Raw genomic sequence first — 72,089 nt, 5'->3', positions numbered from 1 at the left:
ATTGTTTTGATGAAAGGGTCTTTTATCAACACAGTTTGTCACTTGTCAATAATAACCAAAAGTTTGATTATTTTTTGTTGTCAACATATGTCCCCTTTTAAAAGAATGAATGATTCATTGATAATTCAATTCATTGAAATTTGATAGTCAAGGAATTATCATATGTCCCCTTGCCATAAGCAAGAATCATTTTTCCTGCTGAATTACCTCTTGAATATTTTTTTTTTGAAAATAATACAACTATTGTGTTATGGCTTCATGAATGGTGCCACTTGCAATAGATTTTGTTTACTAAATCTTCTTTACTCAAGATAACTTGTCCTTTTATTAATTTTATTTAGTCATCTTTTAAGAGTAAATTGAATATTACATCCCACTTATTAATGTTGAATAAGTAAACTTGAGTGTCTTTGTTTCTTACGTTGTCATCTTTGGCCCTAGTCATCTTGTTTCTTTCATTTTGGCAAGCTAAGGATCAACAAATGTAAGACTTGTTGAGCATCATTTTTGCCACATTTATTTCAACGTTTTCATTTGGGTCAGATTATGCCCTAACTCATAATTTTTCATTAGAACCACATTTTGTATAAAGCGTTCATGTGTTCATTTATCTCTTTCTTTTAACCCTCAAATCTTTCAAACTTCAACCTACATCAAATCTCGACTTGCCCAATGATCAATGATTTGCGCTTCTCTCGCATCTGCGAGCTCTCCCTCTACCCCATGGTAGTGTATTCCCCCTTCCTCCCAAACCCTAATCCATTGTCCCTGTGTTTTCTCTCGCGATTCCAGCTCTTTCCCCTGTGATCTCTTCCCCTACAACCCGAAAAGAAAAAGAAAAAGAAAAAACGAAACTATGTCTGAAGAATCGAGAGCCTCGCGACCCCATCAGGCAGGAGGAAATGGATTGGCAGCATCCTTTAGGTGAAGTGCCGATTCACTGATCTCAGCACCGATCTAAGTAGAATCTCCACAAATCTGTGAGTCTTTGAGTCTTGTCTTGTCTGGGTGATGAAACCGGAGAGGTAGAAGACAGGATCCAGGCAAACTTGAAGACGGGTGGAATCGAGAATGTTGATAGTCTGAGCATCACAGAAACGATTGCTAGTTAGCGACTATGGAGAGTAAAGAAGAAAATGAGATGCGACTGGCTGCATTATGCAAAAGTCTAGGGTACCTGTGGTCTGAGGAAGACGTAGTTGAAGTATCTGATGAAATACCTCAACATAAAAAGGAGGAATGCAGGCGCACTCTATTCGGCAAATTGTTTTCCAAACCAAATGTGAACTATCCTGCATTCATAACCACAATGACAAAAGCATGGAAGGCAGAAGGAGTCATATGCTCGCAGAAGGAACCAGGGCTATTCACTTTCGTATTTCCAACGGAGGAGGAAAAACAGCGAATATTAAGAAGCTCACCTTGGTCATATTCAACCAATTTGCTAGTGCTGCAGCAGTGTCTTCCCGAAGTCCCAGAGCATTGTTATGAATTCTCTAAGGCAGCTTTCTGGGTACGTATTGGAGGAGTTCCCCCTGGTTGGAGAATAGACAAAGTGTTCAATGACCTGGGGAAAAGGATGGGAAAGGTCATCGAAGTTCAACTTGACTCAACAAATCATGCTCAGAACAGAGGAGGTAGAGTTAGAGTTGAGATCGACTTGACATTATGGATATTGGCAACAAATGCCTCTGGGTGGAGTTTAAATATGAGCGTCTCCCACACTACTGCTTCTCTTGTGGAAGGATCGGACACTATGCCACTGACTGCCTCGAAATTCCATATGCAACATCACCCTGGGCATTGAACAAGAAAGGGTCATATGAACCCTGGTTGAAGGCAGAAACCAGCAACCACAGCCCTTATTGGGATGCTTTCTACGGGAAAATAGAGGAGTTTGTAGTGGAAGAAACTGTACCTGCTCCATCGACTGAATCGAGGGAAGGGAAAGCCATTGAGCAAGAACCATCAACTGATATGCAACTTGTAGTATGTAGCAAAAAGCGACAAGAAAGCAGCTCAGAACAGATAATAAATCCAGCAAAAGCTCCTATTGCAGAAGAAGACAGAGATCGAGGAAAACAGGTAATAAGCCTTGAAACGCAAAATCCACTGGTATTAAAAATTGGCAAAAGCAGCAAGAAGACAATGAAAGTTCAAAAGGCAAAAAACAGAAATGCATGCCGAGATATCATCTCTCATCCTGATGATGTAGACCTTCCGGAGACACCGGTGAATCTCGACACAGATGGACACGATTGGGCTTTGGTGACTAGCCCTAATAAGCCACCACAAAAGCCATGAAAATTGTGAGTTGGAATTGTCGTGGGTCGGGTACCCCCCGACAATTCAGGAATTAAGAGCTTTGATAGCTCTCGAAAGGCCCAAGTTACTTTTTCTAATGGAGACGAAAAATAAAGCTACCTGTGGTGGAAAAGATTTGTAAAAGTTCCGGCCCAAAGAACTCTACTTAGTGGATCCAACAGGAATAGCGGGGGGATTGGCAATTATGTGGCAAGAGGAACTCAGGTTAAAGGTGCAACACAGCTCACAACACTTCATTGATGTACAGGCATAGATCCTGAAAGTAAACAGATAATGCAGATCACCTTTATCCACGCACCTACTGATTTTGGAGAGCGGATGGCTTTATGGCAACAACTGGGAACCCTTAAACCCTCAGCTTCCACTCCCTGGATCTGCATGGGAGATTTCAATGAGATTCTGTACATATGGGAGAAAGTGGGGAAAAAGGAGGCAGACAATCGAAGAATTGCAGCTTTCAGAAACATGATTAATGATTTATCCCCGATGGATGTAGAGAGCCATGGATGCGCATTTACATGGGCAAATAACAGGGAGGGAGCCGAGTTGGTTAAAAAGCGACTCGATAGAGTACTATGTAATCTAGAGTGGCGAGTTACCTTTCATGAAGCAGAAGTCCAAGCCCTTCCAGCTATTGGATCGGACCACAGTCCCCTCATCCTTCGACAGTATCCTAGAGTACAGAAAAGGAAGAAACAGTTTAAACTGGAAACTTTCTGGATCGAACATGCAGAATATCAGGAAGTCATTAAGCAAGCCTGGGTAGGTAATTCAACTCAACAGCTTCTATTTGCAGAAAAATTAGGGAGGACATCGAAAGAACTAACGAAGTGGAGCAAAGAGAAGTTTGCAAATGCTTATATACAGATCAAAGAGCTTAATCAAGCTTTACAAGCAATCATGAATCAAAAAGATCAGCACACAAGTAGACAGCAGGTGCAGCATATCATCAGCCAAATAGCCACATTGCGAAGATAGGAAGAACAATTTTGGGGAATGAGGTCACGCATCAAATGGCTACATTGGGGAGACCAAAATACCAGATTTTTTCATGCCACGACAGTCCAAAGGAGACACCAAAATCGCATTACAATGCTGAAATTAGAGGATAATAGCTGGTGCAGAGAACCATCAACGATACAGCAACATATTCAAGCTTTCTATGACAACCTGTATAGCTCTGAGGGACCACGACACTACCAACCGATCCTAGACCAATGCCCATCACCAATAACAGAGAGGATCAATGAAGATCTGGTGGCAATACCTTTATTGGAAGAAATCAAGGAAGCAGTTTTTCAATTGGGAGCTCTTAAGGCTCCAGGCCCAGACGGCTTTAATGGAGTTTTCTATCAAAAATCATGGGAAACTATAAAGACTGACCTGTTGTAGCTTGTACAGGAGTTTTTCAAGACAAGTGTTCTTGACCACAGGCTTAACCAGACACATATTGTGTTGATCCCGAAAGGTAAAAGCCCTGAAACAATCAGTCAATACAGACCCATCAGTCTGTGTAACTTCAACTACAAAGTTATCTCAAAAATATTAGCAAACAAACTCAAAAAGTGGTTGCCACTTATCATTGAACCAGAGCAGGGAGCTTTCGTCTCGGGGAGGCAAATCCAAGACAATATATTCATAGTCCAGGAAGTTCTGCATCAGTTGCGCATAACCAAAAAGAAGACAAAACATCAGGCCATTGTGAAGCTTGATATGCAGAAAGCATACGATCGAATAGAATGGGATTTTGTGAGAGATCTAATGCTGCACATGGGGTTTGATGCAAAATGGGTCTCCCTAATTATGCAATGCATAACAACAGTTACATTCAGCTTAAAGATCAATGGAGAACCTACCTCTTTCTTCCATCCTTCGAGGGGCCTCAGACAAGGTGATCCACTCTCACCCTATATCTTCATCCTGATATCCAATGTCTTAACCTGGATGATGCAGAAAGCATTAGCAGAAGGTACACTCAAAGGAATACAGGTAAATAGACATTGCCCTAAGCTATCACACTTGATGTTTGCCGATGATGTGATATGTTTTCTAGATGGAACCATTACAGAATGCCAGAACCTTGCCCTCATACTAACCCAATACTGCTATGCAACGGGACAAGCAATCAATTTGAATAAATCAGGGGTTTATTTCAGTGGGCATTGTCCAGAAGTATTGAAACACAATCGGCCACGGCACTGAGAGTCCCTATTCTACGTAAAAAGGCAAATACTTGGGTATACCTACCGAGTGGGGCCAATCCAAAAAGAGATGTTTTCGTGGATCCTGGCCAGAGTAAACTCCAAGTTAGCAGGATGGAAAGAAAAAATGCTTACAAAGGTCGGTAAGGAAGTGCTAATAAAAAGTGTCGTGCAATCCCTACCTACCTATGCCATGTCCATATTCAAGCTGCCCGTATCGATTTGCCGAGCTATAGAACAACGTATTGCGTCGTTTTGGTGGCAGAATGGTGATGCTAAACGAGGCCTGCATTGAAAAAGCTGGGAAATGTTAAAAACTCGAAAAGATGCAGGGGGTATGGGGTTTAAGGATCTGATTACCTTTAATCGAGCCATGTTAGGCAAACAAGCCTGGCGCTTAGCTTCCTCCCCTTCAGCCCTATGGAGCAGAGTGCTGAAAGGGATTTATTTTCCTACTGGAGATCTCTGGAATGCTTCTAAGGGATGTCGACCATCATGGGGCTGGCACAGTCTAATGCTTGGCAGAGACACCATAAAGAACGATATTAAATGGTCAGTAGGGGATGGGACATCTATCCGCATAAGAGAAGACAGGTGGCTATCACAAGGAGTAATAGGTGGGGCAGCAAACCAAACAGAGCCTAACTTTGTGTCTGAACTGATCAATCCAGAATCCAGTGCACGGAAACAACAACTTATCTACCAACTTTATGAAGAAAAGTTTGCAAACGAGATCGTAGCAATTCCCCTAACCCAGCAACCAAAGCAAGACACGCTTATATAGATAGGTAACAGATCAGGACAATATTCTGTCAAGAGCGGATATAACGAAGCAAGAAAATCCGCCAGCAAAACTGATCGAAACCGACCTTCCTGTTCTTTTCAACCACCACGTTCCTTATGGACACAAATATGGAGTCTTGATGTGCCTCCAAAGGTTCGCTCCTTCCTCCGGGAGCTCTGCCAAAACGCCCTCCCGACGAAGGAAAACCTATTTACAAGGAAAATCGTTAGTGATCCACGATGCCCGATCTGTTGTTCGAGTATTGAAACTACAGAGCATTTGCTGTTTCTTTGTAAGTGGACAAAGAAAGTCTGGCAAGACCCGATTTTTGAAACGATTAGGCCAAATAACAGCATCAAACGCACGGATCAGTGGATTATAAATGCTTTCCGAACAGACCAGAACTCACCCGAGCGAGAACTCACTAGTCTGGTTCTGTGGAATATCTGGAAGGCGAGAAACAACCGGATCTTTCGTGCAAAGGACCCACGACCAGCAGATCTGTTGATTATAGCAAAGGAACAACGGCACTCGTTCAGTAAGGGTACATAAAAAAGAAGCGACCGATCTCTCAACCGAAGCCAACCTGGTCACTGGAGGCCTCCGGAAGGGGAAGATCTGAAGCTGAATGTAGACGCATCGTGGCGACCCGGCGATTTTCTCTGCTCTGTCGCCGGTGTGGTACGTGACGCGGCTGGAAGGGTACTTGAAGGTTTTGCGGCCACAGCTAGGGTTTCCTCCGCAAGTGAAGCGGAAACTCAGGCTCTTTTACACGGGATTTCGTATATGCACGAACTCAAGTTGAATCACGTGCGGGACTTTGGAAGCCGAACTGGAAGGTGTTTCATTGAAAGTGATTGTTATCCGGCGGTAGAAATGATCATGGGCCGGGCCGCACCTCCATGGGATCTAAAAGAAATCGTCCGTAGGTGCACTAACAACCATATCACGGTGATTTATAGTCCACGACAAACTAACGCAGCGGCGGATTGGATAGCACGGCAACATCGACTAAACGCCCTTCCACGTAATTGGGTGTTTTCTCCCCCTTTTCCACTATGGAATTTTTTCTGCACAGATCTTTCCCCACTGCTGGTATGTAAGACTCCTATTTAATCGAGTAATAGTCAGTTCTATTTTGACCAAAAAAAAAACCTCAAATCTTTCTAGTAGGTTAATTAAAAGCCAAATTCATGAATTATTTATCTAAGAGTGAAGTGAAGCATCTATTTTTAGCATTTTTTAAATCAAGCAATAAACTAATCAACCGACTTACTATTATATTGATAAAGTCTAGCCAAATTAATGACTAATTCTTCAAGTATTGTCCTTTAAAATTGAGGATGGAATTATCTTTCCATCTCTGCCCAATTAAACATCAAGTTAGGTGATAAGTTGGTGTATCATGAGAAAGCAGCTTTTGACAAAGACAAAGCAAATAAACTAATTCTTGAAAACTCCTTTGTTGTTTCCCCAAATCAGGCTATAGATTGAACAATGTGTTCAATAATCGATTGTTCGTTTTCACTAGTAAAAATGACTCGGGGATTATGAAACCTCTTGAAATATGTTGATTGTTGACCCATTTGGGATATAGCTTCCTATAAATAGGTACTTGTTTAATCCCGATTGTTGTCGAACTTCTTTGGCAAAGTGTGCAAAGTTTGAGTGTGGATATGGTTTGCCATCATATTTCTAGAGGTGAGCATGGTCCGAGTTGGGCTGGTCCAACCCTAACCCTAGGACCAACTCGCACAATGTTTGTCCTTAATTTTTAGGACCAAAAACTAACCCTGAGTTTAGGATCAAGAATCAATGGGTTCGGTCCGATTTTGGTATCAACCCAGGACTAATTGATAATTTTTTTTTTATTTCATTTTTCGTACTCCCTGAAAAGGTGACCGATGACCGGACCAACCCAATGGTTCGATGATAAGTGAGGTTAGCTAAGAGAGGCGAGTGGCAAGTGTCGAGTGTTGAGTGAGGTGAGCGTCGAGTAGGGCGAGCGGTGAGCAATAAGCAAGGCAAGCATTGAGCAGCAAGTGACACAAGTAACCAAAATCGAGCGAGTCGAGTGTCGAGTGGCGAGCGAATAAATTGTTACTTTCGATTTTAGCAAATTGAAGACTAAAAAGACAAATAAGACCGAAGAGAACGAGTACTAGAGAATGATGCCATGAGAAGTTGTTTATGCCCTTTTGGACGACGTGGGGACTTCTCACAATTTTTTTTTTTTTTTGGTAAATTATGGCTTTGACATTGTAAAAATATTAAAAATCTGTTATTAAAGAATAGTGTAAAATTATTTGGACTCTTCACTAATAAGCTGTTTAATGTTGTTGACATCGTTTATTTTTGGGTTTCTCTATATATGAAAAAATTATCAATAATATATTAGATATATAATATATATACAGTCAAGGTTGGTTCGGGTTAGACCGATCCTAAATTTCTGGAGATAAGAACTAACCCACATAGTGTTGATTCTAGGAACCCCAAGACCAAGGACCAACGCTTTACAATGAGACATGACAAAAATCTGAAAGTTAGAATAGAAGTAGGATGACCAAAAAGGGAAAAAAAAAGAAAAGATCATGACTTAAGATTGAATGCTATGACTTTGCATCATGAAGAACTTATCTAGTCTCCACTAAATTCAATGTATCTCAATTTCTCAACTTAAAAGATCGTCACTTGAAATTGATCACTTTTTAAAACAAAGATTTAAGTACTTGCATTGCATCATCATTTTTAAAGAAAAGCACAACTAAAATTGGCCATATCTACTAGTTTCACAAAACTCTTTTAAGTAAGATCATAACACGCTACTTAAAAATTCACTAGTTACGGTTATGAAAAAACAATAATATTTAAAAATTAATTGTCATGGAAACGTGAAACATACAATTACTAAAAGATTGTTTTGTGATCAACTAATTATTTTAAGTTATACGAATGATCATTTTTTGGAAAATATATTTTGTATCATTTATTTTTCACCAAATAAATAGGGTCTAAATTTGATCACTTGAATGGGCCTAAGTGGACTTAGATAGAGCCCAACCAAAGGTGTAACATTTGAAAGTTTGCCAAGGCCTGAGATCCAATCTTTTGTTTTGGAGCCAAGCCCGCCCACAGAATGACCAGCAGGGCCAGAGCCCACTTAAGCTTGCCAAATTATTTGCGGGAATATTTCTTTTTTTCATAATTTAGGGCATAGACAAAGAAGCTTGTTTATCAAGAAGTCAATGAAATACCCTGCTGCAGGGGCTAAAAGCATGATTGTTTTAACTTTTTTTTTCATCTCAATTTGAATAATATTTAATATGAAAGAGAGTTTACGTAGAATTATCACGATATGTTAAACTTAATCAAGAAGGTTGTGAATATGAATGAGAGAGAGAGAGAGAGAGAGTGTGTGTGTATAACGAGTGGGGGGACTGTCCCATTTGGTTCGGCTTTTGGGGAATGCATTTGCAGAAATGCAAATACCTTTGGGTGAAAAGGGTTTTCCAAAATGCAAATGCCGATTTGGTAAAATTTGCATTAAGAAACAACTTTGGCCAAAATACCGTTTAGTAAAATTTGTATTTGTAATTAACTTTTATTAAATTAAAAAAAAGCAAAAATATGTTTTTTTTTTTTGAAGTCCGGCCACCGGACCACCGAATCCGGCGGCCGAACCGCCTGAATAAAAAATATGTTTATATTTTTTATATAAACATATTTTTATATAAAAAATATAAAAATATAAAAATATAAACATAAAACATATTTATTAAACATAAAATATATATATATATAATAGATATGTTTATATAAATATATATTTATATAAAAACAATCGGAGAAAAAAATGGATATGTTTATATCTATATAAAATATATATAAAATAGCCTGAATAAAAAATATGTTTATATTTTTTATATAAACATATTTTTATATAAAAAATAAAAATATAAACATAAAACATATTTATTAAACATAAGATATATAAAAATAGATATTTTTATATAAATATATTTATATAAAACAATCGAAGAACAAAAATAGATATGTTTATATTTATAAATATATATTTATTTATTAAACATAAAATATATTTATATAAAAAAATAGATATGTTTATATCTATATAAAATATATATAATATAAAATATATTTTTATATTTTTATATAAAAATAAACATAAAATATTTTTATATTTTTATATAAAAATATAAACATATTTATTTTATATTTATTTTTATTCAGGCGACCGATCGGCTTCTCCCTTTGGAGAGATGAATAATACCGGAAGTTGCATTCCGAAGATGCAACTTTCCAAAATATCTCAAGAACTGCATTGAGCTAAAGGCCCTTAGAGCCACTTGGAGCGCCAAAGTCGCCCAAAAAAACGAATCAAACACCTTTGCATTTGGCCAAAGGACTTTAGAGCCCAAATGAGAGAGAGAGAGAGAGAGAGAGAGAGAGAGAGAGTATAACGAGTGGGAGGGGACTGTATTTGTTGGCGGAGAATATATGCTTCTTCTTGTTCGGTGCCTAAAATAGGAGAGAGAGTATAACGAGTGGAAGGGAACTCCATCCGCGCTATATAATATTCAAATTGCAGCTAGAAATGAAGCAACAGATTACACTTTATCTTCTTTTTTGGGTACCTAAAATAGGACTATATCTCTGCATCTACCACCAGTTCTCCATGATTGTTCTTTCTCAATTGTATGAATATCCAAGAAAATCTAGCAACAAATTCAGTTGTTGAATGCATCCATTGTACTTTGACAAGTTAGGGTATGCTTCTTAGATTAATATTAGGTTTGGACAAATTTATTCGAACCAAGTTAACTTGAGAGAGGTTGATGAAAATTGATTTTGTGAAGCTTGCGTTGCAAAAAGTACCTTTACCCAGTTTTGAGCGTTCATATCTTGGTTGGGTAAGTGGTGGATGATTATATTCTGCCAAAAAAAAAAAATGACGTTTCTTATTTCACATAAAAAGTGAGTTGGTGTACAAATCACTGGAAGAAAGATTACAAAAGTAGTACATATATCCGCAAACTCCATATCACCTCTTTAGAATTTGTAGCACTATCAAGACAAATTTTGGTGGCATTTCGAGTTGTTTATGGTTGCTTTATTTTTTTATTCATTTATGCCTAAAGATGTTTGCTTTGTTTAATCTTTGTATTATTCACTAGAAAAAAACTCTCCAATAATTTGCAAAGTCAAAGTAGAGACAAGGTCTTTAGTTAGGCCACCATTGATTCCACCAAGAGTCAAACCCTAATCGTGCAGCCTTGTCAGTCGCCTGAACCTGATAAAGAAATTAAGTCCTCCCCAATTCTTCTTTCCCATAAAAATGAAAAGTAAATTGAAAGTGCCGTAATTAATTTAAAGGCATGTGACCACTTAAATGATCAACTTAGTGGTAAATAGCCCACTCATCTTCCACCAGATCACAAATTCGATTTACATGAACAAACTCTAAATGATTCAAGGTTGTATTACTTAATTGCAGTATATCTTATGTAAAGAGATTTTTTGCTTATTAGTATCTTAGCAGGTGTATCGTGATGGACTTATACATCAATGAAACTTGAGGGAAGCGAAACCCCAAAATCATACCTACAAAATATAAAATAGAATTAAAACCTTCCTAAAACATGAAAGAAGAACTTCTGGACCTAGATTAGATCAAAAGAGAAAAGCTTTCTCAAAATAAGAAGACAGCAAGAAAAAAAGAGAGTAAAGAACCAAATCAGCCAAAGAATAAGGAAAAAAGGGAGGGGAGGGAGAGATCAAGCTTTCCCTTCCCTTTATGGAGGTTGAAGAAGAAATCTCTGTGAAAATGAGAGAACCCTAAGAAGGAGAGAGGAAAAGCGTGTTTCCCTAGCTTTGATTTCTTTTCTTTTTTTTGGTCAGATTTCCCAAACTTCTTTTTTTTTTTTTTTTTTTGTCACTCCCACTCTAACTCTCAACTCATTCTCCAACTTTTGTCATTTTTTTTACAAGGCATGGAAGTTGAAACTTATATCTAAAACTAATCATCATCACCCCAACTCCAATAAGAAGATGGGAATTTGAACCCCCCATCTTCCCATTTCCATGTGGGAAGGTGTGGCCATTGAAGCACACCTCAATGGACTTAGATAGAGTAGCAATAAAGTTGAGTGCTTGGACGGGTATAAGTGGACTTACATAGAGCCCATCTAGGTGTATCGGTTATTTACCCTTATTTAGGGCATAGATATAGAAATCGGACTATCTCGAAGCTCACGAAATGCTCTATTGCAGGGGCTACGAGCATGATTGAAGAGCAACAATCGCCAAGATGGAGTTCCGGACTTAGAGAGAGAGAGAGAGAGAGAGAGAGATTATAACGAGTAGGACGGGAGTCTGAGCAAGGCAAGAGGATGGAAGCAGAATTAATGTCAGGGACTTTGAATTTGAGAATAGATTCTGAGAAGTAAAACTCTATTTTTTTCCTTTTCCTTCCTTTTAGGTTCCCGAGATTATAATGTAAACTATTCCATATACATTACATACGCTAGTAAAGCGACATTCGACAGATTAAGCAGAATTATTTTATTTAGTAAGTGTTTGAATTACCAAATAATAGAAAGAAACTGCTCTTATAAGTACACAACTTACAAAGGATGAAAACATATAAATATTTCGAAATTCATATCTTTTTACGAATGTTGTTGTTGGAGAGAAAATATTCGAATTTTATTATTAAAGCATGTGAGATATTGTATAAAGTTATCGACTTATGCAATTGCCCATAGATTCAATATTTGTAAAATAAGGTGCGTTTGGTAACGTTTGTTTAAAAATTGTTTCGGGAACAGAAATAGAAAAAAGTGTTTGTTCCAAGGAACAATTTTTGAACAAAAATGCGTTTGGTAAACTGCTCCAGAAATATAAAAAGAATAGAAACACGTTTGGTAAATTTGTATAATTTTTATTTCTTTTAATTTTTTAATATTTTTATTTTATTTTTCTATTTTCTTTCTTATTTTTCTTATTTATTTTTCCTTTTTTTTTCTTTTTTCTTCTTTGGCCGGTCGCCGGCCTCGGCCATGGCCGGCGAGGGCCGGCGGCCTCGGCCATGGCCGGCGAGGGCGGCGGCCTCGGCCATGGCCGGCGAGGGCGGCGGCCTCGGCCATGGCCCGGCGACCGGCCGGCGAGGGCCGGCGGCCTCGCCGGCCACGGCGAGGCTCGCCGGCCCCCGGCGAGGCCGAGCTGGCCGTGGTCGGGCGAAGCTCGAGCCGCCTGGCCCGGCCGGCGAGGCCGAGCTCGCCCAAATGGGCCGCTAGGCTCGGCCTTGCCCGGCCACCCCAGTCGGCGTCGCTCGGGCGGTGGCTCGGCGAGGCCGAGCCTCGCCGGCCGCTAGGCGAGCTCGGCCTTGCCGGATCTCGGGCGAGGCGAGGCCGAGCTCGGCCGTGGCCGGGCGAGGCTCGGCCTCGCCTTGGCCGGGCGAGCCAAGCTCGCCCAGATCCGGCAAGGCCGAGCTCGCCCGCCGGCAAGGCTCGGGCTCACCAGCCACCGCCAGCGACGCCGACTGGCGCGTGGCCGGGCAAGGCCGAGCCTCGCCGGCCGCCGGGCGAGCTCGGCCTTGCCGGCCGGGCGAGCTCGCCCACCAAGGCGAGGCCGAGCCTCGCCCAGCCACGGCCAGGCTCGACTCGCCGGGGCGGCGAGCCTCGCCGTGGTCGGGCGAGGCCGCCGCCCTCGTCGGCCGGTCGCCGGCCATGGCCAAGGTCGCCAAAGAAAAAAGAAGAAGAAAATAAAAAAATAAAAAGAGAAGTGTTTCTAGATTTTGTTCTTAAAAACAAGAAACAATTTTTTTGTGTTTCTTGTTTTATTTCTTTTGTTCTTAGAACAAAAAGAACAAAAAAACAGAAATTTCTATTCCTGAATGTAAATAGGGTGCAGCCAAACACACCCTAAGTAATCATGGACTTTTTGGGAACAAAAAAATTGAGATTCCCTAAAAGTAAGGGGATCTTCTTTGCTTTAGATAGTAGTATAAAATTCATAATACACTTGTATCCTACTAAGTTATATAGATAGCAATCAATTATTGAAACTTTAGATAATAATAAAATTGCATTACATAAATTACATAAATGCCAATCAATTATTGCAATTATAGATTATTATAAAATTTTATCCTACATATTTTATTGTTCACTGAAAACTTGCAATAATTGATTGGTTTTTTTTATTTATTCAAGTAAAACTCAAAATGGTTCTACTTCAATTATTACAAGGAGATTGAAAACCAATAAAACTCATCAAGCGTTGTGCAAAAACTGGAAGTTGGAATGCTAGGCTCCTGGCCACAAAACCAATGCCATGATATAAGAACAAAGGATAATATCTTTGTTAAAGAAGTACCATGAGATATTTTCTCAAATCGCTGATTATGTCATCAAAGTTTCTTTTTTTGGTCAATCTGACACCTCTGTTTAATGGAGTGGCATGTCGTGCATTTTCGCTGCGGACTAGGAGTGCCAAATTGTTTAATCTTTTTCTTCTCGTCTTGCGTGCTCAGTTGCAGCCCAAACCTCTTGCCATCGCCGTCATTCGACAGCGCTACGAGGCCATCTCCGCCGCACGTCGCACCGAGTGCCACCCTGTCTGTTGCCATTATCGTCCACCCGTCACGTCACCGTCACGTCAAGGCTTGTGACAGTCTCCCTCTTAACCAGCCACAGGGCAAAGCAGCAAGCGATAGGTGGACTTTCGGCGGCGGTGGTCGCCTGGATGATTGGCGGTGGCGGAGATGGAGCCGCGCGTGCAGCTGGCAATGCTAGCGGCCCGTCAGTGATTAGAAGTGGGACGTGATGGAGGGTGGCGGGTGATGGCAGTGCGATGGTTGGCGGAGGCGGTGTGGTGTGGCGGCTATTGGTTCGGTGGTGTGGCTATTCAAGGGAGGGAGGGAAGGAGGGAGGGGGGGAGTGCGTGTGTGTGACGTGGAAAACACATGGACACCCTTTATGGTTTCATTCACCAACTTAGATGTTCCGCTTAAGTGTTCACATCAATACATTTCACAAAATTCCTTATTGGTGTTAGTATCACATCAACAATTTCCATCCATGTACTTAATTAAAGTCTAACATTTAGCACGATTCAAAAAATCGAGATACCCAATTTGAATAAGACAAATCAAATACTTGACATCAAAACAGACAAAAAAATATACGTTTTGTGGTGTTATTATGACTGTATAAACTGTACGTGAGTTCATATATGTAAATTTCTATTATAACGTCGTAACCTAACTTTTTCTTTATTAAAAGCTTTAGTTGCCTATTGGGCGCCACTCTCCAAAAAGCTCATTTGTGCCTACCCTTCATGATTGGGACGACTAGTCTTATCAATTTCAATCCTAACACTATAATATTGCCCGGTAACAACAAGTGGCGGGTATTGCTAGGTGTGCTACAAACAAGAAAAAACATAGGCCACCCCTATTCGTTGGCAGAGAATAAATGCTTCCAATTAAATTCCCATCCGCGCTATATAATATTCAAAGTGCAGCCTAGAAATGAAGCAACAGATTGCCCTTTATCTTCTTTTTTTTTTTAGTGCCTAAAATAGGACCATCTGTGCATCTACGCCACCAATTTTCCAAGAGCGTTTCTTTCTCAATTGCATGTACATTCAAGAAAATCTACCAACGACATTAGGGGTTTGAATGCATACGTGGTGCTTTGACAAGTTAGGGTATGCTTCTTAGAATTAAAATAAGGTTGGACAAGTTCATTCGAGTCGAGCTGACTTGACAGGACTTAATAAATGGATTTCGAGAAACTCGCGTTGCGAGAAAAACCTTGACCTGGTTTCGAGCATTTATAGTTATGATTGACTAAATGGTGGATAATTCTATTCTATAAGAAAATGACATGTGAGATGACGTACCAATCAACAGAAGAAAAATAAGAAAAGTATTACATACATCTACAAACTCTACATCACCTCTTTTTGAATTTTGCAGTACTATCAAGACAAATTTTGGTGGAATTTGGAGGTGTTGATGGTTGCTTTCTTTTATTTTAAGCCAAAAGATGTTTGCTTTGTTGAATCTTTGTATTATTTACACGAAAAAACTCTCTCAATAATTTTCAAAGTCAAAGTAATGAGACAAGGTCTTTTGTTAGGCAACCATCGATTCTACCAAGAGTCAAACCCTTATCATCCAATTAGCAGTCTACTCCTGTCAGCCACCTACCTCATAATCTGATAAAAGAAATTTAAGCCTTCGCCAGTTTTTCTTCACCCAAAAAAGTGGACAAAAATAATAAAACGCCGCAGTTAATTCCTTAATTTATAAGGTCCTTCATCTTTTATAAGATCACGAGCTCAATTTACGTCATAAGCGAACTCTAAATGATTCTTATTCCATTTTCTAGCCGCGTCATAACTCGTGCGAATAGGTCTTTTGGCAATTGATATTTAGACCAAGATTATGGTACAGGGCCGTCATTGTCACACTTTCGAAACCGCGTGTAATGCGGGGTAATTATCGTACACATCGACATGTCATGGCAAACATGAAGCTCTTATGGTAATGTCTGGAGGAGGGCGGTCGGGGACACCGATCTCCTACTGGTGAGAAAGAAAATTCAAAGCCGCTCATCGTTTCCAATTCATTCACGGCAACCCCGGTTTTCACTCATGGGGTAATAATAACAGTGCCAGAGAGAGATAGAAAGAGATGAATGAATGATCGTGGTCTCCAAAGAATCAAACCCAGTAGAGAGAGAGAGAGAGAAGTCAAAGCAGAAGATGTTAGCCAATGGGCGGAGAGAGTATGGAAAGTGGAACAGAAGTAGAGGAGGTGAACAGTTGGAACTGTTCACTTGTACCAGAAAAAGAGAATCCAGCCATCCCTCCATCCCCCCATCAAGCGAATCAAGAAAACACCTCTCTCTCTCTCTCTCTATCTCTATCTCTTTCTCTTTCTCTCTCTCTCTCTTCCTTTCATGAGAGTCATCAATCTCCCCAGCAGCACAGCTTTTTAGCTCATCAGCACAGGAGACAATCATGGGTTGCTGCGAATCTTCCCTCCTCAGGGAGACCCACCCGGAGAAGGACCCCGCAGGTCAGCAGCAGCAGCAGCAGCAGCAGCAGCAGCCCCACTTCGGCCACCACAACCGCCAGCTGCAGCAGGGCGGCGGCGGCGGCGGCGGGGGCCCCCGGCGCCCGGCGGAGCCCCGCCCTTCTCCGGGTTCTCCGTCGCCGACCTGAAAACCGCCACCGGCGGCTTCAGCCGCGACTTCATCGTCTCCGAGGGCGGCGAGAAGGCCCCGAACCTCGTCTTCAAGGGCCGCCTCAAGAGCGGCGCGTGGATCGCCGTCAAGAAGTTCACGAAATTCGCGTGGCCCGACCCGAAGCCGTTCGTGGTACGTGATGTTTCGGAGCTCAAATAGTCGGATCTTGCTTTACTCCTTGGATCTTTAATTGGGTGGTGTTGCCCGGATTTGATTGTTTGTGTTTTAGCTCTTCTTGGGTGGTACTGAAGTGAGTGCAAATTATGGGGTTTGTGGTATTGTTGTAGGAGGAGGCACAGAGTGTTGGGAAGTTGAGGCACAGGAGATTGGCTAACTTGATTGGATATTGCTGTGAAGGCGATGAGAGGCTTCTGGTCGCGGAATATATGCCGAATGATACTCTTGCGAAGCACTTGTTTCATTGTAAGTCAGTAATTTCGCTTCTACTCTCGCTTGACATTCGATATGCCTTCAGCTCTAGCTTGCCAACTGAGGATGTCTAAGTCGCCGAATCCCCCGAAAGCTTAATTAGCCGCTTGCAAGAGCTTTCTTTTTCTGTGCAGCATCTTAGACTGTATACTGCATCTGAGGCCATCTGAGGCATATTTAAAGCTGGTATTTTGCGTTCTTAATAATTCTAGATTCTCTATGCTTCTCTGTGTTTATTGAGGAAAACATGGTCGGATCCATCCTGTGATTTTGACTGATTCTAATGTGGCTTAGGTTAATTTGTGAAGTTGATGAACATAGCATCTGACTAGTTACATTGCTCTTTATATGCCAAATCATTGGCTAAAACATGAAATGTCTGGTTAAATATAGCTCTTGGCACCATTTTCCTTTGCACGGGAATACTCTGTAAGGAATTCAGAACATCAGTCTATTTGCTTGAAGCAAAGTGACACAATGAAAATGCACTCAACACAAGACTTCTATAGTTTGCCAAGACCATAGCCACATATAGGGAGGAAGCTTGATTCTCACAATGGTTGGCTAGAAAATTCACATACTGTATTGTTTGTGTTTGTCATTGACACAGAAGTAGAAACCTCATGTATCTTGCTAGAAACAGAGCTTTAACAACACTCTTGTAGGATAATCTGCATTATCAGTTTACTTACCATGGCCAGTGGCCAGCTAAGATTTACTTGCTCAAGCAGGATACACATCACTGAAGTATGGGAGCCACCTCTTCCACAATTTTTGTATATTCTTCTACATGACCATTTAAGAATCTCTGTGTAACTTAGAGTGCTGCATTTTGAATATTCTTTACAGGGGAAAACCAAACCATTGAATGGGCAATGCGTCTACGAGTTGCTCTCTACATCGCAGAAGCCTTAGATTACTGCAGTAATGAAGGTCATCCCTTGTACCATGACCTCAATGCCTATCGGGTTCTATTTGATGAGGTAATCCTTTCTCTAATTTGTTGTTACATTGTGGCCTAGATCTTAACTACATCACAATCATTACTAAGTTGTTCAATGCAACTATGGATTGAACAGGATGGTGATCCCCGTCTTTCATGCTTTGGCTTGATGAAGAATAGTCGAGATGGGAAAAGCTATAGCACAAATCTCGCCTATACGCCTCCCGAGTATATGAAGAATGGTAGGCTGTCTCCTTCTTATGAAGGAATATAAAAGTTTTTGCTTGATCCTTTGGCGGACTTCTTATTTGACATATGTCCTGCTTCTGCACAAAATTTAGTTCTGCAATGGTTCTTTACATATTGTGATGTTGTGTTTATCTACCATTTTCAGCTTATTCTTCTACTTCATTCCCTTAATTTTTGTGGCACTGGCATCTGTTTTCCTGAACCAGTAACATCTAGGAAGACAGAAATGTGTTTGGCATATCTTGAGAATGCTACTATGGTTTGTGTGGAAAGTGCTTTTCAAGTTGGTCTCATATTCCCTCTCTAGATTAGCATTCTATTCTATCATCTGGACCAATTGATATTTAGGGAAGGGGATCTCCTTCACTATCATAATAGTGGGGCTAGTGTCTGTCAGTATGAGTTGATTGGTGTTTTCCTTCACGATTCAAAGAATTAAAGTACCTTGTCCGAACATAGATATGCATGGTTAAATTCTTTTTGGGTTATATTGACTTTTCAAATGTCATGATAAAATGGGTTTGGCTGAACTGGCAATGAACAAGCTTTTGATTTTGCTTCAGGTGTGGAGATATTTAACCATTTCGCATTTTTCTTACCTTATGGCTTGAAGATGCGGATTGTAATCCTTTTATCAGTGTTGAAGGTTGACTTCAAAGTTCATTTAACATCAAGACTATGAAAAGCTTGGAAGCTAAGATGGAGTAAATAATTCAGGAGTTTCTTAACTGATTAATAGAACATCTTAGATGTCTAATTGGTGAAAATAAGTATTCGCCCATATTTCAACAAGCAAAAAATTTGATTTGAATGTAAAAAGAATGTAATCAGATATGTGCACATACTTTACATTTGATGAACTTACTTTCCGTTCTAAGCTTATAGCACCGTTTAAATTTTTTATATAGAGAGTCTAGGTAAGGCATCTAGGCTGATAAAACTTCTATCAGAGTTGAAGGTTAACTTCAAACTTTATTTAATATCAAGTCTATTTAAAGCTTGGAAGTTAAGTTTAAATCATTCAGGAGTTTCTTAACAGAACAACTTAGGTGTCAAATCAGAGAAAATGTAAATACTCGGTCATATTACCACTAGCAAAAAAATTGGTTTGAATGGAATAAGAATGTAATCAGATATGTGTGCATAATTTACTTTTGATGAACGTCTTTTCTTTTTCAAGCTTATAGCACAGGTTTAAAATTTATACATATGGAATCTACATGAGGTATTTAGGCTGATAAAATGGCAACATTCCCTGTATCTTTAATGAGAATATGAAGATAAATCCTAGATAGGATGCATTGTGGTGAGACGGTATCTGGTGACATATACATGTGGAACTTTATAAGAATTGTTATCTTTGGTATGCTTAGTCTCAATTGGCAGCTTGAGAATGGAAACCCAGAAACTAAGAGACATGTAAGATCTTAAGAAATTAAGATAGTGCTCTGCAATGAAATATCTGTTAAGTACTTGTTCATCTTTCCTTTTGTGTGTCAATCTTATTAGACGTGTCTGCCTTTATCTGTACATGACAGGAAGGGTCACCCCTGAAAGTGTTATTTACAGCTTTGGCACCATCCTTCTTGATTTGCTAAGTGGGAAGCACATCCCTCCTAGTCATGTAAGTGAGATAAGACTCTTTTTCCTTGTCAACTAGTGGGGTAGTTAAGATTCCACAGAGACACAAGTAATTTATGTATTCTATTGTATTTTTAAATCAGACTATTCTCCTTTCTAATGCCCTATGTGATGGATAGACCTTTAGGTTTGATTTCCAGGGAAACAATTAAATTTGAGTGCTAGGTCCACACTTGGATAGTAAATAGCAAGAACCTAGACGAAAGAGCAATATTTATTTTTTACTACGGAAGATCTATCACTTTGTTTAGGAGTCGTTCGAAGTGGCCAACCCAACTAGACAGACTTAGTTAAGCAAATTGTTTGTTTTATATTCTTACCCAATAAATGGTGCATGCGATAACTTTAGTTTGTTGTATGACGACTTACCAATAGAAAAGTTCTCTCCAATATTGATGATTTCAGTTGTTTTGTCACTCTTGTATATCTGCTTCACATAGGCTCTTGATATGATACGAGGGAAAAACAACATCGCGTTGATGGATTCACATTTGGAAGGTAAGTTTCCAATGGAAGAAGCTACAATGGTGGTTAATCTTGCCTCTCGGTGTTTGCAACATGAACCAAGAGAGCGGCCTAATATAAAGGACGTTGTTGCAATGCTTGTTCCTTTACAAACCAAATCAGATGTGAGCATCTCTTCTACGTATCCCTGTTCCTTCTTCTGTTCCCGTTTTCTGTTCCTTATTCTATTTATTTTGCAAAAAAAAAGGCTAAATTAGCTGTTTTAATAGATGCCTCCCATTAGGTTAATGTTTAGTATAGCTTCTCCAAGTCCGTTTCCCATTTAGACCCTTACTTGAATGCTTCCCTTGTGTGTTTAAATGAAAATTGCCATGCAAAAAGTTTCTCCAATATTGTATAGACTTGAAGCAGCATACGCTCTAATGCATGTGGTGAAAGAGAATGCGCTAGGCGACATGAGGTATTGGTTTAATGAAGTGCTTTGTTATTATTAAGTTCATGCTGAAGAATGGTGATTTTGGTTTTGATGTACTGTTTCGGCCTCATGGCATTTATTTATTGAATTCATCCCTGTGAAATGCCGCTGTCATACAAAGGTACCTATTATACTACTGAGAAAATTCGAGTTAACATTCAACAATAAGCCACGTTCCTTGACAACTTGACCATTGAACAATTGAAGCTGATTTAAGCTTTATAGGGATTTTACTTTCACTTGCTGGTGGATTTTCTTCTATTTCAATCCTTTCAGTGACAAATCCTAGAGTTGCAAATCGTTTCATGAATTCTATGGGATGAACTAAAATGCTAAATTTGCAGGTTCCATCACAAGTCATGCTTGGAATTTCCAAGAAGGAGGATATACCACAAGCACTAAAGGCCCGCCTTACACGAATGGGAGAGGCCTGCTCAAGGATGGATCTCACAGCAATCCATGGGATTTTGGTCTCCGCACACTACAAAGATGACGAAGGAAGCAATGAGGTACGAACCATGGAGGTACTTTGCTTCTGCAAAGGGAATTATTTACCTTTCTGAGAGTTATGTGCTAATACTTATTCTGGATTTGGTCAGTTGTCCTTCCAAGAGTGGACACAACAGATGAAAGATATGCTGGAAGCAAGGAAGCGGGGAGACCTATCCTTCCGTGACAAAGATTTCAAGACTGCCATTGACTGTTACTCTCAGGTGAACTCCATCAGACATCTGTACTGAAAAGAAAGTATATTTCTCCTGAAGTAATCACATGGAAATTCAAGATTCTCTGACTGTGATTTTCATCTCAATCAGGCATAATTTCTATTGATGGGGTGTTGACTTATAATGCTTGAATGTTAAATATCGTCTCTTGTTCAGCTAGTCCACTCCATTCTGTGCCATACTTTAATTGGTACAGATTTTGTCCATTGGTTAATTGTTATACACATAATTGGTTTATGTTCCTCGTTAGCTCCCAGCTAAGTACCCTTTCGCTCTTTTCTTACTGGCAATAGATCAACAAAGAGAAAAAAGTGGGTTTTCAGTGAGCACATGTGAAGTATGGCTGTTCATAGGTTGCTCTAACATTTAATTGAGGCAATTGATTAGGTTCCTCAAGTCATTTTTAAATTTGATTTTTCCCTTTTCCTTGCCAATTTCTGTTCTTTTCTATTTTCCCAGAATTTTGAGTAAAGAACATAAGGCTAGATATAAAATCTCTTAGTAAGTTCTCAAAGTGCATTTTTATTATATTTCTGCTGAATGGAGAGGTCCAGATAAATTCTTCAATGCTGTGTTCCGATTCCTTTTGTTCTTTGCTTTTTTTTCGGTTAATGCAGTTTATAGATGTGGGGACGATGCTGTCTCCAACTGTATTTGCAAGGCGGAGTTTGTGCTACCTCCTATGTGATCAACCAGATGCTGCCCTTCGAGATGCAATGCAAGCTCAGTTGATATATCCAGATTGGCCCACGGCTTTTTACATGCAATCGGTCGCTCTTGCCAAGCTGGACATGCCCAAGGATGCTGTGGACATGTTGAATGAAGCAGCTGGGCTCGAAGAAAGGAGGCAAAAAAGTGGGAGAGGACCATCGTAGCTCGGTCCAAGTGTAACTCTTTCTTTTGTGTAAATACCGGGTGAAAATTTGTGCAGAAGCATTTATATTTCGTGTTTAAATGTTTTGAGCATATCTGCTTCCATTGATCTTAACCAACCAGGCATAAACAACACGATGATTTTTGAGAGAGAACTAGAAAAGGGCTCGCAAAGAAGCTATTCAGTATATGCTATCTTGATACTATTGCTTGATTACTGGCAGTACACTTGTTTTTTTGGATCGGAACTCCGGGCCAATTTGCTTTCATTTTTACCTGGTGTCGGAGCTTGTTGTCTCAGAAAACCTGTTGCAGTCTGAAAGGCAAAATGGCAATGACAACAGTTGGTTTTCTCATATCATCAATCTTGCAAACTGTGATGTGCTCTCCTATGCATTAATTTGGTTCTCTTGCCGATCACTGGTATCTGAATATGGCGGTTGCTTATGAGAAAAATGATGGGAAAACTTGCTTATGGAGACAGGATAGAGACGGGCTTGTAGTAGTGTCGAGGTGAAAATGAACTCTTTGAGCACGTTATGAGGATTGAAAATCAGTGGATATCTGGTTGAAAGTAGAATTATCATGTGCATGGTGTAGGAACACTAGTAATCTAGCTGAGGCATGGTTTTTGATGGGGACAATGTATGGTACCTAGTGCCTGAATTTCATCGATTAAAACTGTTTAATGGTTTAAGTAAGAGTACGTGCAACAGAACATCTCTGCAGCTGCATCTTAGTTTTGCGGAGCTTTCTATTTTTTATATTTTTCATTTGAGAAACCAAAGTTGATCGAACAAAATCTATGAAGAGAGCGGCAGAAAGATGTCACCATAAATGGGGATTGCAGATCACATTGTCATGCTTCCAGCCCCCGATCAAACATAATAATCAGAGTGTTTATCCTCCGAGGATTACTCATGAGAAATCGTGCAATCTAGTGAAGGTGTACACAATCTTAATGCTCAAAAAGAAAATACAGACATACTTGCTGCGAAGATCACGGGTGATTAAGATGTCCGCGTAAATTTCGGACGGCCCCCCTACCGTGATTGGACTTCCGGTTTAGTTGTCCAACGTTAATGTACATCTCCCAGGGGTCTAGCTCACGAACTTCAACATAAGGACATTGTTTGGTAGGGGTATCCACATGCTCCATTTTGACTCGGATTCATGTATATCTTCAAACTCAAACTCGAGACATAAGTCAACACTGAGTACCGACGGTTGGATTTGTGACTCAAAATTCTCGTCAAAATCGGGGTTTGGATTAAGGCTGGCGAACGAGGAAAGTCACGAGACGTGTTTGGACGAGTTTGGGGGTGCAAAGGAACGGGCGATCCAGAGCCATGGCCGCCTAGGCATCCGGTCGAACACGCCCAGGAGCTTGCAGCTTCCGGCTGGGCGTAGGCGGATAGCCCAGCCAATTGTGGCCTGCAGCCCGGCCAGCCTCTCCGGGCGCTAGGGCCACCTTGGCCGGGGGAGTTCGACCACCTGCCTAGAAAGGCAAACACGTATTGCACATGTATTGAGCACCCGGCCCATCCTGCACGGCCGACTAGGTGCCGCGCCTACTTTGAAAACACAGGATTTAAAGCTTATTTTGATCGATTTTCACGAGTTCCATATTGGAGATGACAAGAGGAATATTAAGGGTTCCTATGTATGAGATTTACGAATGAGTTCTCTACGAGAACTTGCGAAGTCATTTGTTGTCGAGATAAGTATATTAGAAAGTACAATTCAATTATAAATTTTTTAAAAAGTGTAATTAAGTCATAGAACTTGTTAAATTGGTACAATCAATTCATTCCAATTAAAATTTGAAACATAAGAAGAAGAAGAAGTGTAAGCCCTTATTGCCCCCACCATTGCTAGGTTCCAGCATCCCCTGGCGACCTGGCCACGGTAGGACGGCGGTGGCAAGGGCCACATCCTCCTTTTTTTTTCTTTTTTTCTTTTTAAAAAAATTTTGCTTAGTTTTTATACAACTAATTAAAATTTGTATTGAAAAATCATCTCGACCTAAATGATGTCGTTTTAGTCACGTCAACGCCTAGCATAGAAAAAATGCAATTAAAAAAAGTAAAATTAGATGAAGATAACAGAAAGATTTGATTGCATCAATTTGACAATCTTTAAGACTTAATTACATGTTTTGAAAGTTTTATGACTTAATTACATTTTCATGAAAAATTTTAGGATTTCTAGTGCAATTATCCTATTATTTTTTTTGTGTAATCTAGGGTTGGGAAATTTTGAGTAATTGTAGTCATGTAATTCTCCAGATTTATAATGAATCACATTGTGGATCATTTTCCTTGTGAAATTGAAATCGACAATCAAATAGTATTGGGTAAATCTCTAGTGTCTTTATCATTTTCAATTATATCTGATAATTTATTCTATTGTGTTCGACATTGAACTAAAAGATTCTCTAGCTTGTGTGTTATCTCACAACAACTGGTATTAAAATTAAGGTTTAGGGTTTCACGAATTAATTTACAGTTTTTGCTTCTCTGATGATTATCTGAAATACTATGACGGCTACAATGTTTGGAGTGAGAGTTGAGAATGAGAAATTCTATGGGAGGAACTATTTTGTGTTGTAGGGCATTGGATGCGTGCCATGTTAGCCACCCAAAGTTTGCCAAAGACGTTAGATGGAAAGGATAAGTCGGCAAAAACGATGAAAGAGGTGCTGGATGGAAAGGACAAACTGGCAAAAACGATGAAAAAGGCTGACACGGTAGAGTTGATGATAAGGGGAAGAGAATAATGCTTTTAAATCTATTGAATGAAGTGTGGATCGAAGTGGTCAAAGAGAACGATGTGTCGCAGCAACACAGGAAAAAGTTCAGGCCCTTTATCTGATGCATGGGTTTAAACAATTCTTGTATATAATAAGAAAAGAAAAACAATGTAAGAAAACGTATATTTATAGCAAATTTAGTACCTGTCTATATGTGATTAAGAAAAAAAGGGACCTAAACATACATAATAACAGGTAGAAATATAATATCACTAGCTAATAAGAGAAAATGTCAATGTCATTAGAAAGATCTATTAAATTTCAAAGATGAAAAAACACTTGAAGTGTTGGCTTTGAGCTTAATAACGAAATCATTGTGCATCCAAATGGCTCACTAGTCAAGTTACTTTTAATACGAAGTCCATCCATCTGCACGGCATTAGAAAGAGAAATTTGAGCATTGTATATCTAAAGTATATATATTGACAAGTACCAATTTAAATTCAATGTCAACACAAGCCTCTTACTATTCTGCAATCAAAGGGAGACTAATGACCCTTTCTCCGATGCTTATATGTGCTAGTCGATTATAAAAACCAAAATTTTTCCGCGGTCAGAATACACTAGATATTCACTTTCCCACTTTTTGAGTTGATTTTCTTTTATTTTGGAAAAATATCTATTAATTTTTTCATATGACTAGAGAATAGTATCTACTATTTTAAAAGTTGCAATTGAATCCTTCCTATGTTACTTTAGAGTGTAATTACTTGGATTTGTTTCCTTAAATAATCCCGCGGCTTTTCTAAATCGTTTGCCCATCAAACAATAACCCCATTGTGTCCATTTTTATAATTCGATTGCCCCTCTAACATTATCTGGTCAGAAGTTCATCGTCACAATTTGGGGATAAGGTTTTTATTGACGACTTTCTCTTCTCCAATCTTGACATGTCAAGCAAGGACGTCTTTAGGACAACACTTCCTTCCCTGGCCTAACATTGGACGACAAAGAGATGTCATTGAAGTCGAGAATGCTGCCAACGTTCCTCATCACAAGGATGTGACATTCTCGCTTCTTTCTCTGAAGTTCGTCTGACGTGGTCGCCTACATCCTCGAGAAAAGTTAGATGGCGTCCAGACATGCTCCAAATCAAACCCCGATAGAATAGAATCGCCTTGAATTTTTAGGTTATGTTTGGCTGTCGGGATAAAATTTAAGATGGGATAAAATTTATCCTGTCTTGCATTTAGTGCATGCTCAAAATAGGATAAAGTCAAATATAAAAGGGATATAGATCGGATAAAATTATCCCATGGAAGAGGTGAGATAAAAACGAATAAAATTTATAATATCTATAATATAAATTTTCTCAAATAACAAATTTCTTAAATTAAAAAATTAAAATTGTATTTCAATATAAATAATATTTGAATTCTAATATAAGAAATTCAAAATAACAACAAATAAAAATTTATTTTTTTATTTAATCTTCTTTTCATTTATATATTCAAATTTAATTCTATCTTATACTATTTTACATGTATTTATTACATATTTTAGGTGTTTTAGGTATATTAGTGCAATTTTCTATTTAATGAAATTTTATTAGAGAATGATGGAAGGGGAAAAAAGAAATTAATTAAAAAGGAGGGGAAAATGAAATAAAAAGAAAATAAAAATAAAGTAGACAAAAGTGTTGTAAGAGATTTTTACTATCTTCGTTTATAAACTTTGTGATTTATATAGGCATTTATATCAAATAATATATATAATAAGATGTAAATATATCCAACTTTATTATTATAATCACAAAACAATTGATAAGATGTGGCAAAGTCCCTTGAATTTCATATTTTATCTTATTTAGTCCTACCCTAATTAGAAATACGAACGATCAAATGTAACCTTAATGGCTTTGATTTAGGTATAAGTAAATAGTGGATTGCCTGAATAGAATAGAATCGCCCCAAACTTTAATGATTTCGATTCGGGTATAAGTAAACAATGGATTGTTGATGGTTTAATTTATTGAATCATAAATTACACATTACTAAACTTTTCTTGAAACGACAAAATGATGAGAGTAAACACTAAGTACATTCATAAATACAAAAAGAAAACCTAACTCTACTAAGTACTTTCATAAATACAAAAAGAAAACCTAACTCTTTCACACGCTAGGCCAACTATCGATCTCTCATAGCCGTCACTGCTCCCTATCCCGGCATATCTGCTTTAGCCAAGGTCTCTACCGTCATCATGGCCAGCCATCCTCGCCATCCACCGCCACAAACACAGCCACACTCCGAAGCCGCCGCCACCCACCACCACAGCCCGTCCCTCTCTCACTCACCTCGGGTTCTAGGTCTCGGAAATTTTGGGGACATCAATGATCAATGACCTTTGAGTAGCCAGTTGTCGCTAACGGCCTTGACCACCGGGGTGTTGGGCTCTTCATTCCATGAAAAAAAATAAAAGGGGAAGAGAGAGAGAGAGCCGGTGGTGGCGGCTCAACCGATGGTGGCCAGCATCATGGTTGAAGCGGTGGCAAACAATATCAATGGTATGGGCTGAAAGAAACATAGAAGAAGAAAAGGATGTTATTACACCTACGGTGCACCCAAAAAATAATTTATGAATAAGGGTCACCTAGATAGCGGTAGCCAATAGCCATCATCGGGATTACAGATGATTTGAGCCCTATTTTAAAAAAAGAAAAAGAAAGAAAACAAGTTGGCACCAAATATAAAAGTTTGCAGTCGTGGCAAATGAGACAAGGCAGACATTCGCATTCCTTAGCAAGTCAGCATTATAATTTGTTCCAATGTTTCAGATTACTCATATTAGCACCTCACTCTAACCTAGGAAGCATGGAAAAATTGCAATGATGGGTCTCAACTATATAGCACCAACACTTTTCGAGAGCCTTCGTGTCATATCCGACACTCCGACACGTGTTCGACACGTTCCGACATGTGGTCAACGAGTGTCAAAAAATTCAACACATGGTTAACTCTCTCCAATACGCTTCGACATGTGAGTCCGAAATTCCGACATGTGATTCCGACATGCATGGAATTAGTTTTGAAATTTTTCAATACTTGAGGGGTCAAAATATAAATATACAAAAAGAAAAATGAAGGGGAGGGCTAGTGGTTGGGCACCGCTACTGCTACCACTACCGGAGGGGGCTAGCGACCTCGTCGACCATAGGTGACGGAGGGGGTGGGGGGGTGGCCTTTGCCGACCCGGGCGAGGCCATCGCCGGCCAGGTAAGGGCCGGTGAGGCTCGCCTAGATCTGGGCGACACCTCGGTTGAGGCCCAAGCAAGGCTCGCCCAAATCTAGGTGATGCCACACCCTCGCTTGAGCCCAGCAAGGGTCGTCAGCCCTTGCCTAGGGCCGATAAGGCCTTGCCTGGGGCTGGGGAGGTTTGCCGGTCACAAGTGATGGCCGGCGTCGCCCAGATATGGGGGAGCCTTGCCTAGGACTCGTCTAGGCCGACGAGGTCGCTGGCCCCTCCAACGGTGGTTGGGCACGCCGTTGACGAGGGCAGCAGCAACGGAGTGCCCAGCCATGATCCCATCTATTTCTTTTTTTCAATTTAGTTTTTTTAGAATTATTTTGACTTTTTGAAAAGTCTTTTACTATGAAAGAAGTAATAATAAAAAATGCTACATTTGATAAATAAATAAATTTCAAATTACCATTTCAGCATTTTTTTTAAATAATATTTTTTTTCCATCTAAATTTTATGTATTATTGTAATGAAATGTAGTTAAATTTGTCAAATTAAAATAATGAATGATATTAACCAATATTGAATTAACATTTTTAGTGTAAATTAATTATACGGTGGAGAAGAAGCGAAGCATGAGGATTGCGAAAGCGCAGAAGGTATCGGCGGCCAACGTGGCGAAGACGGCAGAGGTCAAAGCCAGAGAATTGGGTGAAGATGAGGTGCAAGTAGGGGCAGTGGGTCAAGACTGATTTCCAAGACTGATCTTCCATTAATCTGAAATTGCTGTTTGCTTGGCTTGCTACATCAGAAATTCCTTGTGTTGGGCCATTAGTTGGGTGGCCTTATTATTCAGGATCCAATTGACAAAAAAGTTAAGGGACAATGGCTACATCTATCTATGCACATTAATATCTAAACCACGATGTAGATTTGTAAGGTTATTCGACAAGTTTTAATGTCAAAATTTGAAAAGTCTTAATGTCAAATAGCCTAGTAAAATTACAGAGAATTGTAGACTTGGATTTTAGGTCGTAGAAGCATTATTAGATTTACTTACACATACAATTTTCATTTCATATGTGTGATATTTATGTTTTAGTTTGTCATCAATTCCTAAATCGTTATCACGATTCCTCTTCTCTTCTTGGTGGTGGCACTAGCACTTAAGTGGTTCAAGACATCACTTTGGAATCTTACCACAAAATCAGGTACACAAAACTGTCATGGTATACAACCTCTATTCCATATCCCTTGCATCCAAAACTGAAAGAGGACTTTAAATCATCTATGAGCAGAGATCTCTAAATTTAAAGTGTAAACCAATAGTTTCAGTATATCCTAATAGCTATTTCTGTGGACCGGCTTTCAATTTGGATATTACCATAAGGTTAGATTCAATTAAACTCAATATTTAAATAATATGTATCCATTAGGTGAATCCGTAAGGATCCTCAACCGAAAATAGATTTATCAATGATGATTTTACATGTTGCCAATTCTTTGAAAAATTAGGTTCACCTCAAAACGATGATGAGCAATGAAGTCATTGCTCACCGTTTGGGGGGATAATTCAAACAACACTCTAGGACAAAGTGTGTACTTGACAGCATACATTATACTTAGTACGACTATGTCAGATGTCACACTTAAATAGTCTTAAAACATGTAAGCACCATGATATTCACATAACACACATGGTAACAAGGGCAAACAAAGATAACAACGCAGGTGTCCTTGCCCAATAATAATAGAGATCATTTCCAAATCTTCTTCATGCGACGATAGAGGCGAGGCCAATAGGTGGATTCGACCATTTCAACCCATAATGGAAGGTGTAGGATTGCGAACAATACTATAGGGAAGGCAGCCAGTAAGGTAATTGGGATGTAAATCCACTTTAATCGTTCGCTGAGGACAATCGTGAGAATAGAGCTAAACGCCACCAATATAAAGGCCAAAGAGAGGAAGAGAAAAGTGAGGCCCATTATCAATTTTCTTGGTAGTGAGTGGAGGAAATCTTCAATTGTGTAGTGTGAAGTTAGGATGGCCAAGAACATCAAGGCAGCGGGGACTGAGGAGAAGAGAGCGAGAGCATCTGCAATAGCAAATACCGTGAATGAGCCCTTCTTCAGAAAGATCGGAATCCCAGTGCTACCGTTGTTGCCTCCGGGTACTTTCAAAGCCGCCGAGAAAGATACCGTGATGATGATAGTTGCAACGATGCTACAAGTTGATGATGTATTCTTCATCCATTGTCCGGCCTCTTTGAACAAATCTTGGCGTTGTTCTACAAACACTTCCCAATATGTTTTCCTTCCCGTCTTTTTTGTCAATGGACCTTCAAGCAATACCAGACTGTTTGAAGAAGGATCGCTCCTATCTTCCAGCACCTTTAGAAAAATCAAGGATGCCTATCAATGCAAATTAAACTAAACAGCACAAAAGGCTAACATATAAGGTGGACCAACCTTGTACCACTGAAGTTCCCTCTGGATAAGGAAAACCGCCCCAGAAACATCTGGGGTTGCACATCTTGGTGACCATTCGGTCGTAGCCTTCATCAGGCCATGCTTTTCCCAAGCATCGTTAGTCAAATATGGAATGTAGTGTGCATTCACCAGTCTAAACAACTCAACATGCCGTCCACTCACAACTTGTTTCATCAGTTCCTTTGTGAAATTTTCATCCCACATCAACTCTGGAAAATGCTTAAGGCATAAACTCACAATTTCAAAGATTCCATGGGAAGCAGCGTCAAGGACAATGCCTGAAGCCAATAAAAATTCGAGCATTTCGGGAGTTTGCATTCGAGTCTTCTTCTCGGTAAGAGCAAGATTTGCAAACTCAAGCGAGCATTGATGCCTCAACTTTAACTCTCCAATCCTTTTAATGAAAGGTGCTGCACATAAGATTAGATGAGCAATTTTCTAAATGACAAGGAATCAAAAGATTTAAGAGGTTTTCGCATTTGCCTGTGTTCTTGTATTTAATTTAAAAAATGATGCATTTAACATGCTAGAAAAAAACAAAACTTCATTTGGCCTGAAAATCAAAATGATTAGAACACATGGATCTATCAATGAATACACACAATGTCACAAGAAAAAAAAACATTTATAAAAAAAATGGGTAGATCCAATGACAAATTGATAAATCTATTTTCGGTTGACGATCTTTACGGATTCACCTAATGGATACAAATTGTTAAAATATTGAGTTTAATTGAATCTAACCTTATGGTAATATCCAAATCGAAAGCCGGTCCACATAAATAGCTATTGGGATATACTGAAAGTCCGAAACTATTGGTTTACCCTTTAAATTTAGAGATCTCTGCTCATAGATGATTTAAAGTCCTCTTTCAGTTTTGGATGCAAGGGATATGGAATAGAGGTTGTATACCATGACAGTTTTGTGTACCTGATTTTGTGGTAAGATTCCAAAGTGATGTCTTGAACCACTTGAGTGCTAGTGCCACCACCACGAAGAGGAGGAATCATGTTAACAATTTAGGAATTGATGACAAACTAAAACATAAATATCACACATATGAAAAGAAAATTGTACGTGTAAGTAAATCTAATAATGCTTCTATGACCTAAAATCCAAGTCTACAATTCTCTGTAATTCTACTAGGCTATTTGAAATGAAGACTTTTCAAAATTTGACATTAAAACTTGTCGAATAACCTTACAAATCTACATCGTGGTTTAGATATTAATGTGCATAGATAGATGTAGCCATTGTCCCTTAACTTTTTTGTCAATTGGATCCTGAATAATAAATAAATAAATAAATAAATAAAAATATATATATATATATATATATATATATATATATATATATATATATTGGTTGTTTTAGTCCATTCATTAAACAGATTAACAGAAATGCTAATGGGACCATCAAGTTGCCGCTAAAAAATCAATGCATCGATGTTCCAATTAGTATCAAGATTTATTTCATCTAAAGTAGTCGGATAAGAGGAAGGGTAAAGCTAAAATCCCAATCTCATATTTCCCACCCTTCGTACCTCGACCCATCTTCGGGTCTATGGAATTGTCAAATGAAGTATCAACCAGACAAAGAGGGATACCTAAAAATGGAAAGATATAAGAGTGAAAACCATGTGGATAAAGTTGCTCCAATGGTACAAATCTAACAAAAGAAATGCAAGAAGAACCTACATTTGTAAATAGATTTTTCCCAAAAATTGAGTCTAGCTCCACTACGGAAATAAGACTTCATCTTCACCAAGTCTCCCAACAGGCTATTGTTTTCAGTATCTTCAGATGTTGCTAAGCCTGGGTATTGGCGAGCAAAATACAAGCCAATGTCTTTCGGAACACAAACAAAAATATCAATTCAAGTAAACAATGAAGGAAATGGAATAAGATGAGTGAGTGTGAAACCCTACCCAAATGGCCGGCCATGATAAGGCAGGACATGGTACCATGATCCGGGGCGGATGTTGTATGCCTGGCGAGGTACCAGATAACCTCCTTTTGCATAGGAGCATATGAAGTAGCCATCGATAGGGCGTGGGGTACACTTTCGGATTTCGCATCAACTCTATCCACTAATGCCTTAACCATTCTTATTCTTCCTCTTCGGACAGCATGATTAAGGGCACTTATTAAAATGACAACATAATATTCTGAAGGGAAGCGCTTGACCAGGTTTTCGACCAATTGATCTTGTCCGACCATAACCGCTACGTCGAGCAAAGTAGCGGATGTTTTGCCCATAGTCATCACTTTGGCTGTCTTTGCTTCATGATCTTCATTGAGGATTTTCTCGACAGCTTCCCGATCACCCTTCACTACGGCTTCAAACAATGGTCGATACTTTTCACTTACCTCCACTGTTGGCATAACGGGAAAAATTGCATATTAAATATGCTCAGGCGTTCCCACTTATTGTTTTTAAGGGAAAGAATTTAGTCCTAAACCTATTGCAATTTTTCTAATTCAATTCTCAAATTTTTTTTTTGGCAATTCAATTGATCTGGTTAAATTTGACTAGCTGGCACTAATGTGCATGCCGTCGACCAACATTGAAGTGGCAACTTTTTTAATAATTTTTATTTTTTTCAAACTTTTTATTAATTTTTATCTTTCATTTTTTTCCTTTCCTCTTATTCTTTTGGCCAGTCATTGGACCGACCAAAGGCTGCGATTAGCAAGGTCGACCTTGCCGGCCACAAGCAAGGCCTTACCATCGCAGGCAAGCTAAGCCTTGCCATCACGGTGTTGGGTGAGCCCGTCCTTGCTGTCGCGACACTAAGCGATGTCTCACCCAGCCATGGCAAGAGCGAGGCACGCCATCATGGCATTGGATGAGCTCACCCATGACAGCTAGGCCTTACTAGTGGTCGGCAAGGTCAATCACACTGGCCATAGCCTTTGATCGGTCCAATGATGGACTAGAAGAAGAAAGAAAGAAAGAAAGAATCAATACAAAATTTTGAGAAATAAAATATTATTAAAAAATTGTCACATCAGCGTCGACCGGACTGCTAGTGCTAGCTAATCAGATAGATTGAATTTACAAAATTGCAAAATATTTAGAATTGAATTGACAAAAAAAAAAAGATTTTGAACTGACTAGGAAAAATTATGATAAGTTTAGAACTGTTTTGGTAATTTTACCATTTTTAAGAAAGAGGGAAACCATTGTAGCTGCTCAATTTTCATGAAACACAGATGAAAGTGAAGGACCGTTGTATACTCAAACATACCTTTTTCTATGGGTACGTGCATATTTACTCTTTTGAAGTTAAAATGAAAAACAATTGGATTTTCTCAAATAATTAGTCAAGATATCATTCAGATTTTTAAAATTTATATTTGAACTTATATATTGGCATATGTTATGCTGTGGAATTTAAAAAATTTAGCATTGAATAAAGTCCAAATGCATAGAACATAAAACTTATGAAAAACGAGAATTCAACGTTCAACGACAAACCTTTGGCTGATCTATGACCATCTTGGGAAGCTTTATCAGTTGTTGTGCCTCCTGAACTCATATCTACGTGTACCTCTTTGTTACCAAAGAAGAAACGAACATAAAGAACCTTAGAAAATTAATTACACTCTATATGCTGCAGATCATCTATGCTTGTAGTATTAGTCTAATTGCATTGGAATTTTCTGTATTAAAATTAGATAATAAACTTTTTTTTAAAATAACATTAAATTTAAACAAAGGTCATGAATTATCTTCGAGATATGTTTTTTCTTGAAAATACGTTCGGCGAGTGAACAATAAGAGTTTTCAACATGAATGTAATTATAAAAACATATTTTGTGTAGCATCTTAAAGCAATCACTGTAAAAAAAAAAAAAAAAGGTCAATTTTAGTCATTTTAGGTTATAAGGTTCGAATTCCAAAGCTCGGGACCCGTAATTTCTACAAAACTAATTTTTATTGAAAATTTTGGAAAAGAATCGTACGAAAATGTCCTCGGGCTTCTTTCACAGTCTGTCCTTTTTTTGGTAAGGATTTTGTATGAAGTATACAGGCACTTTTTGTTTTGTTTTTTTTTTTTGTCAGAAGTATCCAAGCACTTGTTAAGCAATAAAATAAAGAAATATTGCAATTTTCAATACATTAACTATTCATGATAGTGCTTATATTACTTCGAAATTAACCCGCAAAACGCCAAACTGCTCCAACTTTCTTCCTCCCCCTTGTGGGATCAAGTCAGAACACCAAACGAAAGAACTGAACATACCTGTCAACGGTGGTAATGGTTTCGAAAACGAATTGCCTTGGTTATCCATGGAGGATTCTCCGCCGTGCCTCCTCTCGAGAGTGCAAAAACCTCAAGCAGAGAAGTAGTGTCTTTGCGGTTGAAGTCGGAGTTGTTCTCTGTTTTCTCGGATCTTCTCTTCTTATACATCGACTTGCAGATGCAGCCAAAGTTCCTGCTTCAGTTGATGATTCACTGCTGCGGTCGCTTTCAAAAGCCAAAAAAAAAAAAAAAACTTAGATGGAAAGTTATATCAACGGAAGTAGCTCATATCTGAATCATGAAGACGTAACGTTTTTGTACTATTCTTTTTTGGCCCGACGTTGGAGTGAGTCACGATGCCATTGAAGTCGAGAATGCAGCCAAAGTTCCTCACTACCAGGATGTGTGACTTTCTTGCCATCTCAAAAGTTGGTACGATGTCATTGCTTACATCTCAGGGAAATTTGCCAGCAGCATATCCCTTCCCTCTCTTCAGCATCTCTTTTTAGCCCTCAATAGCTATTCAGATTAAAGAATGATTCTAAGAAGACTTCAAGTGGCCCCTGTCTCGCTGGACCTCACTGGCAGCTACGAAAACTGAGAGTCATTGGCACTTCATTATTTAAGCATTATCGAAATCGAATCTTAGACCTAACATAGAATGAGATATGCAGTCCGAACAAAACACGCCCAAATGTGATCCACAAGACTACGACTTCAGCATTTGCTGTTTTGTCAAAATCATGGAAAAACATTTCATTTCAACGGAGGGAATACCGATTGCTGTTAGAAGACCTAGTTCTAGTAGTCGTAGTGATGCAGTAGGAAAATCAAATTAAAATACGTCTGTGAATGGAAGATGACATGAGAGGAAGACAATGGACGAGAAAATGTAACGAACCGGCAAAGGGCATCGTGTTTGTGTTCCTAAACAACATAAACTATACGCAATCCAATCTAAGTTTAGCGCACACGAACGTAATCCTAGAATATCGACATTTGTGGTTTTGTCGAGAACATGCGAAAGGTTTCAATGGTGCCCTGAGTTCATTTCTTATCATTGGATAAGGCTCCTTAACACCTGGTACCATTGATAAGGCTCCTTATCAAAAAAACATATGGTACCATTGCCCGCTAAGGGGTGCATGACAAACCTCAGTTTCTGTTCTAGAAATAATTTTTCTATTACAGACTTGTTTCTGGAATAGAAATTCATTTGGTAAACCTATTCCATTTTTTTTTTGAAATAGATTCTTATTCCATAAATAGGTTTAGAATATAAATCAGAAATATAAATTTTCTACTTCTCTATTTCTGAACAGAAATGAGAAATAAAAAATTTCTCATCATTCATCAATCTGGTCCTTCATCCGTCATCGTTGACCACCGTCTGTCGGCTGCCGCTACCGATCACCGGCCGCTGCCGCCACCGTCGGTCGCTTGCCACCACCGGTCACTCGCCGCCATCACTATCACCGCCACCACCTGTCGTCGGCCGCTAGCCACCGCTGCCACGTCGATTGCTAGTCCACCACCATTCGAAAAAAAAAAAAAAAAATTGTGTCGTTATTAAACAGTTATTTTTGCTTAGAAACTCTTTTAGAAATAGAAATAGAAAAAAAATATTTCTCTTCTAGAACCTATTTCTGGAACAGAATGATTATCATTCACCCCTTAACTTGACGGGACTTGCTTTCCTAAAGAAACCATTCCATCGTCGACCCTATCTATGTTTCTACAATGGTCCACATGCTTTGAGTTGTTTTTACCATAATCAGTCTCATTGTGTAAGATTATGAATCTTGCATTGAAAGAGGAGAATGTGCAGTCTCAGTTCCCCTCAGGATCGAAAACTCTCCTATATTCAACTTACGCAAGTTTCTAGGAAACGTCTTCACTGAGAATCATTTGAAAAATAGGAACTTTGGACATTTGCCCCTAAATGAGAATAGGTAGAGTTTCCACGTACTATCGTTTGGACCCTAGGATTAATTAAAAAAAAAAAAACACTGAATAGAACATTAAGATATTATTTCTTATTTTCGGCAGATGCGATGTGGAAGCATGGTCACTCTATCTATAATAAATTAATAAAAATGATTAAATAATAAGGAAGTTGGTCGTGGGTTCTAAATCGTTGTTGCGGCCTGTTTGTTACCCTATCGATTGTAACTTACGAACGACTTTACCGATTTATGATCGTCAAGGAGATAGTCACCCGATAAGTGTTTATTACTCCTGACTAATTCTTAGCAATGCAAATAGTAAATTACCGGTGAAATTATTAATTTATTAGGAATTCCTGGTGGTCAAATAGTTATTTTTATCATAAGATATAACTGTTAATTGATGGTCAGGTACTTCAGTGTAATTTACCAACGACATTAGGAGGCAAAGACGGAGTCGGTGGTGGCTCGATAGACGGCAACGAGGAATGCTCAAATACGTGATTATATATATATATATATATGTCTTATATGCAGGCGGCCCCCTTTACCATAATTTTTAGACTTTTAGGTTGAAAAGCCTAACGGACTTAATACAAAAACTAAATGGTGCATGTAAAGGGGCTAAGCTAGTCTCTAGTAATTCCTAGGTGGGTTTCCATCGAAGCTCATTGTGAATGCAAATTGGAAATGCAATGCCCACAAGTAAAAGATCGTCCTCTTTTCAGTAAATTACGCTTAAAATTCGTATGATGTCGTTGCGCTCATCCTCGACAGAAAGTTAGGTTGCATTTTGACGTGACATTTTATGTAAGGGTGTCGAAAATGCCGGATGCCGGCAGCATATACCATCCCCTTCTCTATTATGAGCCATCGCAGATTTCTAGTTCCGTCTTCAACATATTCTATTAGCGCTTAACAGCGACTTCAAAATTAAAGAACGCTTCTCAGGCCGACTTCAAGTCGTCCCTATCTCCCTGCGCATCACTGCACCTCCGAAAACTACAGTTTTGGAAGATAACTTTTGAACTGAGTTGTTGGCGCTTCATTAGTCAAGCATTATGAATGTATCGAAATCAAACAGCAGATGAGTATGAAGTCCGGATGAAACACATCCAAATGTGATCCACGAAACTACGGCTGCAGCATTTGCTGTTATGTCAGGTTCATGGGAAAACATTTAATTTCAATGGAGGGACTTGTCTATAAAACTCTGGGAAAAGGGACAACTTATCGGAATCCTGGAAAACTTCTTGTTGTTGGTGTTAGTAATTAAACAAAATTCATAAATATTGTCGATCGGTTGCCTAGTTGTTGATGCACGAGGTCAATGTCAATATCTGTTCGGATTTCAAGACTGATGCACGACTTATTTTTATTTTTTTGGTCGACAATGCACAAGTTAAGATTGTAGTGTTGTTCTTTAGAGTCTGCCCGTATTTCTGTGTCTCGATTGTTCGTGTTTTTAAGTCTAATCAATATTTTATAAATTCCTAGTAATTTATCTACTGAAATGCTACCTACATTTATGTGCCATTTAATAGTAAGAGCAAGAGCCATGAAACAAGCCTTTCTGATAAGCTGAAAAAAAAAACTAAATAAAAAAGCTATTTGTCTCTTTATTTTCTTTGTAACATGTGAGTTGTGGGTGTCTCACCTTCAAAATTATCCCATCAGTTAGAATAATTCGTAGTAGTTGGTGTGAGTTTTTCGCATCATGCCCATGATGCGACGAGAAAAAGCAAAGAAAATCAGGAGGGTGGCTGTGAATGGAAGATGACATAAGAAGAAGACATTGGAAGAGAGCAAACCAACAAGGTGCACTGTGCCTGCATTCCTAAATAACACAGACCGAAAGCAATGCAATCTAAATGTTTGCACAAACAAATGCCATCCTAGAATTTGCAGCTTCGTCGATAACATGCGAAAGGTTTCAAGGGGGGCACGAGTTCATTTATATCATCAGATGAGGAAGTGAGCTCCGATAATTGCAGGCACTTCAGATGGAAAGAGAAGAACGTACAGTCTTACTTCCCCGCTAGATTGGAACTTCCATATATTCAACTTGCGTAAGTTTCTAGGACAGGCCTTTAATGTGAGAATTATTACAAAAAAATAGAAAATTTGGATATTAGTGCCTAAAATATTGTGATCTGAAAAAGAAATATGAAAATGGGGAAGAGGTTTCACGTACTATGAGTAGGATGTATGTATGTATGTATGTATGTATGTATGTCGAATAGAACTCTAATAAGATGTTGTCTTTCATTTTCGGTCGGTGTGATGCGGAAAGATGATCACGGCATCTATAACAATTAATAATGAATAGATAATAAAAAAGTTGTGTAGAATAGAGCTTTGTCGACTCTGTTCCTCTCAACTCCCGGCATATTTGGGGAATTATACCAATTCTAAACAATCTTAGCATGATCAAATCTTTCGCCAACTCAGCTTTTTGAGTCTTTTCTGGCATGACCGCAAGTTTGTCGCAATTTCCTTATTTATTAAGTGTCACAAAATTCTGGCGAGGGCATTTTGTGCTGTGAATGATAAATCTATATTGGTAGTAAATTCCTAAATCATTATGGTAAATTTGGGCAACTAATAACCTATTTGTCGGGTTATCAATTTTAGCTTATGAATGATGTTAGTGACTTATGATCGGCAATCTAATAGTGGGATAAGGACATTGCTAGTATGAAAAATTTTGTATGATATTCATTTGGGTGATGTAACTTTTTTTCGATTATTTTAGTGTAATTAGATCAAAGTTGTTCACTTGAGTACCAATATTAATTTGTCTTATCGAAAAATCTGACATGGTATTTATATAATATAGATCTTCCAACGTGATTCCTTGGCAAAATAAAGTCAACAAGTGACTCTGACTGGGGCCAAATGACGTCATTTGGCCATCTGTTTGCCACGAATTAGGGCAAAATTAAGTATGTTCTTTAGACTCTAACCCGATTTGAGGAATTGGGACAAAATTACCTTCTGACCATTGCAATGGAGAGCAGGAGGAGGAGAAATACCTCATGAATGTGTAAGTCATGATCGCAATGCTGGGTACGTACCCTAGAGTTTGTGCTATTCGAATTCGTTTGTGTGATGAATAGTGTGCGTGCGTGTATGCGTGTCAGCGATGCTAATTCAATCCCTTGTCTCTCTGCTTTGGTTGCAGGGGAATGCAGGGAGGAAGGGTTGAAGCCGATGGATGCAGAACAACTGAGTGACAATGTGCACACGATGGTTGATTTCATCGTCGATCGCTACAAGTCCATCGAGAGCTTCCCTGTCCTCAGCCAAGTCGAGGTTTCTGTTCATTCCCTTCCCCTTCTGTTTTCATTCCTAAGTTATTATTGATTGGAGTCTTTGTGCGTGTGAGAGAAAGATAGCTGCTGAAGGGTTGTCGTTTATATTCCCATTCGCCGTCTCTTCCATTTTCCACTTTGGCTTTGAATTCACTTTAGAAAAGTCATATCGGATTCAAAATTTTATTTTAACAGCCACATAACACGAATCATCAGAAAATGCTCAATAAACTATCTATGCTCAAGTGATTAAAAAAATGTTATAACATTCGAGTAAGCATTATACGAAAGTTATAACACTTTTCCTGTATCACAATCCTTTTAATGGTACTTGTTCAATATTTTTTAAAATATTCACTCCTACTTAAATCTTAGCTGTGTAAATAGTACGTTATCAATGAAATTAATAGTTTACCAAGAATGAATAGTCATCAAATAGTTATTTTAACCACAAGATATAATCGTTAACATATAGTAGATAATCTCGGGCAATCTCCTAAATACGTTAGGGGGAAAAGAGAGCGAGAGTCGGTGGTGGCTCGAGGGATGGCGGCGAGCAATGCGGTTGAAGTGGTGGTGTATAACGTCAATGGCAGAGGATAAAAGAGACAGAACGGAGAAAACGATGTCAACTATGGGCTAGTGTTTATATTAAGTGAGGTAATAAATGATTGGACATGGTTAAACCTATATGTATACCTTAAAAAAGAAGAAGGAGGTATTTGCACATTTAAAAGTTTGCAGCCATGGAGATTAGACAAAGCAGACCTTTCATAAACCTTAACAAGTTAGCATTTTAACTTGTTCTAATCTTCAAACCGCTCTTACCACCTCACTTTCACTAACTCCCGAAGGATGGACGAATTGCAAGGGCGGGCATTTGCAATCTCTTCAAAAGAAAGCTCAAATGAAGAGCAACGGGCTTTCTTATTGGGACAATGGGCTTGCGAGATCAATAAACAATCTATTTTGTGCTTATACCAAGGCTTTCATATCTCTTTCCAAATCAATCTCTTTCTAATGACCATTATCTAACAAGCAAACTCACTAAAGTTTCATCTGTTTCATAGAAAATACATAATTTAAAAAGCAATTTCCTAAAAATAATCATTCATATCATTTATAATTAGTTAATTAGAAAATATTTTCACTATTAGTAATAATTTATGTCAAATTATTTTTGTGAACAATGAAAATATTTTTTATTCATTTGTTTTTTTAAGCAATATTGATGATTATTTACTTTTAGAAATTTTTTTCCAAATCACTCATTTCCAAATCATTGGATCCTAGGAAGTAAAAGAATTTCTTTGATAGATTTTTTTTTGGAAAGGGTAGAAAGTGAAGGTGAGAAAGTGTTTGGATTTAAATGTATTTAACTCAGAATAAAAAGAAAAGTGAATGAAATGACACGTTTGCCATTAGGAGCACCATTATTAAGACTCTTTAATGTCTCATTTTGCGTCAAGCACAAGGGCAGAGATGTTATTGTGCTTCAAAAAAAAAAATTTGTTTAGTTTAATATATAAAATCATGAAATCATAATATATGATGAGTTTGTAAATTTCATAAAAATGTGCACAAATATATAAAATCAATTTTTTTTTCTTTCCCCACCCTTTCCAAGCAAAGCGTAAATCTCAATTCCACAACGGGGGTCCTTGATTTTTTTTTTTCCCCTTTTTTTAATAGATAATGACAGGCAATGCCTATTTTAGGCTAGTCTCAACTTATTAAATTTAGGCCCTACAAAAGAAGGCCCCCAAGAAAAATGGTGCGTTTAGTTCAGTATTTCCAATGAGTTTTCTATCTCTAAAGCCCCTTGGGGAAATACTAGACTATTTAGCAACTATTTTGAAGTAACTTTTAAGTGAAAGCCAGAATTATGAAAGCAATGTTAGTAGAGACTAACTTTGAGCTTTCAGCATTTTACCAAATGCTGAAATTTATTTTTTCTTCCAAAACTATCCTCACTCATTCTTCAAATTTTTTATTTTTCCCTAATTATTATTTTTTAAATGCCAAAATAATGCTAAAAAAATTAAATATATTTTGATTTTTGATTTTTTAGCATTATTGTCAAAATTTATATTTAAAAAGTTGCATACATTATTTTTTCAATTTTAAAAATTAAAATTAAAAATTCTGACGAAGGGTTTGGTCTTTTAAAAAAAAATTATATATATGTATTTGATTTCTTAGCATTATATTCAAATTTATATTTAAAAATTTGCATACATTATTTTTTTCAAATTTAAAAAAAAAAAATATTTCGACAAAGGATTGGTCTTTTTTTTTTTTTTAAATATATAAGCATTTGACTTTTTAGTATTATTGTCAAAATTTATATTTAAAATTTGCATACATTATTTTTTTTCAATTTTAAACAATTAAAAATTTAAAAATTTTGATAAAGGGTTTGGTCTCTTTAAAAATTATATATTTAAAAAATTAATTTGATTTTTTAGCATTATTTTCAATTTTATATTTAAAAATTTGCATACATCATTTTTTCAATTTTAAAGAAATTAAAAATTAAAAAATTCGACAAAGGATTTGTTTTTTTTTTAAATTATATATATGTATTTGATTTTTTTAGCATTATTGTGAAAATTTATATTTAAAAATTCGCATATATCTTCTTCTTCTTTTTCAATTTTCAAATAAAAATTTTAGGCAAAAAAAAAATATGTAAAAACTTCAAAATTTATATTTAAAAAGTTGCATACATTGTTTTTTTCAATTTTAAACAAATAAAATTTAAAAAAAAAAATAATATTAATCACTTAAAGAAACTTTTAAATGTATTTACTACCAAATGACATTTCTCTCAAAGTTGCTTCTCAAAGCATAGTTTACCAAACCGTCATTCCATTTGCCTAAAGTCTTTTAGGCTTAATTGTTTTACATATTTCCAATGGGCCTTTAAAATACTAAACCAAACTCACCCAGAATTTGCACTTGAAACAAAAGTGTGACAGTCAAGATCTGGACATGAGTTGACTAGCGATTTCTCTCACGCCGGTCTCGCCAATGAACTCGGTCGTAATATGAGAGGACTTGCTACTGTTAACTACAATCAGTGCAAAGATTACCAAGAAATGGAGCTAGTGGGACATATTAGCATTTCAAGCTACCACATTGCACCATGGCTCTGAAATTTTCTTTCAATCCGCTAAGAAATTTAAAAAAGCCACAGCATTATCAACGTATATTATTGTTATACTCGATCGATTCTAGGATTAGGCTTGCAGGACCTAGTGTGGGCCTGCTAATGCTTTGAAATTGTTTCAACATCCAACGTAACATCGATTGAATCTCAAAAAGTTAGATAAGCTCAAAAAAGGAATTACTTACTTAGACCCGCTTATTTTGCCCTTTTAAGTTTAATTGATGCGATCGATGATATTGCTTAAGTTATAGGGTCTTCTAGTATGCCTAACATTTTTCAACAGGAGTTACCTAGCGTCCGATAATGATGTTTTGTCATTACAACTTTGTGTTGACATTATGAAACAAGTCTTATTTTTTCTTTTGCGATGAAGCACATATATATCAAATACTGTATCTATCACAAACATTGGTCTTGAGAAGGTGATAGAGATTTAATGTCGTCCATGCGAAGATCGAGCTGAATATCTCTTTAATCACCTAAAATCAAAGACATTTTTGCGAAGTTCGAAAAGCTTAATTTTAAAAGATAGATGGAAATAATAAATCTTCTCCAAACTCGAAATTGATATCTGATGATTATTATCTTTATCGGTTTGTCATGTTTTATATTTTGATTTTTAATTTGATAGTTGTTATCTTTTAAGTTACCGTTTAGGAGAACATACATGGCATGGTTTGCCATAGAAGATCACTGCGTAAAACTTGATAAAATCGATGCTAATCGTCCCTATTCCTCATCTTTTGGTTTCCTAATTTTTGGAGTTCTTCACAGTGAGGAAATAGAGGAGTCTTTCATTTTCACTTATGATAATCTAGAAACTGAAATTTTATTTATCACTTTTATTTATAGATTCATCTAAACTACAATACAATGAAGAGAAAAAGCATATGTTAAAAAAACACTTGCTCAAAAAGGCTTCAAGAAAATCTGAAATATTGAACCTCATGGGTTTTTTTTTTTTTTTTTTTTTTTTTTGGAAAAGCATACATACATGGGTTTGGAAAAGCATACATAAACATGCGCCCCATTTTGGATGCGCGGAAGCCCTTTTCCTAATATACTAGGTCAGTTCGGGGAAAGGAATGAATGGCCGGGCAGCCCCCACGTGAGTGGGCTGCATGGGTTTGGAAAAGCATACATACATGCGTTGGATGCGCGGTATAAGTACGATACATGTTCGGTTCCATATTATTATATAAAAGAGAAAATTCGGTATTTACGAAGTTAATAACATATATATATATATATATATATTTTTCCTTCTTCTATTTTTTCTTGGCCGACGAAAAAGCAAATTCGAGCCCTGTACAGAGCAAAACTAGCCTGGAAACTCAGACAAAGATCAGGATAATAATGATTACGCAGATGAGGTCACCTTGTACAACGCCCTTAAATGCACTTTTATCTCTGATGGAAAAACAAAAAAATGAGACTCCTATTTTATATTTAAAATAATAATAAGACCCATCAAAAAAATAAAAATAAAAATAATTGGCGAACAGAATTTTTTATTTATTAATTTACTTTATAAATTTATCCCTTCTGAATCATTACAGTCCTTAAGAAAGAAAAGCCTTTTTCTTTCGTCCTGCAGGGACCAATCAAAAAGCTCAACTTGCCATCTTCGTCTTTCATGTGTACCTCGTCGCCAGGGCTGTTCCGCAGCCTGGCAGATCTTTCTTTTGCAAGCAAAGGAAAACCCCATCTTTACTCCTGTGGGTATAGATAAATTATCATTTTTTTTATTTAATGCACTTTAATTTTTTTTCCTAGTCTTAATGCCCCAGACTTTTGCAATATAAATTCTTACACGTAATTCCATAGATATATATTTTTAGATGTCTGAGGTTTTGACACATTATAAATTTTAATTGGAAAACACAGAAATGGATTTTTTTCAATTAAACTATCTCAAATATAATCCTACCCAGCTATTTTTTATTTATCGAAAATCCTAAATAGTTTAAGTAGATGGTTATAACGCATGTAGCCTCGCTTCACTTATAAATTTGTGTTTTTAAGTTAGATATTCTAACATGGCATATGAAAACACAAGTCAAGAATTCAACTCTAACTCGTGGTGGATTTACAACAATTGGCTCTCACCAAAATATGAACTATGCCCTATTTTACGGATAAACAAGTCAAGTCATACTAGGGGTCGGCTTATGAGCCAAGGAGAGTTCCTATTTAATACCATGCTGCTCAAATACTTGATTATAGTATGTTCTTGATGGTCTTGAAGCTAATATTTATAGATGAATCATCCTATTGTAATAAATGTTTTATGATAAGTCACGGTTAAAAGTTATAGGTGTGCAATGTTTTATTAAGAAGATATATCGATTTCACTGAATGACGCGTGATTAAGGAGCCAAGCTTAATCTCTAGTGACCTAGTCACGGGGTGGGTTTTAAAATAAGGTTCATTGGGAATGCAAATTAGGTAATGCAATGGCCACAAGTAAAAGATTTTTTATTTTTTATTTTTATTTTCTAGGGCTTTTAGTAAATGAGTCTACGAGATTATCCTATTATTGAAAACCCAATCATCAGGATCAGCTGCGCAAGAAATCTCCTTTTTCACCCGCGCAAATCCCAAGATTATCTGACCCCCTTGTTCGTCGAGCCCATTCTTTGTAGATTAGCAGAGTTACCGTCAGGGTCCTCTAAATGCATTTGGTAATTGTTAATTGCTTTTCCAAGTTTAAATTATGTGTGTGTGTGTCTATGTCTATATATATATATATTTTTTTTTATATTTATATTTACAGTGCTTTAGGAACATTTATTACTGAAACCTTTAAGAAATTTGTTCGATCCAATATGTAGTAAAAGAGAATAAATTCCCTTTAGCAAGAAAAAAAAAGGACAATAAAATTCCTTGGGTATCGTGTCCAAGTGAGGATTTTAAGCTGTGTCCTGATAATATTTATTAATCTGTGTCTTTTTTGTGTCGAAAAAATATTTTGGAATTTTGGAACATAAATGCTATTTGATCCTTTTGCCAAATTTGTTAAGTGATTATCAAGTAAATTATGCCTTTTAAGGTTCTTCTTTCATAAATTAAGACGTGAATTTTATTAATGAATATCTCGTAGCATATACCTTGTTTAGTCAAATCTCAGAACAAGAAAGAATGACTAATATAGTTTGTGCTATTTTTGTTGTGTTTCGATTGTTCAAATATTATGAAGGAGGAATAATCTTAAAGAACTCTCATTAGGTATGAGATGGTACAAAATAAATTATCCAGCTAATGAGATCAAGGCACTAGCACGAGAAAGTCTCCACCGACTCTCAACAAAATCACTTTACACTCTCAATAGTTATTAATAAAGTAATTTTTGGGGAGTCGCTTGAAATCATCATAAACTTTGCTGTCGGTGCGTAAAAAACCCTCTAACTTTGTTGAAATTACATTTTACTTCCCTCCTCAAAACGTTGGCACATTCATGCAATATTCCTGAACTTTGAAAAGTTACAAATCATCCCTTCTATTTTATGATTTCCGTCGCCACCGGCGCACCGCTACTTTTTCCATTTGCATGGCAGATAAGCGCGACCGAAAGATGGATCGAGCCACTTTTCTTGACCCAAGCTGATAATCACGAGATCTTCTTGGCTTCATTAACCAAGCACCGCTCTTCCTATTTCCTTAACCACGTTAACCACGTTAATCGAAAATGATTTAGCCTCAGCCTCGTTATCAACGCTCAATCGTTACCGCAAACAGGGAAATAAAAACCATAATGTAAAAATCAGAATTTAAGGGCGTAATTCTAAGTCGAATTTTTAGCCAAATATAAGTCGGATTTTAGCAATCGCCCTTTTTGGGTATTATTATAATATATTTCTTTTCTAGGATGGCGACTCGTTAAATGATTTGATTTGATGCGAGAGGGAGAGGGAAGGAAGGAAGAAAGGCAAAAAAGGTGGGCACGTGTTTTCAGCCACCACGTTATGATTGCGTTGCATTAAATACGAGAAGGATATAGGGCAAAAGCGTGCTTAGGTGTAGGTGTCCACCTTTTCTTGAAACTAGGAATTTTCTTATTTTATTTTTAATTTATCTCACTTCATTCTTTCCTAGAAAACAGGATTTTATTTTCGCTAATCTTTTTTGCTGCAAATTTTGTTTTCGCGATTGTTTATACACTTTGAATGATACCAAAAAAATAAAAAATAAAAAAAATCCCTAGTTATGTATGCCATGTCACAAATGTCTTTCATTTTCTTACATCATTAAAAATCCTAAATTTTCCCATTGTTACAGGAATATCTTAAAATTTAATTTTGGGGATTTTGTGTGGTATTTGCCATAATTGAAATTATAAGACCAAACACACAGAATTCAATCTAATCTGCAGAAAATACCTCACTTTACTTAACTTTGCCCATAATTTTTTTGTGTAAAATAATGATCAATTTTTACTTTATTGCTGAATTTGCTGCCTGTCCTAATATGGTCACTATTTTTTTTTTTTCAAATTATCAACATAGAGATCATAGATCACATCCTTCGTTTTCACTAATACTCTCTTCTTACATATAGAATAACAATACTCTTTCAATATTGATAATTTTGAATAAATTGACAATGATTCTCGGGCGTGATATAAATTTGGAATTATGAAAACAAGTCTGTAGTTTTTCAGACGAAAAAATTGGTGCAAGATTGTGATTTGACCTAAAGTAAAGATTTTTATTTAGAAAATTAAGCCCCTAAGTTCCCTGGTTCTTGCACTCTCTCCAGCCACGTGGACCTCATCCTCTCTCTCTCTCTCTTCACATAGAGTTTTTGTCCTACTTTTCTTTTTTTCTGTCCAAAATTTTTTGTCTTACTTGGATCGGGGGCTCTTCCCTATCCATTCATCGCAGCCCACTTGCCCCCACCCTTTTTGTTCTCTCTCAGGCTGCAATATTTAAATAATTATTCTGGTCGACTCCATTCGTTCCATGAATCTCTCTCTATCTCCTCTATATATAGTCTGGTCTCCACTGGGTCGGGCTCAAACGAACCATCCGCTGCTTCTGAGACGAAAATATTCGAACTTTGAAGCCATGGATTTGAGCGGAGCGAAGGCCGCCAAGTCGAGATTCAAGAGGGTGTGCGTGTTCTGCGGAAGCAGCACCGGGAAGAGGAACTGTTACAAAGACGCTGCTCTTGAGCTGGCCCAAGAGCTGGTAAAATCAACGAGCTTTCGCTTCCTTCTTCTTTTCTTTGTTTGGAGTTTCTTGCTTTGGCTTTGGCCCTTTGTTCTTGGCGTGTGAATGTTTTTGTGGGTCGAATGTAAAATGCGAAGGTAGCGAGAAGGTTGGACCTCGTGTATGGAGGGGGAAGCATTGGGTTGATGGGTCTGGTCTCGCAAGCAGTTCACCGTGGAGGAGGAAACGTTCTCGGGTACAGTTTTACATATTCAATAACCAGCTCCTGTCTGCATTTCTCTTCTGGGTCTCAGATGTTGCCGTTGTTTACATTCCTCCTCCGATCAATTTCTGAACTTTCTTTCCTCTTTCTTGTTTTGGTGGGTTCTTTCTTCTTTGTTGGGCAGGATAATCCCCAGAACTCTCATGTCCAAAGAGGTTTGAAACAAATGGCTCGTGTCTGAAAACTCCTTTTCTTTTCTTTTTCATGTTTAACTTTTCTATAGGTATTTCACTGTGTAGTATTGGGTCTATCTTGGAATGAGGCAGTGATTTTTTCTCGCTTTTTTTTTTTTTGCCCTTTTGGGCCTTGTTTCTTTTTTCGTTTTCTGCATTTGCTTACAGATAACAGGCGAGACTGTGGGAGAGGTGAGGCCAGTGGCTGACATGCACCAGAGGAAAGCAGAAATGGCTCGCCACTCCGATTGCTTCATTGCCCTACCAGGTCCCTTCTTATGTTTCCTTCCCGTCTCTCTCGTGTTCTTCATGTCGAAGAAAAACGAAAGAGAAAGAAAGATGTCAATTATGGGTCAAAGCATGAGTCTTTTTGCTGGTAGAAAGGTCGATGGTGGGTCTCGACCCTCAAAGATCCTGAGATTTTTCAGGTTTGTTTCTTCAGGTGGGTACGGGACTCTGGAGGAGTTACTGGAGGTCATAACTTGGGCTCAACTCGGCATTCATGACAAGCCTGTAAGTTCAAGAACCTTTGAAAGAAAAGTTGCTCCGTTTTGTGATCTCTTTTGAGCCTTTTTTGCTTGAAACCTAAGTCCCGAGGACAAACATGCAGGTCGGGTTGCTGAATGTGGACGGGTACTACAACTACCTCCTCACATTCATCGACAAGGCAGTGGACGATGGCTTCATCCAGCCATCTCAGCGTCACATCATAGTCTCCGCACCGAACGCCAGGGAGCTCGTCCAAAAGCTGGAGGTGGGTGGGTGGGCATTTCTGTGATTTGCTTTGGGTTTCTGTGACTCAATATGCAGAAAACAAAATGCGGGTCTCTTGAAAAAGAAAGTAAACTAATTTTGTGGTCTCGTTACCGACCCTTCTGCCTTCTCCTAGGTTTGCCTGAAATTTGCCTTCTCGTATCGTATGTGACAGGAGTATGTGCCGGTTCATGATGGTGCCATTCCTAGGGCAAGGTGGGAGGTTGAGCTCGAGCAGCAACAGCAGCAGCAGCAGCAGCAGCAGCAGCAGGTGGTGGTGTTGAATACCGCCAACCTGCAGACTGAGATCGCTCTCTGAAAGAGTAGAGGAAAAAGGACTGTTTTTGGGGGGGACTCTGCTAACTTCTTCTCAGACTGAGCTGATTGAATCACACTGATACATCATACCAAGCTGATCTCTTGTGCCGACTATGCTAAGTTTATGGTTGGGCGATTATGCGATATATGGCAAAATAGGAGGAGGAAAAGAAAGTCAGGTCCTTTTCTTTTGCACTTGAAAACATGGAACCTAATGATAGTATTATTGTCTTTAGTCTCTTGGGCTTGTATTTGATCCTCTCTCTCTCTCTCTCTCTCTCTCTAGTCTCTTTTGTTGTGGCTGGTTTTTGCCTCGAATGATGTACAGAAATATTATATGGATGGAACAAGAAGCAAGACACTCCAAAACAAAATTTTAGCAGCAGCAGCAAAGAACAGCAAGCAGCTTTATTCTCTCTGCATTGATTCATTGCCACACAAAGCATGCATGCATGCATGCCCCTCTTTTTCTAATCGAGTCCCACATCTCTCTCTCTCTCTCTCTCTCTCTGACGGTGTGTTTTTAAGGTACTGTTGGTGTGGGGAGAGATATATTTGACCGCTTATATGCGTTTGGGAAGGGCGAGTGCAGAAGCTGGTGCTGCTGCGGCGTTTGGGATTTTGAGTGGGGACGCATGGTTTGTTGCCAAGGTGGTGTCTGTTGGGTTATGGCAGAGAGAGAGAGAGAGAGAGAGAGGCTCCCTCGTCCTGGTGGCTGATGAGGGATCTGATAAAAAGTACTGCGGCTTATTTTTTTGCAGGGACAGGGATTTCTCTTTTCCCTTCTGGAGGTGGAGCTGGAAAATTTTGTGTCTTTTTCTCTTCGGTGAATCATTTGCCTCTGCTATTTGTCTTTCTCGCTTAGCAGGAATGACTCTTTTAAGGGTCTATTTGGAGTAATTTCTGTTTTACGCTGTCATTTGACTTTTATTCGATGTCTTTTCTCTCGCACTTTGAATCTTTAGAATTATATACATATTTGCATTTAAGGGTAGACATGATCATCTGCGAGAAAATCACGGATCTATCTTTGTTTATTAGAAAAATAAGAACAGATCCTAGTGAGGGTTTGGTTAGGTTTATTTTATCGTGTAAGTGACCTAATGAAACAAATTTGAATTGTAGCTCGAAAGAATAATGTCACTTTAATTCATTCAAATCGAGAGGTCTCCTAAGTAATCTTTAAATGATAGCCTTGGACATTTTCTATAAAAAATAAATGTTCATCTAAATGCCAAATCAATCTCTCTCTCTCTCTCTCTCTCTCTCTCTCTTATGTGAGTACAATATAAGCAAAATGCTAGATATATAAGAGAGAGGTTTAGATAGATGTCGTCTTACTATCTAGATAGTTCGACATATAATCCATAAATAAACATTAAATGAATTAAAGTGATATAGTTTGCCACTTTTCGAGCACCCGACTTTTTCACCATATGTGACGGTGCCTCTTATCCTGCACACGCAAAATAATTATCAGAGAAATACTTGTCTGTGCTCTTCGAGATGACCTTAAAGGATGTGTAAGTGAGACAATTCGAATCAAAACCTTAAGTGAAGAGGATCAATAGGCCTACCGCTTGAGCATTTGGAGTTAAATCCTAGAAAAACTTTTTTACCAGGTGAGTTGTTGTACCTCAATTGAAAATATTAGATGCTCCCAACAAATTTTTTTCCCTGGAGTTATTTATTTATTGGAATGATTAAATCATTTGGTGTTGCCAGGTCTACTAAGACTAATTTTCTAAAATTGGCATATTGAGTAGACTAATATAATATGTAAAACGCAGCAATGTAAAAAGGTGAATCATATTCAATCACAAATATAAAGTTTGGAATATAGAACTTTGTAAGCTAATCTTAATAGATACTTGTATTGTCACACCATTATCATTTAGCAACCAAGTTTCAGTTTACCTGTTATTACTCATGATTTATCGAAAAAATGTGCAAGAAAAGATCACATGCACTGTCGAATGAGGTCGGCACGAGAGTGCATCTTATTCAACTTATGAATTGGGCTTTAATACATTAAAACACATGCATGGCTCCTCATATTTATGTAACAAGTTCAGATTTAAAAGTAAAAAGAACTATAAAGACTATTTTCTCTAATTGGCATTTTATCCCTGAAGTGAAGTGTGTCGGGTGTGAGATTTGAAAATGGTCAGAGGAAGGCAAGGTCCAAAATTGTTTCTCATTTCCTGAAGCGAAGCTGTTCCATTTGCAGTTTTTTTCCTCCCCTTTAATTGTTCCTTTTGACCTCTCGAAATTAGGCAGGATCTCTAATAACATGAAATTGACAGGCAACTGCTCTGTGAATTTGTGAGCATCAGTATCAGTGAGCCCTTCTGTGCCATGTTTCCCCATTTCCACAAAGCATCAAGAGCCTGAAAGGAACTGCTTAATTGCCAAAACAAGTTTCCCTTCAATTATATACACATACACACAATGATGAATCACGTTTTGCATTTCATTTTCGATATTTCACTCTTATACCTGCTGATGTTAGCTTCTTCAAACACCTCTGTGCATGTTCGAGTCGGGGACAATTCTAGTTTGCGACTCTGTTACATGCGAGCTTGATCCGTCACTCGAACCAAACCAATTCATTAGTTTCTTCGCAGCTATTTAATGTACCAAAGATTATGCAGGAGCACAAACTCAATTTGTGTACTGCTAAGCATGGGGCCATGGATGATTAATATTCTTTTTTAGGGTAGCATTGTCTTTGCACCGTCCAAATAAAAGCCTATTCAGCAATTGCCAAAGGTTGCCCCAACAAGTATGAAAACACAAGACAAAGACACTTCTCTTTGGCCAGAGTTATTGGGGGTGGGGGGACCATTCTTTCCTTTAGATGAAGCTGTGGGTTCTGGTTGCCTTGCTGTGCTGAGTATTTTTCTCAATTGGGTCCCTACTTGCCATTACCTTAGCTTCTGGCCGAGGGAAAGTTGATGATTGTGAGGTCTTCCTTGTAGGCCTCGAAGAAGACTTGTGTTTCCCAAGGACACAGAGGTCATGGCTTTAGGTCAACTGGGAGTGATGGGTTTGTTCCTTAAATGAAGCATGGGGGACCATGATAGTACAACAAAGGCATCATAAGGCATGAAGTTGGTTGTGAGAATATTCTTAGAGTTGAATTAATGACATTGATGGTTGATGTTAGTGTGGTGTTGTTGACTGCTGAGGAATTACTAGAGTTTGAGGGGTGTAAAGGATGTGTACGATCTCCTTAATGAATTCCTTGATTTGGTGGGAAAACAAGGAATCGCTATAAATTAAGTGTAATGAGTTTAGCTTGTTTGTGAAAAATTAAGGAGTGACCCATAAAAGACCTCATTAATTTTTCCAAGATTTAACTATAGAAGAACGTGTCTAACATGAATAAGAGGATGATAATACTGTATCATCCAAATTATGGTTGAGGGACGGAGCATCATGGACATTGAATTTATTAGACATTTTATTTGGTGTGATTTGTCTATAATCGTTATTAGGAGAATTGCTACGTGTCCTTTTTTTTGGGGGAGTAAATACCATTAAATGTTTTAGAATAGTATTCAACAACAAATATTATTCAAACTAATCTTCGTCTCATTAAAAATCTCAAATTAATACCTCACCGCACATGTACCCTCAAAGTAATTTATCCACTATTGTGTCATGAAATAATAGTTTGAAATTTTTAGTGATATAAACCCTTTTTCAAAAACTATTAGAAGATGCACTCTAATTTTGTTTAATTGAATGAGTATTTTTCATGATTTTTCTCAATAAATTTTTATTATTTTAATGTTTTAAAAGATTAGCTCTATTTTTTCTTTTTTCATTATATTATTATTATTATTATTATTATTATTATTATTATTGGATTTTATTATTATTATTATTATTATTATTATTTAAATCTAGGCCCGACATGTCCACCGGCATGGGAAGTGCTTGGCACGGCTTGGGTTCATGTTAGGCCTAGGGTGACCGGGCTGTGCTGGCCTAGACACGTTGGATGCCCTCTCCCAATAGTAGCACCCCTTCTTTGTTGGTGATGGCTTGGCAAAGCCTCGGCGAGAGCGATTGGCCCTCGTCTAGTAATTCGCAAGGGCCTACTTGCCCTCGCACAATGGTGACTCCCCTGCCCTGCCCCCAATGAGGTACCCTCATGTTGTGAGGGCTAGTCAACATCTAGCTAAGGGCAAGCAAGCCATTGTTGTGAGCAATTGAAGGCCTGTTTGCCCTCACTCTACTATGGCGTCACCATTTGCCATCACGGAGTGGCCACACTTGCTTTTACCAAAACTAAAGAGCGTTCATGCACGATAAAAGAGAGTGACAAGTTCATGAGTGAAGAATCATTGTGTTGTAATTTGTGGTGTCAATATGAATAGTATTTAATTCATATTTTACTAATTTTTCTTTATGTATAGTTGATCCAGTCCAATTCCCCTTTGAAATCGAGAATCGGATTGTCCGGGCACTAATTCTACTTTTAATACTTTTAAGAATTGGGAGCTAGATTGACACTCCCAAGAACTTGACTCAACTGGCCAATTTGATCTAATTTGGTTGACTTTTAATTCGAATGGTCCATTTTGCATACTTTCAGTCAATATCCTCGCGGAGACCAAGAGGGCGTCGGCTTTCACAAGCGAAGGAGGGATAGCGAGGCCGCTAGGGTCTGCCCTTTTTGTGCTCGTTCTTCCTTTTCCCTCCGTCTAATATTTGTTTTTTTCTTCTTCTTTTTTTTCGAGTGCGATGGCCACCTGATGCCTTATCAGTTGCACATGCCCAGAAAGAAAGGACCACCACTGTAGTGACCACTACGTAAGATGGACAAATTGACCAAAAAAAAAAAAAACAAAATTGTCGAAGGAAAACTAACCGAGCTATAACGGAATTACTCAATAATTTTCTTTCGCAAGTTTAGAAATTCAAATAAGCAAAACTGAAATTATAGCACTCGAGTGCGCTACTCAGCTAGGTTTCGGGGAACCCCGTGGAATTGTCCATGTCAAACTCAAAAGACGGCAATTCCCTATCAAACCACTGTTCCCGACACGCCACCGCATTCTCCATTAACTGAAATCACTGTTCCTAGTCCACTACGTTAAATTCCGAACGAGCTTCGAGCATGGAGCTCCCACGGACAAAAAGTTCAAACAGTTTGGGAGAAGCAGAACGACGTGAAACCGACCCACTCGCCGTCCCTTTTCCCACAACCGAAGTCAACCGCCAACGCGATGGCTCGAACAGGGAATTCCGACACCTTGTGCTGGTGGGAGTTTTCAGGTCCGGACAAGGAGGAATTGAGGAAGGAAAGATCGTGTGAGCAGGTGGAGAAGGAGAGGAATGTAGTCAGTAGCTGTTGCTGAAGGGGCAAATCTGGCTCGTCATTGTCCTTCTGGTCTACCGCCCGTTTCTCTCTTCCCTCCTCCTGTTCAAAGGGATGGCTCGCGTCACTGACATTTAGGCGCACGAGCGGGGGGAAATGCCGATAGAGCGGCTGCTTTTGGAAAGGTGACTGACTGCCCTGCCCGTCTCGTCGCGGGGCTGAGCTTCGAATCGGGGTCTTTATCTGGTCAAGGTGATTTTCCAGTTTGATTGATTGAGCTCGGCTCACTCTAGTCTCGAATTGTCTTGGGTATAGCAATTCAAGTTGCGTCAATAATTTCTATTTGGAATATTGGAAATTCTGTTGGTCCATGTGAAAGCTCCCCGGTTCGGTTCCGCTAGTATTTGTTTATAGATTATGTTCGTTATGAAATACAACGACACAAACGGTGTAATTCGAGTTTGATTTATTTTCCTTAGGCTTTATATTTCTAAGATTAGAAGTGACAGTTTTTATTTTCAATAGTTAACTTACCATATTAGAGCTCCCTAGTTCAATCATACGTTTTTATAAGGGTTTAGGAATATAAAATATACATTTAATTTCTTGTAACCTGTCCCTTTTTAATAAAACACAGAAAATGAGGGTTTTCTCCCACACGTTCGATATTACTTCGTGTGAGTTTACATTTTTGCTATACTTATTATTTGGTCTGTCTATGGTCCCATGCGGCCTTGTAATGCAATATAGTTTTTCGCAACATCTTTATATTAATATGACATTTTATTTCCTAGTATGTATAGTGACTTAGTGAATGCTGGTCCTTTATCGAGATAATGATTACCACAAAGATATGAATTGTATAGAATTTTCAAAATACAAAGGGAAAATAAGGACTCATATGAATTTCAAAATAATATATTTACTAGGAACAGAGCACACGCTATGCGTGCAAAAAATGAATTTATATATATGCACACACATATTTATATTAAAAATTTTTAAAATTTGGTCTGTATAGGGAGAAGAATGTAGACTTCTGTGAAATAAGAAATATTGAACTTCCACAGACAAAAGAAACCGTTGGGAAGTGAACACGAACCTACCCATTCACTACTCCTTTTCCCAAAAGAAAGTCAACTCAATCTGATGCTTCAACAGGGAAGTCCTACACTAAAACTCGTGGAGTTTCAGGCTTAGACAGAGGAACTGGGGAAGAACATGAGCAGGTAGAGAACAGAAGGAATGTAGTCGGTCGCTGCTTCTGAACAGGCAATTTGGCCTCACTGCTCAAAAGGGCTCGTCACTGTCTTTCGGGTCTTTGGCCTTTCTCTTCCCTCTTGTTCGTTCAAGGAAAGCTCACTTCGCTGAAATCAAGGCACACAAGTGGGTGATATCGATTGACGGCCTATTCTGGGGCAGGTGGCCACCTGCCCGCTCCATCTTATCGCGGGTCGGAGCTTCGAATGGGTGACTCGGGTCCCCATCTGGTTCAGGATTGATTTTAAGTACCATCTTCTCGGATGGAGACTGAGCTTGGGTCGTTTAATCTCAAATATGTCTCGGGTTTTGCTTCGTATGCATATATCAATTCGAGTTGCATCGACAATTTCTATTAGACTCTTGGAGTTCCGCTCAGTGCATATTAAAGTTGCCCGGTTCGGTTTAGATTGTCTAGGGTTATAGGCTAGGTTAATTTAAAGTATAACAATATAAGATGTGAGACTTTTACGTGATTTACTGTCCTTACTCTAGAGGTCCCTAGTTCAAATATACATCCTTACGAGAGTTTCAGGACTGCAAAATTTCCATTTAATTTCTTTTATATTTTTCCATTTTTGAACAAATCACAAAAAATGAGGCCTTTTTCCCACATGTTCAATATTACTTTGTGTGAGTTTGCATTTGTTCTATACATGTTGTCCTAGTCCGTCTATTGTCCCGTGTGGCCTTGTTAAAAATGCAACATAGCATTTCATGACAATCTTTATATTAATATGTTAGTTTAATTTCATAGTAACTTATGAGGCGCCAGTCATGTTCCTTTATCAAGATAATGATGGCCACAAGATACGCATTATACTGAATTTTGAAATACAAAGGAAAAATAAGGGTGTATATATGAATTTTACAGAGATGCTATAATTACTAGGAATGGAGCACGCGCTATTTGTGCGAAAAACCAAAATGAAAATTGATTATATTCAACAATCTAAAATTTTGGTCTCTCAAGGCTTTTGTGAAATAAGGAATGTTCAACTTGCAAAGATAAATGAAGACTTATGGATAAGCATGGAAGGACCATGAATCCTGATTTAGATTTAGCTTGTTATTGTTGTGTTGGTGCTGGGTTGGGTCCAGTTCATAATGGGCGGCCCAGTCTAGTCCATTACCCAGCCTCTCCCCAGTTTTTTTTTTTTTTTTTTTTGGAAGAGAGCCTCTCCCCAATTGCACGTGAAGGATTTGTCCCAATCTCCATGTTCAATCTATCACACTATACAGCTCAATATTGGAAGTATGACTCCTTTCCAATATTTTCATTTTGGAGCTTCTCTTGTTCCTTCTGTTGAGCATAATGATGTGAATTGAGCTTTAATGAGTTAGTATGCAATGCCACATGTTTCCACTTTATCGATCTAAGAAGCACATTGTCGGAACTAGGTTGGAATGTCAAGTGGCTCTAGATTCAAAGGTCGCTGCTGTATTTGAACATGAGAGAAAGATCATTTACGCTCATACTAACAAGATTCCTTTTATTGCGCGATAGAGATACTTTATGCATTCCGTTAGTTATGTATCAATGTTCTAATAAAAGTACTTATATGCACGAAATCCCTGGGATCAATGAGGGTAAATGCCTGAAAAAGGAAAATTTTTAGCTGATGGTTCTGCAACAATTGGGTGGCGAACTTGCTTTTGGTAAAAATTGTATTAATAGCTTATCTACCATGGGAGGTGCTTTTAGGTCTTATAAAATAAAAATTGATCCTTAAATCTTTTTCACGCTTATGTCATGCCGAGGTAGTGCAAAAGAAAAATTGTGACTTTGGATTCAATCTATTGTATTTGGTAAGTTAGCTTGTTGGTTAACTACATCTCTAAAACACGGAGCTTCTCTCGTCCCTTTATTGAGCAGACTGATGAAAATTGAGTTTTGTTGAGTTTAAATATGCAATGCGACACAGTTCCACTTTCTCGATTCGAGAAGTGTGTGGTTAGATCTACGTTGGAGTGCCAAGTGAATCTAGACTTAGGGGTACTACTATATCCAAAATGAAAGGAAGAACATGTTGAGGATGATACAGCTTAAAAGGAGGTGAATAAGTTGTTTTTAAATTTAAATAAATTTTCTTGTAGAAAATAGTAAGTATTAATGAGAAGATGAGCCAATAATGAATTGACAAAGACAATAATGAGAAGATGGAGAAGATCGAACAAAGGTTTATAAATGTTGGGTTTTATATCCAAGACTACGTCCTTTTTGCCTATTGCTGATCGAGACTCGGATATTTATGAATGAATAATCCCATATACGCAAGTAAGGCAGCATGTACCAGAAGTATGGAAAAAGACCAAAGAATATTTGGAGGTTGTCCTCGGACCACCGCATAGAGTATGAAGTCTGTCCTATGCTTGCTCTTGGTGCTGGTGGCGAAAGAAACATTCACTGTGCTAACACAATTAGATGCATTTTCTTTCCGGAACATTGTTTTCTACCAATGAAAGTATAGTATAAGTACGAATATTCGAGAAAGTACCTTTAGATGAATTGTCTTATAAGTTACTCTTGTACTTAAATCAAAAACTAGCTCTGAGGAGAATTTTGTAACCAGTTCATGTGTCTTTACCATGTAGATGACAAATCGACTTTCTTGAACCCAGTCAATGTACAAAATTACAAAAAAAAAAAAAAAATTGTAGCTATTATCTGGTGTGTTTCGGAAAAATTACGGATCATATTCCGGTTGATCACTGTTCTGGAGAGTGCTACTATCAAGAGTCACAGCAAGAAATAAATCATTCTCTCTCCCAAGTAGGTAATCCTCTCTTGATATGCTTGCTCATTTCAATTTGTTAGCAAAAGAAAAGCATGTAATGTCGATGTAACTGTAGATGTCCACTATGCTCCAAAAGTCGCTTTCCCACTATGCTCTAGAAGTCGCTTTCGCATCATATAGCAAGAATCTCAGCCTCCAGAAATAATTGGGTACAGCATTGGAGGTGGATCTGTTATATACCGTTTTCATCGTCTATTCTGAACCGAGTGCTTTTTGTCGTTAGATGAGACAAGGGGTCAACGACACGCTCCTTCCTTGTGCTTCCCTTGATATCTAAGCCATAATTATTTGACAATATTCCTCCATCCAAATATGTGCTTCTATGTAAGTTATTACTGATTTAAAGCGTTGGAAATCACAAGGCAGAGAAAGCAACATTTGCTAAGGATTATCTTCATTCTACGCATATATTAAGTAGCGAGCACTTCGTTTCCCTTCTATTCTGCTGAAGCAACACATTACAAGTCTAAGACTAGGAATCCTGGAATTGATTTTGCTTTAAACTACCAAACTTTCCACAGAGTTTAAGCATGATGAGCCCCAAGAAGCTACTCAAGATGGCAAGGAAGTGGGAAATATTAACCGCTTCAAGCAGAAAAAGAATTGCCCTTGCTGGAGCTAGAGAGGAGCCAAATTCTGCCTCATCAGTGACAGAAAAGGGTCACTTTGTCATCTACACGGCCGACGGAAGCCGTTTCATGGTTCCTTTGCAATGCCTTAGCAGCAACATCTTTCAAGAGCTGTTCAAAATGTCCAAAGAAGAGTTTGGCTTGTCGAGTGATGGTCCAGTCACCATGCCCTGTGATGCAGCGTCTATGGAGTTCATACTATCTCTTGTCCAAAGACGCATTGCCAAAGACATAGAAAATGCTTTGCTCAACTTCATTGCATTCTCTCAATGCTCGGCTGCATCTTTGGATAATGAATGTGTGGAAGGAGTTCTAGTTTGTGGTCAGTAAAGGAAAAACCTGTGATGTGTTAAACGTATATCCTTGGCCAATTTGACTATTGCAGTTTTCTTTCTGTATATAGCTTAATTGCATGTTTTGTATAGCATGAGATTGCAACAGGTGTGCATTTGTACAGCAAGACCTCGTGTGAATGAGAACCTCTTGTAAATTTCTTTGTGGAGACTCAATGTATGACATTATAGTGAAGAAATGTACCTCATGCTTCCACACTTCTAGCCAGGTCTATAAAAATCCAGTAAATTGGAACTAGCTAGAATGGTGCGTCTCTTTCACAGCCTCACAGTCATCAGAGCACGTCGTTACAATATTATGATGTGATAAGTCCTTGAATGTAGAAGACATTGTGAATCTATTACTGCTTGCACTTGATACCCTATTTCTTCAAGAGTCTCATCTTAATATGTGTCCTGTTTTGTGGATCAAAATCATCGACAGCAGTAAAGAAAAATGAGATAGGAGTTACCTTACTTTTGTTAGCATGAATTTGCATACTTTGGGCGCTGTAGTTTTCAGATTAGATGAATTTCCGATATCTATCTCAGCAATGACAGTAAGGCCTTGTTTGTTTAAATCTATTTCTGTTCCCTGGAACATAAATTTTTATTCTTTTCTGGGGAACAAAAAAAGAACGAAAACACGTTTGTTTACATTTTTGTTCCTGTGAACAAATTTGGAACAGAAATAAGAAGTAGAAAAAACTTGTTTCTTGTTCCTGGGAACAATTTCAAGAAACACTTTTTTTTCTCCTTTTTCTTTTTCTTTTTTTCTTTTTTTCTTCTTTTTTCTTTGGCCGGTTGTAGGCCTCGGCCATGGTCGGTGACCGGTCGTCGAAGGCTGGCAACCTCGGCGGAGCGTCTCCGGCCCCTAGCGAGGTCGAGCCTCGCCCAGCCACAGCAAGGCTCAGCCTTGCTAGGGGTCGATGAGCCTTGTCGAGGGCCGGAGAGCCTTGCTGTGGCTAGGCGAGGCCGCCGGCCCTCATCGGTTGGTCGCCGACCATGGCCGAGGCCGACGATTGGCCAAAAGGAAGAAAAAAGAAAAAAGAAAATACAAATATTAAAAAATTAAAAGAAACAAAAAAATTATACAAGTTTACCAAACGTGTTTTTGTTCTTTTTCTATTCTAGGAATATAAATTTTGTGTAGTTACCAAACACGTTCTTTTGCTCAAAAATTGTTTCCCGTGATAGAAATTATTATTTTTTTATTTCTGTTCCTAGAACAATTTTTAAATAGAAACGTTACCAAATGCGCCTTAAGTCTCAGGGTTCAGTTCCTTCATAAAAGAAGATGGTGCCCCCTATATAAAAAGGCATGTGCACAATAAGCTAAGCTTACTTTGCCCCAAGAGTGGCCATAAGATAAAGGAGAACCAAGATGCTGTTTCGAACCAGATGAACAAAGTGATGCTAAGTTATCTGGCATGACCCATTTCACTTAGCTCTTTAGCATTTTTCCATGTGGTTCTCTCCTGAACCTAGTGTGAAGCTTGTTTGTTTGTGTTCTTTTCTTTTGGTCATGAACACAATTTCTGTTTTTTTTGTTCCGAGGAACAAAAAAAGACGTTTCTTTACATTTTTGTTCCCAATCTAATTTTTTTTTTATTCCCCAAAAAACAAATTTGGAACAGAAAGAAGAAACAAGAAAAAATTGTTTTTTGTTCTTGGAACAATTCTAAGAAATAATTTTTCTCTCTCCTATTTTTTTCTTCTCTTTATTTTCTTCATTTTTCTTTGGCCAGTCACCAGCCTCGACCATGGCTGGTGATTGGCCGTTGAGGGCCGGTGATGCCGTCGAGGGCTGACGACCTCGTTGGGGCTTGGCGAGCCTCGCCATGGCTAGGCGAGGCCGCCGACCCTCGTCGATCGGTCGTTGGCCATGGCCGAGGCCGGCGACCGGCTAAAAGGAAGAAAAAAGAAAAAAAGGAAAAATAAAATAAAAATATTAAAAAATTAAAAGAAACATTTTTTTTTACAAGTTTACCAAACGTATTTCTGTTTTTTTTTATTCCAAAAACAAATTTACTAAACGCATTCTTTTGTTAAAAAATTGTTCATCGAAACAAAAATAATTTTTTCTTTTTTTGTTCCCTAAAATAATTTTTGAATAGAAATGTTACTACATGCACCTTAAAATAACTGCTACAAATCAAATTATCCCGTCACCGATTCTACTTTTAAGAACTGAGAGGTAGATTGACACTTCCAAGAACTTGACTCAACTTTTGGTTGACTTTTAATTCGAATGGTCCATTTTGCATACTTTCAGTCAATATCCTCGCGGAGACCAAGAGGCGTCGGCCTTCACAAGCGATCTCCTTTTCCCTCAGTCTAATATTTGTTTTTTTCTTCTTGTTTTTTTCGAGTGCGATGGCCACTTGATGCCTTATCAGTTGCACATGCCCAGAAAGAAAGGACCACCACTCTAGTGACCACCACGTAAGATGGACATATTGACCAAAAAAAAAAACAAAATTATCGAAGGAAAACTAACCGAGCTATGACGGAATCACTCAATAATTTTCTTTCGCAAGTTTAGAAATTCAAATAAGCAAAACTGAAATTATAGCACTCGAGTGCGCTACTCAGCTAGGTTTCGGGGGAACCCCGTGGAATTGTCCATGTCAAACTCAGAAGACGGCAATTCCCTATCAAACCACTGTTCCCGACACGCCACCGCATTCTCCATTAACTGAAATCCATTAACTGAAATCACTGTTCCTAGTCCACTACGTTAAATTCCGAACGAGCTTCGAGCATGGAGCTCCCACGGACAAAAAGTTCAAACAGTTTGGGAGAAGCAGAACGACGTGAAACCGACCCACTCGCCGTCCCTTTTCCCACAACCGAAGTCAACCGCCAACGCGATGGCTCGAACAGGGAATTCCGACACCTTGTGCTGGTGGGAGTTTTCAGGTCCGGACAGGAGGAATTGAGGAAGGAAAGATCGTGTGAGCAGGTGGAGAAGGAGAGGAATGTAGTCAGTAGCTGTTGCTGAAGGGGGCAAATCTGGCTCGTCATTGTCCTTCTGGTCTACCGCCCGTTTCTCTCTTCCCTCCTCCTGTTCAAAGGGATGGCTCGCGTCACTGACATTTAGGCGCACGAGCGGGGGGAAATGCCGATGGAGCGGCTGCTTTTGGAAAGGTGACTGACTGCCCTGCCCGTCTCGTCGCGGGGCTGAGCTTCGAATCGGGTCCTTATCTGGTCAAGGTGATTTTCCAGTTTGATTGATTGAGCTCGGCTCACTCTAGTCTCGAATTGTCTTGGGTATAGCAATTCAAGTTGCGTCAATAATTTCTATTTGGAATATTGGAAATTCTGTTGGTCCATGTGAAAGCTCCCGGTTCGGTTCCGCTAGTATTTGTTTATAGATTATGTTCGTTATGAAATACAACGACACAAACGGTGTAATTCGAGTTTGATTTATTTTCCTTAGGCTTTATATTTCTAAGATCAAGTGACAGTTTTTATTTTAAGAGTTAACTTACCATATTAGAGCTCCCTAGTTCAATCATACGTTTTTATAAGGGTTTAGGAATATAAAATATACATTTAATTTCTTGTAACCTGTCCCTTTTTAATAAAACACAGAAAATGAGGGTTTTCTCCCACATGTGTGAGTTTACATTTTTTCTATACTTATTATCCGGTCCGTCATTGTCCCATGTGGCCTTGTTAAAAATGCAACATGGCATTTCACAACATCTTTTTATTAATACGGCATTTTATTTCCTAGTATGTATAGTGACTTATGAATGCTGCTCACACTCCTTTATCGAGATAATGATTGCCACAAAGATATGAATTGTATGGAATTTTCGAAATACAATACAAAAATAAGGACTTAATATGAATTTCAAAATAATATATTTACTAGGAACAGAGCACACGCTAAGCGTGCAAAAAACGAATTTATATATACACACATATTTATATTAAATTTTTTTAAAATTTGGTCTGTTTGGGGAGAAGAATGTAGACTTCTGTGAAATAAGAAATATTGAACTTCCACAGACAAAAAGAAACTGTTGGGAAGTGAACGCGAACCCACCCATTCACTACTCCTTTTCCCAAAAGAAAGCCAACCCAATCTGATGCTTGAACAGGGAAGTCCTACACTAAAACTCGTGGAGTTTCAGGCTTAGACAGAGGAATTGGGGAAGAACATGAGCAGGTAGAGAACAGAAGGAATGTAGTCGGTAGCTGCTTCTGAAGAGGCAATTTGGCCTCACTGCTCAAAAGGACTCGTCACTGTCTTTCGGGTCTTTGGCCTTTCTCTTCCCTCTTGTTCGTTCAAGGAAAGCTCACTTCGCTGAAATCAAGGCACACAAGTGGGTGATATCGATTGACGGCCTATTCTGGGGCAGGTGGCCGCCTGCCCGCTCCATCTTATCGCCGGTCGGAGCTTCGAATGGGTGACTCGGGTCCCCATCTGGTTCAGGATTGATTTTAAGTACCATCTTCTCGGATGGAGACTGAGCTTGGGTCGTTTAATCTCAAATTTGTCTCGGGTTTTGCTTCGTATGCAGATATCAATTCGAGTTGCATCGACAATTTCTATTAGACTCTTGGAGTTCCGCTCGGTGTATATTAAAGTTGCCCGGTTCGGTTTAGATTGTCTAGGGTTATAGGCTAGGTTAATTTAAAGTATAACAATATAAGATGTGAGACTTTTACGTGATTTACTGTCCTTACTCTAGAGGTCCCTAGTTCAAATATACATCCTTACGAGAGTTTCAGGACTGCAAAATTTGCATTTAATTTCTTTTATATTTTTCCATTTTTGAACAAATCACAAAAAATGAGGCCTTTTTCCACATGTTCAATATTACTTTGTGTGAGTTTGCATTTGTTCTATACATGTTGTCTTAGTCCGTCTATTGTCCCGTGTGGCCTTGTTAAAAATGCAACATAGCATTTCATGACAATCTTTATATTAATATGTTAGTTTAATTTCATAGTAACTTATGAGGCGCCAGTCATGTTCCTTTATCAAGATAATGATGGCCACAAGATACGCATTATACTGAATTTTTGAAATACAAAGGAAAAATAAGGGTGTATATATGAATTTTACAGAGATGCTATAATTACTAGGAATGGAACACGCGCTATTTGTGCGAAAAACCAAAATGAAAATTGATTATATTCAACAATCTAAAATTTTGGTCTCTCAAGGCTTTTGTGAAATAAGGAATGTTCAACTTGCAAAGATAAATGAAGACTTATGGATAAGCATGGAAGGACCATGAATCCTGATTTATATTTAGCTTGTTATTGTTGTGTTGGTGCTGGGTTGGGTCCAGTTCCTAATGGGCGGCCCAGTCTAGTCCATTACCCAGCCTCTGCCCAGTTGCACGTGAAGGATTTGTCCCAATCTCCATGTTCAATCCATCACACTATACAGCTCAATATTGGAAGTATGATTCCTTTCCAATATTTTCATTTTGGAACTTCTCTTGTTCCTTCTGTTGAGCATAATGATGCGAATTGAGCTCTAATGAGTTCGAGTATGCAATGCCACACGTTTCCACTTTCTCAATCTAAGAAGCACATTGTCAGAACTAAGTTGGAATGTCAAGTGGCTCTAGATTCAAGGGTCGCTGCTGTATTTGAACATGAGAGAAAGATCATTTACGCTCATACTAACAAGATTCCTTTTATTGCGCAATAGAGATACTTTATGTATTTCCATTAGTTATGTATAATGTTCTAATAAAAGTACTTATATGCACGAAATCCCTGGGATCAATGAGGGCAAATGCCTAAAAAAGGATAATTTTTAGCTGATGGATCTGCAACAATTGGGAGGCGAACTTGCTTTTGGTAAAAATTGTATTAATAGCTTATCTACGATGGGAGGTGCTTTTAGGTCTTATAAAAAGAAAATTGATCCTTAAATCTTTTTCATGCTTAAGTCATGCCAAGGTAGTGTAAAAGAAAAATTGTGACTTTGGATTCAATCTATTGTATTTGGTAAGTTAGCTTGTTGGTTAACTATATCTTTAAAACACGGAGCTTCTCTTGTCCCTTTATTGAGCAAACTGAAGAAAATTGAGTTTTATTGAGTATAAATATGCAATGCGACACAGTTCCACTTTCTCGATTTGAGAAGTGTGTGGTTAGATCTATTTTGGAGTGCCAAGTGGTTCTAGATTTAGGGGTACTACTTTATCCAAAATGAGAGGAAAAACATGTTGAGGCTAATGATACATCTTAAAGGTAGGTGAATAAGTTGTTTTTAAATTTAAATAATTTTTCTGTAGAAAATAGTAAGTATTAATGAGAAGATGAGCCAATAATGAATTGACAAGCACAATAATAAGAAGATGGAGAAGATCGAACAAAGGTTTATAAATGTTGGGTTTTATATCCAAGACTACGTCCTTTTTGCCTATTGCTGATCGAGACTCGGATATTTATGAACGAATAATCCCATATACGCAAGTAAGGCAGCATGTACCAGAAGTATGGAAAAAGACCAGAGAATATTTGGAGGTTGTCCTCGGACCACCGCATAGAGTATGAAGTCTGTCCTATGCTTGCTCTTGGTGCTGGTGGCGAAAGAAACATTCACTGTGCTAACACAATTAGATGCATTTTCTTTCCGAAACACTATTTTCTACCAATGAAAGTATAGTATAAGTCCGAATATTCGAGAAAGTACCTTTAGATGAATTGTCTTATAAGTTACTCTTGTACTTAAATCAAAAACATGTAATGTCGATGTAACTGTAGATGTCCACTATGCTCCAAAAGTCGCTTTCGCATCATATAGCAAGAATCTCAGCCTCCGGAAATAATTGGGTACAGCATTGGAGGTGGATCCGTTAAATACCGTTTTCATCGTCTATTCTGAGCCAAGTGCTTTTTGTCGTTAGACGAGACAAGGGGTCATCGACACGCTCCTTCCTTGTGCTTCCCTTGATATCTAAGCCATCATCATTTGACAATATTCCTCCATCCAAATATGTGCTTCTATGTAAGTTATTATGATTTAAAGCGTTGGAAATCACAAGGCAGAGAAAGCAACATTTGCTAAGGATTATCTTCATTCTACGCATATATTAAGTAGCGAGCACTTCGTTTCCCTTCTATTCTGCTGAAGCAACACATTACAAGTCTAAGACTTGGAATCCTGGAATTGATTTTGCTTTAAACTACCGAACTTTCCAGAGAGCTTAAGCATGATGAGCCCCAAGAAGCTACTCAAGATGGCAAGGAAGTGGGAAATATTAACCGCTTCAAGCAGAAAAGAATTGCCCTTGCTGGAGCTAGAGAGGAGCCAAATTCTGCCTCATCAGTGACAGAAAAGGGTCACTTTGTCATCTACACGGCCGACGGAAGCCGTTTCATGGTTCCTTTGCAATGTCTTAGCAGCAAGATCTTTCAAGAGCTGTTCAAAATGTCCAAAGAAGAGTTTGGTTTGTCGAGTGATGGTCCAGTTACCATGCCCTGTGATGCAGCGTCTATGGAGTACATACTATCTCTTGTCCAAAGACGCATTGCCAAAGACATAGAAAAAGCTTTGCTCAACTTCATTGCATTCTCTCAATGCTCGGCTGCATCTTTGGATAACGAATGTGCGGAAGGAGTTCTAGTTTGTGGTCAGTAAAGGAAAAACCTGTGATGTGTTATATGTATATGCTAGGCCAATTTGACTATTGCCGTTTTCTTTCTGTATATAGCTTAATTGCATGCTTTGTATAGCATAAGAATTGCAACAAGTGTGCATTTGTACAGCAAGACCTCGTGTGAATGAGAATCTCTTGTAAATTTCTTTGTGGAGACTCAATGTATGACATTATAGTGAAGAAATATACCTCATGCTTCCACACTTCTAGCCAGGACTATAAAAATCCAGTAAATTGGAACTAGCTAGAATGGTGCGTCTCTTTCACAGCCTCACAGTCATCAGAGCACGTTGTTACAATATTATGATGTGATAAGTCCTTGAATGTAGAAGACATTGTGAATCTGTTACTGCTTGCACTTGATACCCTATCTTTTCAGGAGTCCCATCTTAATATGTATCCTGTTTTGTGGATCAAAATCATCAACAGCAGTAAAGAAAAATGAGATAGGAGTTACCTTACTTTTGTTAGCATGAATTTGCATACTTTGGGTTTTCAGATTAGATGAATTTCCGATATCTATCTCAGCAATGACAGTAAGCCTCAGGGTTCAGTTCCTTCATAAAAGAAGATGGTGCCCCCTATATAGAAAGGCACATGCGCAATAAGCTAAGCTTACTTTGCCCCAAGAGTGGCCATAGGATAAAGGAGAACCGAGATGCTGCTCTGGACCAGATGGACAAAGTGATGCTAAGTTATCTAGCCTGACCCATTTCACTGAGCTCTTTAGCATTTTTCCATGTGGTTCTCTCCCGAACCTGGTGTGAAGTATTGTCCCAAGAATGGTAAAACAGCTGCTACAGATCAAAAGAATGAGTAGTATGGCAGACCTTCCGGATGATGTAGTGTCTATATACGAAACATAAACTTTTAACATAGAGTCCTAGTCAATCTATTCTTAGCTTACTTATAAAGTTCAAAGCTCCTACCTAAATAGTATTAACTTTTCTTGATATTGAGCTACATAGAATGATGATTTTAGACTTGATCTTTGTGAATTGATAAATTGGCGTTCTAGTGTGAAAGTTGACTTAGCAGTCTTTGCAAATGCATTATGAGGGGATGGATCGAGCGTAACAAAAAGTTGACTAGCAAATTATTTTGCCTGTCACACATTAGAAGTTTATTTCGGGTCATCGATCTTTTGAAATTTTTTGGTTATCTAAGGGCCTGTTGTGGAGATGGTTGATATAGTTCGTGTATAATAGCTTTTGAAATTTTGATCCCTAACCAGTTTAAATAGCAAATAGCTTCGTGCTAATGAGGTCATGTTCATCCGACGAGGAGTTGGTTGTCATCGTGTTGAAGTTACCATGAATATCTCGACATTCTAATATGATGGTACTCATGAATATCTCGACATTCTAATATGATGGTACTGCTGGGACCGTACCTTAGTTCAGCTAGGAAGTTGGAAATGGGTAATCACTCTTTTAACCATCTATGCAGAACACTAAAAGAATTGATTTTGCACAAGGCAATCGGGAACAGCTAAGTAAATTCACCATTTTTCGGGTGATAACTACTAAAGCATCATACAGAAAATCTTCAACTTCACCTCACATCATGTTCAAACATGACATTGTTCTCAAGAGAATTTTTCATTGGCAATGACAACAGAGATGATAAAAATAAAGAGGTTGATTTCTTTGACTCTTAACTCTTGTGCTTCTCCATGAGCTTAGTAATTTCATTGCGAATTTCAGCGGCCCCTGTCCTTAAACAATTCAACGAAAGTTCTGTTATTGGTTACCCTGATGCTCTCCGTCTCCTTTTTCTCCGTATTTTCAGACAAAATTAGAATGTTCGACAGTAACTATGCATACATCTAGACCATATCACCAATCATTTGGTTTTGCAGATTTCACCACTACACAATAAATTAACGACTTTTCCAGTTTCTCAGGTCCTCCACCTATAAAACAAACTAACTACCGTGCCTTCCATAAAACAAGTCTCAGTTCTGATTTTGCACCAAGAGGCCTCCCAAAGTGGCTAGGAAGTGGCGTAAGATCACTGCCACTGAAGGTTTTCTAATGCAGGCGTTTGCACAATGCTAAACGCAAGTGAAAAGGGTAACTTCGTAATCTGTAGCAACGACAGAAGCTACTTTGCCATCCCCTTGGCATGTCTCAATACTCTTACTTAGCGGGAGCTGTTTAGAATGTCTGAAGAAGAGTGTGGACTATCAGGTGATGGACCCATCATTTTGCCATTTGATGCTTTGGTTTTGGAGTACCCTGTCACACTCCTACAAAACGGTCCAGTTAAAGATTCACAGAGCTTTGCTTGATGCAATTTCTTCTTGTTGATGCTCATCATATGTTTCTTTGTATCAAAGCTACATCAGCAAAACACTCAATTGTGAATTATTAGTCGGTAACATTTTTGTGTTTTGTAAATAAGTTCAGATTCACCTAAAATTTTTTGCAGCATTGGTAAAAAAATTGTAACGATTCATGTAAGTTTTGTTGAAGAATTCACATAGCCATCAAAGTGAAATTCACTATCTAAGATTGGTAGAAGTGGTACTTGCATACAACAGAGGCAAATAGTGTTATACTGTCAGCCTGTCATGTACATTGAGCGAGTAGCAATATTGTTATCATTATGCTTCTTCAATAAACAATAGCTAAAGACAGAAACCCTTAATAGTCTCATTTTCTTCCCAAAGCTGTTCATTGAATGTTTATTCTCGTGGTTACTGAAGAAATCTGGATGCTGGCATGGTTATAGTATGTAAAGTCACTCCTTCCTCAACTTCAAGACCCCTCCTTTCCTTTTGGAAGCAATGTTTTAACGAGAAGATATGCCATACATTTTCTTTCTGAAACATGGTCAACTTCCAGCAAAAAAATTCTAAAGTGTCCAGGTGGAAAAAGTTCCATTGCTTGATGATCTTGAAGTTAAAATGAACATTACCTCAAGATGAAGAATCAAATGAGACAAGAGGAGTAGGATATTATAAAAATGTTCTCTGTATTATATCCATAAATAACTATTAGAATGTTTAAATGATAAATCACGCTTTCATTTTTACAGCTTAAGTTTTCAGAATAGTTAGTTGTGATCTCACAAAATTTAATATGATATTAGAGTTGGAAGTTCTAAGTTCGAATCTTTCTAGGCCACATTTACCTCCTCAATTAATTCCACACTTAATACTAGTCAAAAAGACCAAACTAAGCATGACGGGAGTGTTAGCATAATTAAATATTAAACTACGCATTTATCTAATAGCTTAAATTTTCAGAACAATGTTATGCCTTCATCTAATAGCTTAAACTTTTAGAATTGTGTTAGCGTAATTAAATATTAAACCACGTTTTCATCTAATAACTTAAAATTTTAGAATAGTTAGTAGTGGTCTCATCAAAATCTCACATGGTATAAGAGCTGAAGCTCCTAAATTCGAATTTTTATAGACCTTATTTGCCTCCCCAATTAATTCCACACTTAGTACTAGGCAAAAAGACGAGACTAAACGTGAGGGAAGTGTTAGAATATTCAAATAATAAAATATACTTTTATTTAACAAACTTTTAGAATAGTTAGTTGTGATCTCACAAAATTAACAATAACTATAAATTCTCTTACAATCGGGTTATGGAGTTTTTTGAGAAATGTGATGGATCAGTTTTATCAAAGTCAGGCTACTTTAATTCATATTTCTGATTTTTTTTTTCCCGTGATAGTGATGCAACATTGTCTCAGAGGATTATATTCAAGTTCAAGATATATCTGTGAAGAAAAGATAACTCTACTTGGAAAAATAATATGCAGTTCTATTTCTAATCAAAACTTAGCTCAACTAATTCCATCATAATGTTCATTAGCTTTCTAGAGTTTTCTTTACTAGCTGT

At 38.2% G+C, this 72,089-nt stretch overlaps 4 protein-coding genes across 4 annotated transcripts; 3 read left to right on the top strand and 1 right to left on the bottom strand.

The window, feature by feature from the left end:
* Positions 1-16,227: 16,227 nt before the first annotated feature.
* LOC104453460 (serine/threonine-protein kinase BSK1) lies at positions 16,228-22,661 on the top strand. The gene is given in 10 exon segments (XM_010068019.3): positions 16,228-16,521; positions 16,524-16,724; positions 16,880-17,015; positions 17,871-18,004; positions 18,101-18,206; positions 19,752-19,837; positions 20,295-20,483; positions 21,139-21,303; positions 21,394-21,507; positions 22,137-22,661. Coding segments are annotated over 10 exon segments (1,545 nt in total). The 5' UTR covers positions 16,228-16,365; the 3' UTR covers positions 22,395-22,661.
* A 7,155-nt stretch (positions 22,662-29,816) lies between these two features.
* Positions 29,817-33,261, bottom strand: LOC104455534. Its single transcript, XM_018877237.2, has 6 exons — positions 32,805-33,261; positions 32,575-32,724; positions 32,421-32,483; positions 31,808-31,855; positions 30,856-31,286; positions 29,817-30,777 (listed from the first exon to the last, which is right to left on the bottom strand). Exons 1-6 carry the CDS (start codon positions 33,259-33,261, stop codon positions 30,142-30,144), a joined length of 1,785 nt encoding a protein of 594 aa, XP_018732782.2. The 3' UTR covers positions 29,817-30,141.
* Positions 33,262-48,596: 15,335 nt separating this feature from the next.
* Positions 48,597-50,494, top strand: LOC104453459 (cytokinin riboside 5'-monophosphate phosphoribohydrolase LOG5). Its single transcript, XM_010068017.3, has 7 exons — positions 48,597-48,747; positions 48,867-48,964; positions 49,116-49,146; positions 49,333-49,432; positions 49,607-49,677; positions 49,775-49,918; positions 50,093-50,494. The coding sequence occupies exons 1-7, from the start codon at positions 48,625-48,627 to the stop codon at positions 50,234-50,236; spliced, it is 711 nt and encodes a 236-aa protein (XP_010066319.1). The 5' UTR covers positions 48,597-48,624; the 3' UTR covers positions 50,237-50,494.
* A 16,555-nt stretch (positions 50,495-67,049) lies between these two features.
* On the top strand, positions 67,050-68,207 carry LOC120296122 (auxin-responsive protein SAUR66-like). The gene is made up of 2 exons (XM_039317781.1): positions 67,050-67,114; positions 67,769-68,207. The coding sequence occupies exons 1-2, from the start codon at positions 67,050-67,052 to the stop codon at positions 68,205-68,207; spliced, it is 504 nt and encodes a 167-aa protein (XP_039173715.1).
* The last annotated feature ends 3,882 nt before the right edge of the window (positions 68,208-72,089 follow it).

Source organism: Eucalyptus grandis, chromosome 7 (assembly GCF_016545825.1).
Source record: "Eucalyptus grandis isolate ANBG69807.140 chromosome 7, ASM1654582v1, whole genome shotgun sequence".
In the NCBI taxonomy this organism is placed as follows: Eukaryota; Viridiplantae; Streptophyta; class Magnoliopsida; order Myrtales; family Myrtaceae; genus Eucalyptus; species Eucalyptus grandis.
Note: the sequence above shows the minus strand (reverse complement) of the source record. Positions and strands in the feature narration are given on the sequence as shown.

Coding starts and splice junctions, on each gene's coding strand:
- LOC120296122 (XM_039317781.1), top strand. CDS start 67,050: ATGTACCAGAAGTATGGAAAAAGACCAGAGAATATTTGGAGGTTGTCC. Junction 67,115..67,768: donor TCCTCGGACCACCGCATAGA/GTATGAAGTCTG, acceptor CGAACTTTCCAG/AGAGCTTAAGCATGATGAGC.
- LOC104455534 (XM_018877237.2), bottom strand. CDS start 33,261: ATGCCAACAGTGGAGGTAAGTGAAAAGTATCGACCATTGTTTGAAGCC. Junction 32,725..32,804: donor TATCATGGCCGGCCATTTGG/GTAGGGTTTCAC, acceptor GTGTTCCGAAAG/ACATTGGCTTGTATTTTGCT. Junction 31,287..31,807: donor GAATCTTACCACAAAATCAG/GTACACAAAACT, acceptor TCTTATGTGCAG/CACCTTTCATTAAAAGGATT.
- LOC104453459 (XM_010068017.3), top strand. CDS start 48,625: ATGGATTTGAGCGGAGCGAAGGCCGCCAAGTCGAGATTCAAGAGGGTG. Junction 49,147..49,332: donor GAACTCTCATGTCCAAAGAG/GTTTGAAACAAA, acceptor ATTTGCTTACAG/ATAACAGGCGAGACTGTGGG. Junction 49,678..49,774: donor TCGGCATTCATGACAAGCCT/GTAAGTTCAAGA, acceptor ACAAACATGCAG/GTCGGGTTGCTGAATGTGGA.